Source organism: Necator americanus, chromosome IV (genome assembly GCF_031761385.1).
Source record: "Necator americanus strain Aroian chromosome IV, whole genome shotgun sequence".
Taxonomy (NCBI): Eukaryota; Metazoa; Nematoda; class Chromadorea; order Rhabditida; family Ancylostomatidae; genus Necator; species Necator americanus.
In genome coordinates, this window is record NC_087374.1 from 27,196,944 (window position 1) to 27,257,891 (window position 60,948).

The 60,948-nt window shown below is 39.9% G+C and overlaps 5 protein-coding genes across 8 annotated transcripts in view; all 5 read left to right on the forward strand.

The window, feature by feature from the left end:
- The window catches only part of RB195_002869 (uncharacterized protein), a gene marked incomplete at both ends in the record, with an annotated part of 1,754 nt that extends 1,476 nt beyond the window's left edge, over positions 1–278 (forward strand). For all 3 annotated transcript variants that reach the window (XM_064200316.1, XM_064200318.1, XM_064200317.1), the window contains one exon: positions 66–278. In XM_064200316.1, coding sequence (XP_064056197.1) covers positions 66–278 — 213 coding nt within the window. The remainder of the gene's footprint in view (positions 1–65) is intronic.
- A 1,943-nt stretch (positions 279–2,221) lies between these two features.
- RB195_002870 (uncharacterized protein) lies at positions 2,222–2,746 on the forward strand (the record flags this gene model as incomplete). Its single annotated transcript, XM_064200319.1, has 1 exon — positions 2,222–2,746. The coding sequence occupies one exon, from the start codon at positions 2,222–2,224 to the stop codon at positions 2,744–2,746; it is 525 nt and encodes a 174-aa protein (XP_064056200.1).
- A 12,637-nt stretch (positions 2,747–15,383) lies between these two features.
- Positions 15,384–15,857, forward strand: RB195_002871 (uncharacterized protein; the record flags this gene model as incomplete). The annotated part of the gene is made up of 1 exon (XM_064200320.1): positions 15,384–15,857. One exon carries the CDS (start codon positions 15,384–15,386, stop codon positions 15,855–15,857), a length of 474 nt encoding a protein of 157 aa, XP_064056201.1.
- Positions 15,858–36,725: 20,868 nt separating this feature from the next.
- On the forward strand, positions 36,726–39,264 carry RB195_002872 (uncharacterized protein; the record flags this gene model as incomplete). Its single annotated transcript, XM_013442418.2, has 5 exons — positions 36,726–36,806; positions 37,005–37,171; positions 37,231–37,423; positions 38,536–38,739; positions 39,166–39,264. The coding sequence occupies 5 exons, from the start codon at positions 36,726–36,728 to the stop codon at positions 39,262–39,264; spliced, it is 744 nt and encodes a 247-aa protein (XP_013297872.2).
- A 9,874-nt stretch (positions 39,265–49,138) lies between these two features.
- On the forward strand, positions 49,139–55,929 carry RB195_002873 (uncharacterized protein; the record flags this gene model as incomplete). 2 transcript variants are annotated; one of them, XM_064200322.1, is made up of 11 exons in its annotated part: positions 49,139–49,172; positions 49,232–49,243; positions 51,562–51,656; positions 51,763–51,842; positions 52,081–52,268; positions 52,339–52,435; positions 52,791–53,062; positions 53,208–53,396; positions 54,319–54,490; positions 54,550–54,685; positions 55,729–55,929. In XM_064200322.1, the coding sequence occupies 11 exons, from the start codon at positions 49,139–49,141 to the stop codon at positions 55,927–55,929; spliced, it is 1,476 nt and encodes a 491-aa protein (XP_064056202.1). The 2 variants fall into 2 exon arrangements, with proteins under 2 accessions (XP_064056202.1, XP_064056203.1); XM_064200321.1 differs by lacking the exons at positions 49,139–49,172; positions 49,232–49,243 and having other exon boundaries at positions 51,570–51,656.
- Between the last annotated feature and the right edge of the window lie 5,019 nt (positions 55,930–60,948).

Here is a 60,948-nt window from a genome sequence, read left to right on the forward strand (position 1 = left end):
GATAAAAAACTACCAAATAATACTACTATTAAACATTCTTCATTTTATAACAAATTTAATTTCAGAATGAAAAAGGTTTCGACAGTCCATTCAATATTGTTCAAAGCAAAACAATGCTGATAACATCTATATATTTGATTATCATGATGGTGTCTGCATTGTCAATTATGTTGTACTGCACAAAACGGATTATGATAGCAGCTCGAGCTGGTTCCAATGAAAAGACTCGAAAACTACAAATGCAACTTTACAAAACGCTGATAGCTCAGGTAGAGTAATTACTGCTTGCATCCTTATTCCTAAACACTCTGAACAACTAATAAGTTGTCATCAACAACATATCTCTCTTTTCAGTTCCTCATCCCTTTTATTTTCATACACATACCATTTTATTTTTCTGTACTTGCTCCACTATTCACCCTCAACACTGGATGGTTTTCGAACTATTTGCCGTTTCTTTTCGCTTGGTGTCCGGCTATTAATCCTTTTGTTGTAATATGCTTTATTAGTGACTACAGAAAATATGTTTGGAGAAAATTTCGACGAGTGAAGGAGGAGCATTCGCTGACGATAAGCATGTTCCAGAATACGACTCAGAGGCGGTGAAATTTGTTTTATTCCCCACTACTCTCGAGTTTCATTCTTCACGACATGTATGTATATTTAGAATCATAAAAGTAGGGATTAGTTTGATGTGGAGATGTCACCTCACATTACTGAATTGGATGACTGGTGATTGATGCTATTGATGAATAGATGATTAGCGAAAGGTGCCTTGACTCACTTTGACGTTAATTTCTTCATTCGTTCGCACTCCATATTAGAACCTCAACTATCGTATTTCGTTCTTAACCGTTATTCACATAAATTCTCTTAATTTTCCACTCATTTGCTTTATTAATGAAGAAAAGATTTTTTCCCCTTTTTGCGTTTGAGGCTCATTCAAAACAACCAAGTGAAAAAGTGCTCAAAGTTTTTGGACGAACATAAATCTCATTTTGAATACGTTCCAAAAACAGCTGCAGTCAAATGCACATTCCGTCACTGGTTTCAAACACACTGCATTCTGAACAAAAGCAAACCCTCCGAGAAGTCATTGCACATCAAGGTTCCGACTTCTGCTCAGCTGCTCTATGTCATTCACCGTTGTGGCCACTATTACTGTTTCTCCACTGCAGTTGAATGTGTATGAATCAAGATGGTAGGACAGAATAAAACGATTACTGGCTTCTATTCTTACCAGTCGACCAGTAACGCTACTGGGCCTTTGCATTCCACGGTCTCGTAGCCGCCTACAACATCTTCGATGCTCTAAAACAACACACAACAATTAGAGGGACATGCGAAACCCTGCCGATTCACCACATAGACTCAACGTATAACTTCTATTCTGAGCTGCATGCGAATTATTTACTGCGCAAGCATGACACTGAATCTCGCTACCCTGAGGTAATCGCTACGCGAGACGCTTTCGCAAATGTTTCCGTGTTAAACCTTACGACGTAACCACTCAATGAGGCAACGAAATGATTAAGTTTTCTATGCGCGTTTACACTGGTTGTAGTTGCAGCTTGTAGGAGAATAAAAGTAACTTTAGATGCACTTCTTCAATTCAGCTACAAGCAGCAACTATAACCAAATAACATCTAGAGTGAGGTCACATATATTGATAATATTATATTGCACATCTAGCAAGCTCGAGGTGTATCTCAGTCCTCTATTTGGTATGTAGTACAACGGTTAGCTTTTGTGAAACCTCTCGATTTCCTGAATTTGATTTTGTATTAAATTGGCTAACACCATTTTGCACAGATATGCGGAATATTAGGGTTTTTTGACGGCCAGGCTCGTTATTTTTATGACTGTATCGTCGAGATCTTATCTTGCTAAACGTTGTTGAGTTCGAATCAACAGTTCTCTCGATTAATTATGTTTTAAAACACATTTTTTTGCAAGATATGAAAGGGTTTTGTGACCTGAAACAACATAATGCACGATGCCCGCTATAAGTAGGACAAATTTGTACTCGAAGTTCCCGCTACATTTTTGAATTCAGGAGTAGACGTTAATTGGTGCTAAAGTTAGCTAGATGTATTACTAAGACTTTCACAACCTCAGGATGGCTGAACTCATTAGGCAAAGCGGTATGATAGAATGGCGGCAACCATAGAAAAATGCCGCCAAAATTATTATATTTTCGAGCACTCCAGATCTACTGCATATGATATTCTCCGAAGAAGATTTTCGTTTAGCCGGAGAGATGAAAAAGCCGCGAGGTTCAGAGAACGGAGAACCTAGAACTATCACTAACTGGGATCTTTTCGCCACGCTAGGTGGCTCTTGGGAAGATTCCGCAATGGACAGCATCGACGAAGAATACGATCGGCTCGTCGAAAAACTTCATGTCTGCAAGAGGAAGGCTCAGAGATTTAAAACCATGAGACGCCTGTCTCCGGAAACTCCAGAGCTGATGCGTCAGCGTGAAGCTGCACGAGCAGCAGGCAACCAGGAACTCGCGTCCGAGCTCGCAAGGCTTTGCAGAGAGGCGATAAAAGAATACCTCAAGGAGAGAAGGGCAGAAGTGTTGGTTGAAGCTACAAGGTGGGAAAGAGCATTCGCTACGCCCGTCGAGAATTCGCCAATCGAAGGACGAAGAGAACTGCTCTCCGGGGAACCTGAAGGGAACAACCATTTTGTCGAGAAGGGAAATGAGAAAATCATCCACGACTTCTACTCTCTTCGATAGTCATGTCCACTTGCCTCCTCACCATCTGAGGGACATGGCATTCCAGAGGTTCTCCCCTCCGAAGTACAACATGCTATCATGTCGGTAAGAAACCGTACGGCACCCGTTCCCGACAGAATAAGACCAGAACACCTGAAGAGCCTTCCGCCACTACTCATCAACACCCTGGCGAGCCTCTTTACACGTTATCTGGCGAAATGCAAGGTTCCTAAACAGTGGAAGACCAGCTAGACCGTGTTGTTGTATAAAAAGGGAGATCCACATGAAATCTTCAACTATCGCTCAATCTGCTTACTGTCCGTCATCTACAAGCTCTTTACAAGAGTGATCCTTAATAGGTAAACGGAATTTGTTAGAATAAGCAGGATTTCTCCGGGCTGCCCTCTTCTACACGCTTTGACCAGTACTGATTAAGGCTTTATGTGGCGTCACCTCAAACTTGGGTAACTAAACCGAAAAGAAATACAATCACAATGGCATAATAAAAAAAATACGAACAACAAACTAAAAAACCAACAGAATAAGCGAATTTTGGGGAAACAATGAAGGAATGGGCCTGCCTTTCGAATAATGGGAATCCTACGGAGTGTGGTTCCTGAACAGAAAGAGAATTTAAAGGACGCTGCGTCCTTTGTATCTTTAAAGGGTGTCGTAAGAAGTTCTATCTCGCGGAAGTTCCGCGATAATAGGATTGAAAAAGCTTTGGATAAAAGACAACCATGCGAGCAAGCAGGGTTTCGAAAGGGATTAAGCACGATTGACTACATACACACTGTCTCGAAACTCGTCAGGGTATCGCGCTGTGTCTCACCTCTGTCGACTTAAAGAAGGCCTTTGACTCAGTTGAGACAGAAGCAGTCATGGAGGCCTTGGACAACCAGGGCAACACTACTCAGTTGTATAAAGGAACTTCGAAAGTTGTACAGTAACTATACGAAAAGAAACTGCCATTCTACGAGAATGTCATCATTAGCGTAGACAAAGAGGTCCGACAGTATGATACAATATCACCTGAAATATTCACGGCTACTCTCAAGAACGCAATGGGAAAGCCGGATTGGGACGACATGAGAGTGAATGTGACATGGAACATGCGTTGACGGTTGGCAGTAACACTGTTTACGCTCTGCTAATGAAATGGTAATGATAACATTTGGCATCAGCCAAGCGGAACGAATGCTGATCGAGTACGACGAAACATGCGGATGTGTCGGTCTTCAGCATTAATGAATGAACAAGACCTTATAACTTTAACTCCCTAAGGTTAGTTATTGCTGTCAAAGTTCGCAATTCTTTTATCGCAAGAAAACTTTAAACAAATCCCCAGCAAACTCAGGTGTGGTGAGACATACGCTTATCTTCGCAGATTAATTCCCGATTGGCATTACAAATCTACACAGTTTCAAAAACGCAAGAAAACCGACAACAAGCAAAAAAGTGAAGTAGATGCCAGAAGTTTTTCCCTTGATATCTCACTTTTGTGTGCTTTTGTAGCTCTTAATGTTAATAATCCAATATTTCATAATGGCTTTCCAATCTATTGAAAATTCTATGGACGGGTACTTTTTTCTTCAAGGCCTAATTAGCGTCGACAAGTAGAAGAAAACAACAAGGAGGTGGGTGCTCCACTTAACTTTAAAAACACGTGTCTATATGGCAAAATTAGGGCTGCAAGGTACAAATCCTATGGAAGTATGTCATGAAAAGAGTATACTATGACAACTGTTTTAAAGGCATCTCCCCACGAATCTGAGGTGGTGCCAATCCAATTATAAGTCTCAGTTGTCATGGTATGTCACCTTCGCTCTGAAAAAAGAAACTTCCTTGTATGTTTGCTCGATTGGAGTATGACAGACGCGGTTTTCCGGGTAGAAATACGTGTTTGTGCCAGGATTACAGACAGCGTATCACAATTTTGACGTGTTGCGGAAACCACTCCAAATACCTTTGTTTTTCTTTTTGTTTTTCTTTTTTAAAGTGTTTGCACAGCCGTCCCCTCTGGTTCCTATCATCGGTCATTTTAACGAATATCTTCTGTAATAAATTTTTCGAAAGTTAACTCCTTGCGCACGCACAACCGAGTAGGTCTGAAAAATCGAGTTTATAAATGGAAAGAAGAAGAGCACAATGTTACCAGTTTCAACAATCTATTAGAATGTTCGTAGGTGTGGAAAGGATGAGTTAAGCTGATTATAGTTTCCAATTATAAGGCATAGATCTTTCTGAAATGAATGAATCGTTGATGAAACCAATGAGTTTGCACTCTTGTGGTACATTCTCAAGCAATGAGCAGCTCTTCGGAAAGTTTCAGCAAAAACACTTTAATTAACTGAAACCTTTTTTCCCATATTTGTTCATTCTCTCATTTCCACATCCTCTTCGCACTTTTTCACTTTCTCAGCAAACCGAGTCTTTTCAAATTAATACTCTTGGCAGTGAAAATTCTTTTCTCCATTATTGTTCAGATGATGATTGATTCACCACGTGAATTAATTATACCACATATTTATTAATAGATGAAAAATATTGTAGCGAGTTTGATGAGACGATAACAAGCGTCAGTGACATCTGGTACAATCTCAGAAAATCGATGAAGCATCGATAAGCAGAATAGAAGTTTTTACTTCTTGTTTTTGTAGTTGGTCGCCCTTTTTTCGTATAGTTAACTATGACTAGGATTTCCTCATAACCGTAGTCATCGTAAAACCCTTTGCTGGTAGTATTGGTGTCTATGGATTACTGCTGTGTCGTACGGTAGAGGATGCTCCAATCTCCGCATTCGAAGAATTAGCACATCAGAATGACATAATTAGCACATCAGAATGACTTCGCCGTGACTGTACTTTTGAGAAGCTTTTCAGGAGCAGAAGTAGTCTGGAAAAGAATGTGTGTCACAGTGCTCAAGAGGGATAAATAGCCGCTGACACGTCGTAGTGAGCGAGGCGCATGTTCCGTTGCACACATACTCTCCGTTTTCTCTGTATATATTTTTATTTGTATATTTAAATGTACAGCAGCCTGAAAGTCCGGCTAAAGCCGGACTTCATGCTTTTTTTTGCACTCGTTTCGCTCGCTTTCACCGATCAATAAGAAATAACAGTAGCAACTTTTTTTGTAAAATTAGAATCGCTTTTTTCTACCAACGCTTTCTTCAATTTTTTTACCCGAAAATTTAAGCATAGGTGAAAGATTTTATGGTTTTTCCCTAAACGCTCAGTTCAGTATATTTGAACAACAATCAAGCTTAATTTTACGTCTATGTTCCTCTCAAAACTCCACAATTTGGAAACATCATTCAAACTACTAGTTTCCTCCGTTCTCAACCATTAGCAAATAATGAAATGACGTGAATATCACTGTCGTAGTGATAAAAATAACGTTCTACGTCAGATCGCATAAACTATTGGCTACTATGTATTGTATTTAAGCAGCCGTTCGCACGTGTGTTTCCTCTTTTTGAAAAAAGGATGTTAGCAGCGTTAGGGAGACATGCTGGGAAATAGGTATGTGAAGGAACCATAGAAACCCATTCTACTGCGTATTGCCCATGTACGACTGTCTTTGAATCTCAGCATGCTGAAACAGTTCTTAATTGATTTTCTTGAGCTGTAGCCAAGATTGTTATCGATTGATTTGTTGAATTTTCCAGGCTCTGACGAAGGCGATAACGGCGTAACATTAGTTGTTGTTTAATCAAGGCGACCAATAACAATCTTGGCTACAGCTCAAGAAAATCAATTAAAAACTACCATTCTACTGCATTGGGGCTCCCGCGCACCAGTCCGACGCAGCAAAAACCGTCTCTTCTCTCTCTATAAATTTCTGGCACTGGCGCACCATTCCGACTCCATGGGACCCGTCGCACCCCATTTTACAGGTATCTGGCTATCTGGCTCGGGGCACGAAATCGACGTCGGAAGACCCGTCTCCCTCTCTTTTTGGAATTTCTTGACTGAGACACACACACATACACTGATGCACACACGTGACAGAATACGCCCGTTATTATACAGCATGATAGTTTGCAAATTTGGAATTTGGAATTTGAAATTTGAAAGTATACATTCAGATTCATTAAAAGTTTATTTGCTCTCACAAACACATTAAAGAAACTATCTTTCCTTATGAAGGCCAACATCGATGTCCACATAGACTTGGACAATGGATAAATGGTAGAGTGCTCGCCTATCAGGTGCATGACGATGGTTCGGGGTCTCAACGTTGCAGAATTTTGCATCATTGTGGAGTATCTTCGTGACACACAGACAAGCACACACACATACAAACACGGACTAAGCGCGTTATTTTATAGCGCGATATTCGTATCAATATACAGCTATTCATTATCAATATACAACTATTCATACATAGAGTCATTTCGTTTTCATATATTCGGAACCAGAACCTTCTAAGTTGCCTGTAATTAATTCTTGGTAGTTCTTCTTTCGTTGTTTTGAGACTCTAACGATTTCATTCCTTATTCGTTCAATTCTGTTCATGCGTGCGTAAAGTAATCCTTTTTTTGTATCCACTTTTGGTGGAACAGTTGTTAACTTCTTACATCTTTCAATCACTTATCCGGAATATCGCGGAAGGTGTTATTTTGCAACAAACTTTCAAGAAATTTTCACGTGCCGCTCTAGTTATCATTTTCGTCTCCATAAATGAGTTCCATTCATAAAATTCATAAGTTTTATCCTTATGCAACAAGGAAAGCTCAATTAAAAAGCTTTGTTATGCCTGCATGCTCTATTGTAATGAATTACAGAAACGGTGGAATTCTCTGAAAAGGTGGAAAACATTTCAAAGGTATGATATATTTATTTCTTCTCAGTCTTGATAAACTGAGATGATATTCAAACAACTCCTGAAAATGGGTAAGAGAATAGCAGCGATTACAGTAGATACCAACCGCAGGGCGCAATCAATTATCATGATCATAGATCCGATGGAGATTCAGATCTCTGGCAAAAAAATAAAACGCAGTTGGATGATTTTGCAGAGTGCTTGTTGTGGACCCTTTTTGTTAGGAGCTCGAGATTTGTTTCACTCCTATTCGTTGTTGTTTAAATGATTTAGTTGTCTTAGATGAGCCTCAAACTAAGGAAATCAAATTTATTTCATCCACTGATAAGCATCTAAAGGTATGGTGAAGAGCAATTGTGTCATTAATGGATCAGAACAATCCTACACTGTGATAACATGAGGTCACAATATGAAGTAGAAACAAACCAATATCCAATATTTGTTACATCAGCCGAAGTACTAGTGTCTTTTGCTCTTTGGTAGTGTTCATTCTCCTGTTTAGCAGTGACGTGAGGCGACCTTTTCACTCCAGACTAAATCCTGTTTTATGCTTCTAGACATGTGCGCATTCAAAGCGAATTTGAACGACATTTGAAGAACCGAACAGACCTTTCTGATTGCTATTCTGAGAAACGCCGTTCGTCGACGAGTGCTCTTTTTTCACTTTTCGAAACCTTCTCAGAACAATTCCTCTGTAGTCGCTAATAAAACATATTATAACAAGAGGATTAATAGCCGGACACCAAGCGAAAAGAAATGGTAAGTAGTTTGAAAGCGACCCAGTACCAAAGGAGAATAATGGAGCAATTATAGAAAAATAAAATGGAATGTGTATGAAAATAAATGGGATGAGGAACTGAAAAGGATAAATGTGAGAGAGTTGCTGGTAATGATTTATTTGTTTGTTAAAATGAAAGATTAGGAATAAGATGAAAAAAGGAAGGCTATAAATATTTTACCTGCGCTATTAGTGTTTTGTGCAGTTGCATTTGTAATTTCCGAGTCTTTTCGCTGAAACCCTCTCGGGCTGCCTTCAAAATCCATTTTGTGCAGTAGAGCATAATTGTCAATGCAGAAACCATTACGACAATCAAGTATATCGATGCTACCAACATAATTTTGCTTTGTGCATAATCAAAAGGATCTTCGAAACCCTCGTCATTCTAAAACAACTTTACTTACCTTAAAATGAGAAAGCTTCCTGATTGCGTGTTTACCAGATTCTATGTTGGTTTGAAACTCGAAAAGATTAATTCTAACTGCCTCAAAAGCTCCCTTTGATATGTAACCATGCCTGCGTGTTTGCAACGTTCCTCTTCTGATTAAAACACTCCCTGTCTTTCATTTCCTCTGTTCAGTCGGATGATATGTCAAATATGCCGCTGTTGCAAGCTATGAAAATCTTATAACAACCAGAAATCAACACGACATCCCACTATGACGAACGAGGTTCATTGAAATTTGAACATTTCAACTCCTGTGAAGCACTTGCCTACTTGTCGTGATCTGAGGCTAAAAACAGAATCTGAAACTATTCTGCTGGGACGACTACAACGAGGATGTTGTCAATTTTTTTTCTTCGGAATATCTCGTGGACTTTGCATATCTCTTTTCAAGTTTGACGACGAAAATGAGCTCATGAGAAGAGGATATTACACTGGATTTTTCTATTTTGAACTTATCAGAGAGCGAGGCGAGCACTAAAAGATAGAAGGAACGAATAATCAAGATACCACTCTCCTTTCGCCTTAACGAAGGGTAAAGATTCAAAATTTTCGCCAAAATTATACAATTTTCGCCAATTCACCAAGAAAACTCTTTTTTGTCGGAATTCTGTAATATATTGAATGATAAAAGGGGAGATTTTTGCAACTAACAGAAAATAAGTATATTGTTAAGCAGTGCTAGATGATTCATTTGTAACTGGTTATTTAAGGTCCCTGCATCTTTTCTTCGTTGACTCGTCAAAGCGTTGAAACTTTCTTTTAAGGTTGCAACGAAGAAAGTTGCATTCTGTTGAATATCGAATCTGGTCATAATTTCTCCGAAATATGCAGTTTCAGCTTGTGATGGCCAAGCTGCGAAACATATTAGAATGCAAATAGAAGTTGAAATAAATAGAGGAATAATTAGTAGATAACGCAGGGAGCGGTAGTGTTCTGCGACAAATTTGGTCCTGTAACAAAGTAACCGTTTTCTGTGAGAATCACTAGTTAATACCAAAGAGTTACAACTCACTTGCAAATTTGAAAATATCTAAAAACAAAAAGACACGGGGGAGTCACAATAGACTGACATAGCAAAAATATGAAGAAAATCAACATCAATATTCCCCAAAAGGTAGAGAGAAATACACTACCATCAACGATTAACAGCGAAGACATTTCTTCTACGGCAGCAAACGTCTGCAAACCCGGAAATGGTTACTGAGAACACACCAAACTTTGGAGTTTGGAATGGATGAGGTTGTAACTGCTAGAGATTAATGAATTAATCTGAACATTTCATCATCATAGAAGTGTATGATGTGGGAGGCAGTTCATTGGACAAGTTATCCGGATGTGTTGATGATGATGATCAAAGGGTTCTTATGCTACAGATATTCAAAAATGTAATAACTCACTGGGCTTCCAACAATACACACAACACTAAATAGAAGGTCGAGAACTGTAGAAACAATCATCATGTATTTATACGAACCCATAATTTCCACTGATCGATAACAGACCACCAAAATTAAGAAAGAATTAAGACAAATTGAAATACCCCCGAAAACATAGCTGTTTATTGTAGAAACATCTCCTACGATAACCATCTGCAAATGGGATTACTGTAGACCAGAGTTAGACTGTAGCAGTGTCAACGCAATGCAACATTAGACAAAAGCAATCACAGGTCACAAATTAGCTCAGACTTCACTATTTGTACTTGTTTACTGATTTGATCAGATGAGTAATTTGTTGCCCTCCTTTTGCATTTGGTTCACATTCTTCTTTTTTTTCGAAAAATAGCGAATCTACGATATACTCATCACAACCGTTTTGAATATCAAGCCATTTTCTGGAAAGAGTCCACATGCATTTCTCTTTATAGAAGAGCAATGTAGAAAAGGTATTTCCGATTTCCGAAAGACTGACGGGTCAACTTTGCCGTGTGATTTCAATTCTTTGTGGGTATGAATTATGAATGTGCTGAGTGATTATAGTGATGTGTAACCTACATTGATCTCTTTTGACGAACTCCACAACCCCACAGAGATAAGGATTATAACAAAAAATGGAGTTGGAAAAATACTAACATGCATATATTTTTATACATCCCATAATTCCACACATTTTACGCGCTAATTGTTCTATATAAACTCGTAGCGCAAAAACATGTGTTCGTCACAAACTCCTTCAACGACTTAAATGTTCAACTTCCAACTGTAACAACTATATGAACAGCGCTTTATCTCCTTTTCACTTTGTATATGTTCTTTAAACTCCTTTCTATATTTCACCTTTTCATCGCTTAATTCCATCTGTTCTCAGCATAAGATCAATTCGACAAGTTGGGTGTATTAGGGGCAAACACAGACCGTTGTATTTGCGAGAGATACGCTTTTACGCACTATGAATGTTCGCGAGGCATTAGTCGTAGCCCTCCAGGTATAGGATGCCAGTTTCACCTGACCAGATATGCAAGAAGAAATGCCTAAAAAGCAAAAAAGTAAAAAAAAAACACCGAACAGTCGGGCTTTCCTTTCCAAAGTATCCCTTGCATTTTCGTAGATGAATTGGTGCTTTCCACCTCGTATTTTAGAACAAATATTAACAAATGACAATAAACACTTCAACTCACATTTCTAAACGCTTCACGTATGTGAACTTCTTAAACAACTGTACTTGATATATGGTTTCAAACAACTTTTATCATCAAGGACTTTTCTTTTTTGTTCGTCTCAAGATGCGCGATTGTAAGAGCTGCAGACGCAGCAAAATGGGTGGGGGAAAGTGGTGGGGTGGGGCGTCAGCGAGATGTAGCAGAAGAGAAGCGCTCAGGCTACTGTGCCGATTGTAACGCTGTAAGGAGTCGACGTAAGGTTGTAAGGAGTCTGTAAGGAGCGATTTTTGCCGCTAATTAGCCTCCTGGGTACGTAGCAGCACATCATACCTGGCTACCCCTTGTCTTCGAGTTACTGCAAGTTACTACAGTTACTGCTTCTAGTGGAAACAAATGCATCATCGCAGAAATGAAAGCTTCCATATTCTGCATATGCATTTACTTACTTTAACCAACGGGCTGGTGTTTTCTCCTGACGCTTTTAGCTATGTCCTCGCCATGTCGTTCTTAAATGTAGTTCTGCCAACCCTTTTTGATTTACAGCGCGCACAGAATCCATAAATTCCTCACCTTTCCTTAGCCTGTTTGGTGTCTCGCGTAAACTCTCTAAACGACACCGAGCGACCAAAATAACTTCAGTTCGACAATATCTGAAGGTTGAACGCAACGAAGCGCAAAGTGTTGTTACCAGATTCCACTCCTTCTAGGTCTTTGGCCTATTTTAGTTAGGCTTTGGTAGTGTGCTGGATGACAGCATCTTCTCGGAATATCTGTACAACTTTTGCCGTATAAATGCGCACGTAACAAGGGTCGCATGTGCCCGGAACGTAGTACTCAAGCGTCTGGTTGCATTTGGTAAAGTCAACGGTAGGGAGCAGGCACTAATAAGGCTGGTATATGCTCCCTCGAACATTTACTAATCTGATAACACCAATGATAATGATAATGGCAACACCATTGACTATCTCTAATAAATAAAACTCAAAATACGCAAAGTATTCCTCGGTAAAATAGTTAGAATAGTTAGACTAGCATAGTTGGAAGTTAAGAAGTGGATAGGTCTTTTCTTGAGGGAGTTAGTCTTGATGACATATATATGCAGTCCGAATATCTTTAAGGCATTAACTGCGACTGCCTTCGGTAGCAGTTGAGTAGATTGAAGAGAAGGTGTTCATTAAGCAGAGAAGCGGAAAAGGCATCACTCTGACAAGGTTGAGTACATTCGTGGCGATTGCAAACCCTCTAAAATATTGGAAGTACCACTACCAAATTTTAGCTTCTATACTGCTTTTCCGAGAATATTGGAGAAGTAAGTAGTTACACGTACGTTGTGAACATATTCACTGTCAACTTATATTTTCCAGAACTCCCATTAGTTTCCTTCCAAAAAAGTTAAACTATATACATGTGCATACATAACTCTGGCTGTTCCTGTGTGCGAAAAAAGAGAGAAGAGAAGTCGATTATATGCACCGAATGTTTCTAGAAAACAAAGATTAAAGAATCTTGTGAAAAAAATCTACAAAGCCATTTGTGTAGATGAGAAGAAAGATCTAAATATTGTTTTTCAAATAAAAACGCTCTTGCCTTATTAATTAACTAGTAGTAAACGAGCAAGAAAGCAATCTTATTAAAATATGCGTGGCATGTGATTTCGCTATGCTTGTAGGATGGGAATGTGTTACACTTTTCGAAACCCCTTTGTTGTGACATTGACGAGGTGATTCATGCAATTTTGTTGCATACAATGTTTGGATGACACTTCTTTCAAGCAGTGACTGATTGGGCCTACTTATGCCATGACATTGTCGACAGTAAACACGTGTACAGGTAAACATTTATTACAGTACATAATAGCAAAACGACCTGTTTTTCACTAATTTCAAAATTTCTCCTAGTATTATACAAGATCCTCAACAACGGTTTACCGCCTCCTAATAGTGTGGAGGTGACTCTGGGGGTCGAGCTGCGATGCACAGCGGAGGTACTCCACTGCTCTGGCAAAGCTGAGAACGAGATCGACACCTTCGACATTCCAAATTCTCGGAATCGAAAGCTTAGGGAGGAGTAAAACACTGCAAAGATTTGCCACCATCTCAGCAAAATATTGCAAATTGGCCCCCTGATCCATATGGGTTGAGAACACTATTTCTTTTTTTTTTTAGAAATACGACGCAGCTACAGGATGGAAAAGGACATCTGGGGGTACTATATGACGAGTTCGTACACGAATACTCCCAGTCACAACGCGATTGGCACATAAAAGATCCCAATGGACCCAAACGCAGACAACGACCTGCTCCTCAAAATATTATGACTTCGCTGAACATGCTTCGAAGTCACGTGCGACAAGCTAGGGTCGAATTTTGAATGTTCCCTATGAACTGCGCAAAAAAGGACTTTGGGACTTAATCCGAATATATCACACATTGAGTAGTTAGTGGCAAACACCAGCTGCAAAGAAAGTAGCTGGAATATCTTTGGTAATGCAACCACAAATAAAATTTGGAAGCAGCACGAAGAAGAAGGTTAAGTCTCAAAGATGTAAGGACCTTCGTAAATTATAATATTCTAAAAGCATACATAGCTGAACGAAGACGGAATTTGTACCTATTATGGTCGTGAGATGCAAATGACTACGAAGAAATTCTAATCGAACCTTTTTTGTTCCACAACTTCAGCATCAAACCCAGAATTCCCGCTTGAGAATTATCATTCCTTCCTAAGAAGTCTCTGACATATCAATCCACTTGGAATGTGCAACGAATTTTACTGCAATTCGTGATTGTTGAGGTTTTGAAACGCGTATTGACCTGTACATGACTTTCGGGGCCAGTCCATGTAACAATTCAGTGTTTTTATCAGCCCAGGCAAGTGTCATACAAATTTATCAATCCAGAAGGGATGAAAAGCTTTCTGAGACTTGAGCACGTTGAACACGTTGAACACTTGAACGAGATGATAAACCATTGGCCGTGCGACCACCGCGGCCTTCTTAACGAATGCGCTACACCCATACTACCATTCCTTATTCTTCGTCTTCAGATGAGAATTGCGATCGAACAAGGCACAGCAACTGGATTGATTTCATTTTTTCCCGACTTTCCTTGTGCTTAGTGGATTCCTGATCATACAATTTTAGCGGTTCACATGACTTCCTTTTTCAGGGAGAGAGGATTTTTCAGACCAGTGGAAGATCTCACGAACTGTTCATACTATAAGAAATTATAACGGAGATCCTTCGAATTTACCGTCTGATGTGATTGTTGAGTCTCTTGTACAAAGTATTCACGAAACACTTATATCAAATACGTTGGATGAAGCTCATGCTCAAGGGCAAGCTAAATTTCGCCTGGGTTTCAGGCTTTAGACTACACCAAGATCGTTGAAGATTATAAGGGTTTCTCGGCGATGTCGTCTACTCCTTCTCCTAATTTTCGTAGACTATCAGAAGGCCTTCGAAAGCGCAAATACTAATGTATTACCGCCTGTCTTGGATCGACATTAATCGATACGAAATTCAAGAAATTTTCTTCTTAATCATCTTCCTGAATGTTTTGACTGATTAAGGTAATTTTCGTTATATCTCGACATTTCTTCCATTCTTCACCATTCCTTAACCCTCGGTTCTCAAGACAGATATTGAGCACAAGAGCCAATTCTCCCCACCCTTCGTCAGCTTCTGCCATACTCCGCCCGTGAGAATATTCTACCATAGGTCGCCAGTGGACAGCTTCTCCTCTCCACCGTCTTTACAAGAAACGCCCACCCGCCCTCATAGTCCGTCTACTACAACCCGATCTAACTGACTTGGATTATTGTCAACTCTTTTCGACGTCATCTCAATACACCATGTCTGCCATTATTCGCCAACAAATAGGCTTAGTCAAGCTGCAAATACGCAAGACGCGAAGACTTCAAATCAACGCAGCTCCAGATCATAACCGATAACGAGCTCATCGAAGGTATCATTCCACACACTGACCTTCAAGGAAACCTCATTAAAATGTGGAAATCTACAAACGAGATCGTCACTTCGTTCTGGAAACGATGGAAAGCTGAGAATCTGGTCAGTTTGAGGGAGCAGTACAAACGCAGTCACCACCACGCACGTCTCGAAATCGATGCACAACCAAGCCTTGAAGACTACGTTGATTCTGTGAAACGTGGACAGTGGAAACTTGGACAAATAATTGGCTCCAACGATAAATTTCAACGTGCTGTCAACGTTCGCGTGGCTAACAAAAACATCATTACAAGGTCAATCAATTTAATCAGTCCACTCGAAGTGTTATATTCCAGCAGAAAAGAACAACAACCAAATCGACACTGTAAAACCTCTGTAGCCGCAGAACCACATCATACGATGACCACACGATCAAAAACGAATGCCATCCCCAACGTTATTGTGTCATGTGTGACCCTTCTAGCAACTTTGATAGGATTTGCTTCATCTGAAATGGCCGTCGTCAACAGCTGATGCTCTACCAGCTCATCAGCAGCGAAGAAAATCATTTATGCAGATCAATGTATGGAAAAAGGAATCGCCTTGGTAAGTACCGAAGGAGATAGAGGAGATAGTAAGGAAAAGAAACTGTGTTGGCTTCCAATCCAGTGTCCATTGGGGCACATCAGAGTAACGATTCCTTTACCTCCGAACTCCGGATATTGTGGCAGTAAATGTCCTTGTCCAAAACGGACGACCACTTGCTCCTTCTACGATGTACGATATGAAGAATCTTTACAAGCCCACAGCGTACCTTTATTGATTTATAACTACAAGCCACCCCACGTCTGTTCATTTCAACAATCGTCACCATGTTTCAGCACTATGAAACTTCGAATCTTTCACCAGACTGAGCTTTACGATGGCTCAAGAATTATCGTCCCCGAACTACATCTAACGACAAGAGAGTTCTTCAATAATGAAGACTACTATTGCTTCAAACCTGACGGCCGCTTAACAACACTTCCCATACCTATTGCTACACCCGCCCCCGGATCAAGCGCATTTTGCCGAAATCACCACTGCTCACCACCGACGTTCCAATCAGTCTTCTGCATCTATTAGTCTCCCGTAACAACATTCGACTTTGAGAACTTCTCGATTATCATACGTGCTTGGGGCGAAACTTCAAAAGAATACTACGGCTTCAAAGACCACCTCGAGGATCTACGAGACAGCTCCTCAATACCAAGATGTTTGAAGGGAGGAATAGCTGTTGAAACAACAAAAAGCTTCGATATTCTAGAAGTCTGCAGCTTATCTACATGCATCTAGGTCAACCATTACAAATCGAAAAACAAATCGAAACGACTATCTTTTTCCGAAATCGATCGTATTATTCGAATAAACAGCCTCCGTAATGGGACGGATTGACGGCCAAAGTGTTCTTTCCTCCAACGTCACCTGCCCTGGTCAACCACCACGCGAAACTTTGCAATGCAGACTATGCTGGGAGAAGGTATACGACTATCAATGCTGGACAGTTACAGAAATATCAGTAGCCCTAATTCTTCTTATCACTTCGATACTCCTGATTCACGCCTTCACTCCGATCTTAAGTGGATCAGCAGAAGATTATTGCAACTTCCACAACTCTTCTTCAGAACACTCCTAAGGAGGTGCAGAAAAATCTCTGGAAGCCATAAAACCTACAACGTTGAAACTTCTTCATACAAACCCAAGAAAAGAAGGAGAAAGCTGTACGGCATCGTCGCTATTCCAAATCTCTACTTCCCACTGCTGTTCTGATGTAGTAACAATACAAGGAAGTACGTCAACCTGCACAACAAATAATAACATGAAACGATGAACTTTCAATCAAGTGACGCAGTTAACGCTACAACCTATAGGTCAAGAAGTCTGCCTCCTTTTCAGTGATGGAAAAAATCGTCCGTTGGGAACAGTAGCTATTCAACTAAAAGAAATCTCCCATGTCTGCAACCAAAAAACCGAGTATTTCACACGAGACCACCAGTTCTACACTGAGTCTCACCATCAGTGGTACAATAACGCAAGTTGTAAGAAAAATGTTTGCGCATCTCTCACTTCGGAAAAAAAGATATATGAATTCAGCACAACCTCGAATTCCAATCCAGGATTTACTTTCTGCGTACCGAGCTGTCGCTGCTTTTGGTGCAACTGGTGTTTCTGCTGCACCTCTTCATGTCTCTATTAACGCTACTGCGCTACAACGACGTTATCAACGATCTATCGAATTTTTTCTTGCCACCCGTGGAACGTCCATGCAGAAGGAATCATTTCACTCACACACGAAAGACGGATTTTTATCGAAAACTTCAAACTCCAACATGGAATCCTGTTCACATGGACCAACGTTCAATTAACTCTGTCAAGTACTATCTCACCAAATCTTCCTATTGCATCAAGCTACTTCATCACCGATGAAAAACGAACAACTCGCATCGAAACTTCGCCTCAAGGACAGCTTCTACCAAATTCCCTAGGACAGATTCAGTGTACTACAGTGGACGATGCCAAACACTTCAAAAACTGCTTTTTTGCCAAGTACGCTTGCTCTTGTACACCAAGAACATATACAGTCGCCTGCTCTTGTCCCAAAGGAGACATTTCGTCGTTTCTATACAGCACCCACAAGAGACTTCAGATAACATCGAAACAAGTGGCAATAGTACAAGATGGCACATCAATAGAGGCAAAGACTACAATTGGCTCCGCGCTCACAGTCCAAATCTCGGCACATAGACTCGTCATCGCCGCCCAAAAACTTAACAACTCTTGTGAAGTAAACATGGAAGAACTATGTGGATGCTACTCATGCACTCAAGGATCCACGGCAAATGTATCATGTACGTCATCAGTAAGCGAGGAGACCGCCCAACTCAAATGCCAGGATACGACACAACTAGTGAAGTGCACGCCGGAAGGGACAATTTCAACGCTAAGGTTTCACTTCTCCAACTCCAGTGTCGACATGAACTGCACTGCGCCTTGCCCTGACGTCTTTCCTCACCTTCAAAGGCCAACTCAGTTTTGTAAATGAAGGAATATTTTTTCACATGTCATTTGAATGAATGCCTCTTCATCATCTGATAGCTCCTTTAGCCTTGAGCCAATAGCTTCTTTCTTCTCCAATGTTTATAACTCTTTTCCAAACATATCCAGCTTTCTCTCTCGATTTAAAATGGCACTTATGCTTCTTTTGGGGCTCCTTCTCTTCTGTTGTACTATTACAATATACTTGAGATATAGAAGAGAATCCGTACACCTTTCTAGAGCACGTGCCTTTGAATTGAAAGGACACGTTATCAAGCCCCTTCTAACCTTTTTCGGTGGGAATGTCTTGGATCGACATTAAATTCAATACGAAATTCAAGAAATTTTCTTCTTAATCATTTTCCTGAATGTTTTGACTGCTTAATGTAATTTTCGCTATATCTCGACGTTTCTTCCATTCTTCACCATTCCTTAACCCTAGAAAAGGTGGCAAGATTGTACCATTTTTGCTGGAATAAAAGTCGTCCGTCTTTTGTCTTTCAAGTACTCCAAGATATGCCCGCACTAGGCGATCACGATGCGGACGTATGTTAGGTGAAAACACTACCCAAATGCTGCGACCGATGCACCAATACGAAATAGCTCTTCCACTGTTGCCTTACCATACTCATTGTAAAGAGCATATGACAAGGCGATACCATATTGCTCATGCTGTTTTAGCTCGCATAATGGTAGATTATGAAGTTGCTTGCTTGGAAAGAAAGGGCACACGTGTTGAAGGAAGATCTCTTCTCGAACCTACGTTTTGAGGGCGACATAGTTCTCTTTTCAAAAAATACCGAAGCAGAGACGGTACGCAAGGAATTAAACAAAGCCGAAAAGAAAATACTATTGCGAATAAAAAGAACGTTCATGAAGAACGTCCACTGCGAAGACCGAGGAATACAACTTGCAGTCTCTGAAACTGGTAAAACTTCATTAAACAAGTATCTTCGAAGTGCCATACATATGAAGTACAACTTAAAGAAAGAATAAAATGGAAAGATGAAAGCAGCTTGCGCAGTATTGGAACTCGTCAGAAAAGCTGCGGATAAGCTACCTATACGACTCGACAGTTTTTCCAGCGCTTTATTATGCGAACCCGCCGCAAACCCTTCCATAGGTATCTCGCATCGGCGCACAAATCCGACGCCGGTGGACCCGTCGCAAGCAATTCTATAGCGACTTTTGTATGACACTTGCCTGGGCTGATAAAAACACTGAATTGTTACATGGACTGGCCCCGAAAGTCATGTACAGGTCAATACGCGTTTCAAAACCTCAACAATCACGAATTGCAGTAAAATTCGTTGCACATTCCAAGTGGATTGATATGTCAGAGACTTCTTAGGAAGGAATGATAATTCTCAAGCGGGAATTCTGGGTTTGATGCTGAAGTTGTGGAACAAAAAAGGTTCGATTAGAATTTCTTCGTAGTCATTTGCATCTCACGACCATAATAGGTACAAATTCCGTCTTCGTTCAGCTATGTATGCTTTTAGAATATTATAATTTACGAAGGTCCTTACATCTTTGAGACTTAACCTTCTTCTTCGTGCTGCTTCCAAATTTTATTTGTGGTTGCATTACCAAAGATATTCCAGCTACTTTCTTTGCAGCTGGTGTTTGCCACTAACTACTCAATGTGTGATATATTCGGATTAAGTCCCAAAGTCCTTTTTTGCGCAGTTCATAGGGAACATTCAAAATTCGACCCTAGCTTGTCGCACGTGACTTCGAAGCATGTTCAGCGAAGTCATAATATTTTGAGGAGCAGGTCGTTGTCTGCGTTTGGGTCCATTGGGATCTTTTATGTGCCAATCGCGTTGTGACTGGGAGTATTCGTGTACGAACTCGTCATATAGTACCCCCAGATGTCCTTTTCCATCCTGTAGCTGCGTCGTATTTCTAAAAAAAAAAAGAAATAGTGTTCTCAACCCATATGGATCAGGGGGCCAATTTGCAATATTTTGCTGAGATGGTGGCAAATCTTTGCAGTGTTTTACTCCTCCCTAAGCTTTCGATTCCGAGAATTTGGAATGTCGAAGGTGTCGATCTCGTTCTCAGCTTTGCCAGAGCAGTGGAGTACCTCCGCTGTGCATCGCAGCTCGACCCCCAGAGTCACCTCCACACTATTAGGAGGCGGTAAACCGTTGTTGAGGATCTTGTATAATACTAGGAGAAATTTTGAAATTAGTGAAAAACAGGTCGTTTTGCTATTATGTACTGTAATAAATGTTTACCTGTACACGTGTTTACTGTCGACAATGTCATGGCATAAGTAGGCCCAATCAGTCACTGCTTGAAAGAAGTGTCATCCAAACATTGTATGCAACAAAATTGCATGAATCACCTCGTCAATGTCACAACAAAGGGGTTTCGAAAAGTGTAACACATTCCCATCCTACAAGCATAGCGAAATCACATGCCACGCATATTTTAATAAGATTGCTTTCTTGCTCGTTTACTACTAGTTAATTAATAAGGCAAGAGCGTTTTTATTTGAAAAACAATATTTAGATCTTTCTTCTCATCTACACAAATGGCTTTGTAGATTTTTTTCACAAGATTCTTTAATCTTTGTTTTCTAGAAACATTCGGTGCATATAATCGACTTCTCTTCTCTCTTTTTTCGCACACAGGAACAGCCAGAGTTATGTATGCACATGTATATAGTTTAACTTTTTTGGAAGGAAACTAATGGGAGTTCTGGAAAATATAAGTTGACAGTGAATATGTTCACAACGTACGTGTAACTACTTACTTCTCCAATATTCTCGGAAAAGCAGTATAGAAGCTAAAATTTGGTAGTGGTACTTCCAATATTTTAGAGGGTTTGCAATCGCCACGAATGTACTCAACCTTGTCAGAGTGATGCCTTTTCCGCTTCTCTGCTTAATGAACACCTTCTCTTCAATCTACTCAACTGCTACCGAAGGCAGTCGCAGTTAATGCCTTAAAGATATTCGGACTGCATATATATGTCATCAAGACTAACTCCCTCAAGAAAAGACCTATCCACTTCTTAACTTCCAACTATGCTAGTCTAACTATTCTAACTATTTTACCGAGGAATACTTTGCGTATTTTGAGTTTTATTTATTAGAGATAGTCAATGGTGTTGCCAATTGGGTTCTTATCAGATTAGTAAATGTTCGAGGCAGCATATACCAGCCTTATTAGTGCCTGCTCCCTACCGTTGATTTTACCAAATGCAACCAGACGCTTGAGTATTACGTTCCGGGCACATGCGACCCTTGTTACGTGCGCATTTATACGGCAAAAGTTGTACAGATATTCCGAGAAGATGCTGTCATCCAGCACACTACCAAAGCCTAACTAAAATAGGCCAAAGACCTAGAAGGAGTGGAATCTGGTAACAACACTTTGCGCTTCGTTGCGTTCAACCTTCAGATATTGTCGAACTGAAGTTATTTTGGTCGCTCGGTGTCGTTTAGAGAGTTTACGCGAGACACCAAACAGGCTAAGGAAAGGTGAGGAATTTATGGATTCTGTGCGCGCTGTAAATCAAAAAGGGTTGGCAGAACTACATTTAAGAACGACATGGCGAGGACATAGCTAAAAGCGTCAGGAGAAAACACCAGCTCGTTAGTTAAGGTAAGTAAATGCATATGCAGAATATGGAAGCTTGCTCGCTTTCATTTCTGCGATGATGCATTTGTTCCCACTAGAAGCAGTAACTTTAGTAACTTGCAGTAACTCGAAGACAAGGGGTAGCCAGGTATGATGTGCTGCTACGTACCCAGGAGGCTAATTAGCGGCAAAAATCGCTCCTTACAGACTCCTTACAACCTTACGTCGACTCCTTACAGCGTTACAATCGGCACAGTAGCCTGAGCGCTTCTCTTCTGCTACATCTCGCTGACGCCCCACCCCACCACTTTCCCCCACCCATTTTGCTGCGTCTGCAGCTCTTACAATCGCGCATCTTGAGACGAACAAAAAAGAAAAGTCCTTGATGATAAAAGTTGTTTGAAACCATATATCAAGTACAGTTGTTTAAGAAGTTCACATACGTGAAGCGTTTAGAAATGTGAGTTGAAGTGTTTATTGTCATTTGTTAATATTTGTTCTAAAATACGAGGTGGAAAGCACCAATTCATCTACGAAAATGCAAGGGATACTTTGGAAAGGAAAGCACGACTGTTCGGTGTTTTTTTTTACTTTTTTGCTTTTTAGGCATTTCTTTTTACATATCTGGTTAAGTGAAACTGGCATCCTATACTTGGAGGGCTACGACTAATGCCTCGCGAACATTCATAGTGCGTAAAAGCGTATCTCTCGCAAATACAAAGGTCTGTGTTTGCCCTTAATACACCCAACTTGTCGAATTGATCTTATGCCGAGAACAGATGGAATTAAGCGATGAAAAGGTGAAATATAGAAAGGAGTTTAAAGAACATATACAAAGTGAAAAGGAGATAAAGCGCTGTTCATATAGTTGTTACAGTTGGAAGTTGAACATTTAAGTCGTTGAAGGAGTTTGTGACGAACACATGTTTTTGCGCTACGAGTTTATATAGAACAATTAGCGCGTAAAATGTGTGGAATTATGGGATGTATAAAAATATATGCATGTTAGTATTTTTCCAACTCCATTTTTTGTTATAATCCTTATCTCTGTGGGGTTGTGGAGTTCGTCAAAAGAGATCAATGTAGGTTACACATCACTATAATCACTCAGCACATTCATAATTCATACCCACAAAGAATTGAAATCACACGGCAAAGTTGACCCGTCAGTCTTTCGGAAATCGGAAATACCTTTTCTACATTGCTCTTCTATAAAGAGAAATGCATGTGGACTCTTTCCAGAAAATGGCTTGATATTCAAAACGGTTGTGATGAGTATATCGTAGATTCGCTATTTTTCGAAAAAAAAAGAAGAATGTGAACCAAATGCAAAAGGAGGGCAACAAATTACTCATCTGATCAAATCAGTAAACAAGTACAAATAGTGAAGTCTGAGCTAATTTGTGACCTGTGATTGCTTTTGTCTAATGTTGCATTGCGTTGACACTGCTACAGTCTAACTCTGGTCTACAGTAATCCCATTTGCAGATGGTTATCGTAGGAGATGTTTCTACAATAAACAGCTATGTTTTCGGGGGTATTTCAATTTGTCTTAATTCTTTCTTAATTTTGGTGGTCTGTTATCGATCAGTGGAAATTATGGGTTCGTATAAATACATGATGATTGTTTCTACAGTTCTCGACCTTCTATTTAGTGTTGTGTGTATTGTTGGAAGCCCAGTGAGTTATTACATTTTTGAATATCTGTAGCATAAGAACCCTTTGATCATCATCATCAACACATCCGGATAACTTGTCCAATGAACTGCCTCCCACATCATACACTCTATGATGATGAAATGTTCAGATTAATTCATTAATCTCTAGCAGTTACAACCTCATCCATTCCAAACTCCAAAGTTTGGTGTGTTCTCAGTAACCATTTCCGGGTTTGCAGACGTTTGCTGCCGTAGAAGAAATGTCTTCGCTGTTAATCGTTGATGGTAGTGTATTTCTCTCTACCTTTTGGGGAATATTGATGTTGATTTTCTTCATATTTTTGCTATGTCAGTCTATTGTGACTCCCCCGTGTCTTTTTGTTTTTAGATATTTTCAAATTTGCAAGTGAGTTGTAACTCTTTGGTATTAACTAGTGATTCTCACAGAAAACGGTTACTTTGTTACAGGACCAAATTTGTCGCAGAACACTACCGCTCCCTGCGTTATCTACTAATTATTCCTCTATTTATTTCAACTTCTATTTGCATTCTAATATGTTTCGCAGCTTGGCCATCACAAGCTGAAACTGCATATTTCGGAGAAATTATGACCAGATTCGATATTCAACAGAATGCAACTTTCTTCGTTGCAACCTTAAAAGAAAGTTTCAACGCTTTGACGAGTCAACGAAGAAAAGATGCAGGGACCTTAAATAACCAGTTACAAATGAATCATCTAGCACTGCTTAACAATATACTTATTTTCTGTTAGTTGCAAAAATCTCCCCTTTTATCATTCAATATATTACAGAATTCCGACAAAAAAAGAATTTTCTTGGTGAATTGGCGAAAATTGTATAATTTTGGCAAAAATTTTGGATCTTTACCCTTCGTTAAGGCGAAAGGAGAGTGGTATTTTGATTATTCGTTCCTTCTATCTTTTAGTGCTCGCCTCGCTCTCTGATAAGTTCAAAATAGAAAAATCCAGTGTAATATCCTCTTCTCATGAGCTCATTTTCGTCGTCAAACTTGAAAAGAGATATGCAAAGTCCACGAGATATTCCGAAGAAAAAAAATTGACAACATCCTCGTTGTAGTCGTCCCAGCAGAATAGTTTCAGATTCTGTTTTTAGCCTCAGATCACGACAAGTAGGCAAGTGCTTCACAGGAGTTGAAATGTTCAAATTTCAATGAACCTCGTTCGTCATAGTGGGATGTCGTGTTGATTTCTGGTTGTTATAAGATTTTCATAGCTTGCAACAGCGGCAGTCGAAATATTTCGCCGGTTCCTATGTTTCTGCGTGATGCGCCCATCCGACTGAACAGAGGAAATAAAAGACGGGGAGAGTTTTAATCAGAAGAGGTACCTGCGTTGTTTGAGGAACGTTGCAAACACGCAGGCATGGTTACATATCAAAGGGAGCTTTTGAGGCAGTTAGAATTAATCTTTTCGAGTTTCAAACCAACATAGAATCTGGTAAACACGCAATCAGGAAGCTTTCTCATTTTAAGGTAAGTAAAGTTGTTTTAGAATGACGAGGGTTTCGAAGATCCTTTTGATTATGCACAAAGCAAAATTATGTTGGTAGCATCGATATACTTGATTGTCGTAATGGTTTCTGCATTGACAATTATGCTCTACTGCACAAAACGGATCTTGAAGGCAGCCCGAGAGAGTTTCAGCGAAAAGACCCGAAAATTACAAATGCAACTGCACAAAACACTAATAGCACAGGTAAAATATTTATAACCTTCTTCCTTCCATCTTAATCCTAATCTTTCATCTTAGCAAACAAATAAATCATTACCAGCAACTCTCTCACATTTATCCTTTTCAGTTCCTCATCCCATTTATTTTCATACACATTCCATTTTATTTTTCTATAATTGCTCCACTATTCTCCTTTGGTACTGGGTCGCTTTCAAACTACTTACCATTTCTTTTCGCTTGGTGTCCGGCTATTAATCCTCTTGTTATAATATGTTTTATTAGCGACTACAGAGGAATTGTTCTGAGAAGGTTTCGAAAAGTGAAAAAAGAGCACTCGTCGACGAACGGCGTTTCTCAGAATAGCAATCAGAAAGGTCTGTTCGGTTCTTCAAATGTCGTTCAAATTCGCTTTGAATGCGCACATGTCTAGAAGCATAAAACAGGATTTAGTCTGGAGTGAAAAGGTCGCCTCACGTCACTGCTAAACAGGAGAATGAACACTACCAAAGAGCAAAAGACACTAGTACTTCGGCTGATGTAACAAATATTGGATATTGGTTTGTTTCTACTTCATATTGTGACCTCATGTTATCATAGTGTAGGATTGTTCTGATTCATTAATGACACAATTGCTCTTCACCATACCTTTAGATGCTTATCAGTGAATGAAATAAATTTGATTTCCTTAGTTTGAGGCTCATCTAAGACAACTAAATCATTTAAACAACAACGAATAGGAGTGAAACAAATCTCGAGCTCCTAACAAAAAGGGTCCACAATAAGCACTCTGCAAAATCATCCAACTGCGTTTTTTTTTTTTTGCCAGAGATCTGAATCTCCATCGGATCTATGATCATGATAATTGATTGCGCTCTGCGGTTGGTATCTACTATAATCGCTGCTATTCTCTTACCCATTATCAGGAGTTGTTTGAATATCATCTCAGTTTATCAAGACTGAGAAGAAATAAGTATATCATACCTTTGAAATGTTTTCCACCTTTTCAGAGAATTCTACCGTTTCTGTAGTTCATTACAATAGAGCATACAGGCATAATAAAGCTTTTTAATTGAGCTTTCCTTGTTGCATAAGGATAAAACTAATGAATTTTATGAATGGAACTCATTTATGGAGACGAAAATGATAACTAGAGCGGCACGTGAAAATTTCTTGAAAGTTTGTTGCAAAATAACACCTTCCGCGATATTCCGGATAAGTGATTGAAAGATGTAAGAAGTTAACAACTGTTCCACCAAAAGTGGATACAAAAAAAGGATTACTTTACGCACGCATGAACAGAATTGAACGAATAAGGAATGAAATCGTTAGAGTCTCAAAACAACGAAAGAAGAACTACCAAGAATTAATTACAGGCAACTTAGAAGGTTCTGGTTCCGAATATATGAAAACGAAATGACTCTATGTATGAATAGTTGTATATTGATAATGAATAGCTGTATATTGATACGAATATCGCGCTATAAAATAACGCGCTTAGTCCGTGTTTGTATGTGTGTGTGCTTGTCTGTGTGTCACGAACATACTCCACAATGATGCAAAATTCTGCAACGTTGAGGCCCCAAACCATCGCTATGCACCTGATAGGCGAGCACTCTACCATTTATCCATTCTCCAAGTCTATGTGGTCATCGATGTTGGCCTCCATAAGGCAAGATAGTTTCTTTCATGTGTTTGTGAGAGCAAATAAACTTTTAATGAATCTGAATGTATACTTTCAAATTTCAAATTCCAAATTCCAAATTTGCAAACTATCATGCTGTATAATAACGGGCGTATTCTGTCACGTGTGTGCATCAGTGTATGTGTGTGTGTCTCAGTCAAGAAATTCCAAAAAGAGAGGGAGACGGGTCTTCCGACGTCGATTTCGTGCCCCGAGCCAGATAGCCAGATACCTGTAAAATGGGGTGCGACGGGTCCCATGGAGTCGGAATGGTGCGCCAGTGCCAGAAATTTATAGAGAGAGAAGAGACGGTTTTTGCTGCGTCGGACTGGTGCGCGGGAGCCCCAATGCAGTAGAATGGTAGTTTTTAATTGATTTTCTTGAGCTGTAGCCAAGATTGTTATTGGTCGCCTTGATTAAACAACAACTAATGTTACGCCGTTATCGCCTTCGTCAGAGCCTGGAAAATTCAACAAATCAATCGATAACAATCTTGGCTACAGCTCAAGAAAATCAATTAAGAACTGTTTCAGCATGCTGAGATTCAAAGACAGTCGTACATGGGCAATACGCAGTAGAATGGGTTTCTATGGTTCCTTCACATACCTATTTCCCAGCATGTCTCCCTAACGCTGCTAACATCCTTTTTCAAAAGAGGAAACACACGTCGAACGGCTCTTAAATACAATACATAGTAGCCAATAGTTTATGCGATCTGACGTAGAACGTTATTTTTATCACTACGACAGTGATATTCACGTCATTTCATTATTTGCTAATGGTTGAGAACGGAGGAAACTAGTAGTTTGAATGATGTTTCCAAATTGTGGAGTTTTGAGAGGAACATAGACGTAAAATTAAGCTTGATTGTTGTTCAAATATACTGAACTGAGCGTTTAGGGAAAAACCATAAAATCTTTCACCTATGCTTAAATTTTCGGGTAAAAAAATTGAAGAAAGCGTTGGTAGAAAAAAGCGATTCTAATTTTACAAAAAATGTTGCTACTGTTATTTCTTATTGATCGGTGAAAGCGAGCGAAACGAGTGCCAAAAAAAAGCATGAAGTCCGGCTTTAGCCGGACTTTCAGGCTGCTGTACATTTAAATATACAAATAAAAATATATACAGAGAAAACGGAGAGTATGTGTGCAACGGAACATGCGCCTCGCTCACTACGACGTGTCAGCGGCTATTTATCCCTCTTGAGCACTGTGACACACATTCTTTTCCAGACTACTTCTGCTCCTGAAAAGCTTCTCAAAAGTACAGTCACGGCGAAGTCATTCTGATGTGCTAATTATGTCATTCTGATGTGCTAATTCTTCGAATGCGGAGGGCATTGGAGCATCCTCTACCGTACGACACAGCAGTAATCGATAGACACCAATACTACCGGCAAAGGGTTTTACGATGACTACGGTTATGAGGAAATCCTAGTCATGCTCAACTATGCGAAAAAAGGGCGACCAACCACAAAAACAAGAAGTAAAAACTTCTATTCTGCTTATCGATGCTTCATCGATTTTCTGAGATTGTACCAGATGTCACTGACGCTTGTTATCGTCTCATCGAACTCGCTACAATATTTTTCATCTATTAATAAATATGTGGTATAATTAATTCACGTGGTGAATCAATCATCATCTGAACAATAATGGAGAAAAGAATTTTCACTGCCAAGAGTATTAATTTGAAAAGACTCGGTTTACTGAGAAAGTGAAAAAGTGCGAAGAGGATGTGGAAATGAGAGAATGAACAAATATGGGAAAAAAGGTTTCAGTTAATTAAAGTGTTTTTGCTGAAACTTTCCGAAGAGCTGCTCATTGCTTGAGAATGTACCACAAGAGTGCAAACTCATTGGTTTCATCAACGATTCATTCATTTCAGAAAGATCTATGCCTTATAATTGGAAACTATAATCAGCTTAACTCATCCTTTCCACACCTACGAACATTCTAATAGATTGTTGAAACTGGTAACATTGTGCTCTTCTTCTTTCCATTTATAAACTCGATTTTTCAGACCTACTCGGTTGTGCGTGCGCAAGGAGTTAACTTTCGAAAAATTTATTACAGAAGATATTCGTTAAAATGACCGATGATAGGAACCAGAGGGGACGGCTGTGCAAACACTTTAAAAAAGAAAAACAAAAAGAAAAACAAAGGTATTTGGAGTGGTTTCCGCAACACGTCAAAATTGTGATACGCTGTCTGTAATCCTGGCACAAACACGTATTTCTACCCGGAAAACCGCGTCTGTCATACTCCAATCGACCAAACATACAAAGAAGTTTCTTTTTTCAGAGCGAAGGTGACATACCATGACAACTGAGACTTGTAATTGGATTTATAAAGCTCTCCCTCTCATAGCAAGAATTGAACACATAGCACACATCAAGAAGAACACAGTTTACTAGTAACAAACTTATAAAAATGACATTTACTTGCTTTTTACTTTTCTGAGGGGAATTTCTTCTAGAGCGATACTACTATCCTAAAAAAAACCAAAGCCTTTGAAAACCTTTGGTTGAATTGCGAAAATAGCCGGGCCACGAAGTCAGATAAAAAAAAATCTCGAATAGCTTTGGAAACGATATCATTCAACTCGAAATGCTGTGGCGAACTCAATTTTTTGTAAATCAAGGAGCATAGTATTGAAATAGTTGCATAAAATTTAATAGTAAGCTTCATACTCTTCCTTTCTATGGAATGTTATGAAAAGAAGATGTTATAAGAGAGCGATAAAATCTATTCAGAGGAAAACAAACCTCACATACTAATGTACATTATCTGTTTTAAGCGTTCTGCTTAGGTTCTTTCGATTTGACCTCTGTTCTGATGATTAACGGAGGTGCAAAGTAGAGATGAAATGAAAGGAAAAAGACGAAAAGTGGGATTTTCAAACTGTGCGATACTCTAGTGTACGAGCGGCGTTCGTCTGTCTGAATACAATACAACTCTCGCAAAAATCAGGAACAGTTGTGCTCAACCGCGATTTTATAGGCTGCTTTGACAACATCTCTTCTTGCAACAAACGTTCAAAGTAAGGACAAACCGCTATTTTACACAACAATTAAAATGACTAAAAATGACGCACAAATGACTAAGAAATAACAAATCAACAATTTCAAGTGCTTGCCTACAACAATTTCTTACTGTTCTGACCAAATGTGAAAGTTCGAGTCTCTGAACACTTTTTCAACTATAGCCTTAGGCCATGTTAGGTCCCAATTATTGCTTTTTGGCGCATATTTGGCCTCATTTTGCTCCTTTCTCAACAATATGTCGGTTTTTGTATAGATCTCAAAGAGAGGAATCTAACGATATATAAGCTGTCCTGAAGTTTACATTTTGTGAGCAGTTATGAGCAAGCGACGGTGGCCGACGGTGCCGCACCGTCACTCACCGTCGGTTTTTCAATGTTCATACAGAGTATTGTACCATGACAATTGAGACTTATAATTGGATTTATAAAGCTCTCCCTCTCATAGCAGGAATTGAACACATAGCACACATCAAGAAGAACACAGTTTACTAGTAACAAACTTATACAAATGACATTTACTTGTTTTTTACTTTTCTAAGGGGAATTTCTTCTAGAGCGAGACTACTATCCTAAAAAAAAACCAAAGCCTTTGAAACATCATGAAAAAAACACAGAAAAGTTAATAAAAATTAGTAAAGGAACTGAAGGATTAGAGAAAAAGTGTTCTTTTTATGACAATTGGAGAAGGAAATTCAAAAGTGTACAGAACTTATTCGTCCTTGGAGCAGTTACCATTGTATACTCTTTTGAGAACACTTCCATAGACTTCGTACTTTGCAGCCATGATGTAAGGTTGTTTTTTTACAACAAGTTGAGTTACACAACTCCTGGTGATTACCTTCTATAATAGCTGTTATGCTTCTGCAGTATTTTTGATTAACCCACTCCTTTCCCCCATATCATAATAGATCCAAAAAATAGAATACTATCGCTTTGATATTGATGGAAGGATAAAATGCAAGTTTATTACTTTATTGAAAACAAAACTACAACTACACTTTACTTCAGGAACCGTTACAACAAAACTAGTTGTAACGGTTCTTGAAGTAAAGGAAATTGTAAACGAACTTTGATAGCAACGAAACTAAAATTAACGTTCCAATTAACTCTATCCCTCTTAGCTTGAAATGATCAGAAATTCCTCCATATTGTGAATCCAACAGTTTTTTCAACCCACCTTTTGAATTTCTACCCACAATCGTGGGTAGAAATTCAGAAGAATATACAACTTATTCTCCTTTGAAACAGTTGTCATAGTATACTCTTTTCATGACATACTTCCATAGGATTTGTACCTTGCAGCCCTAATTGTGCCATATAAGCACGTGTTTTTAAAGTTAAGTGGAGCACCCACCTCCTTGTTGTTTTCTTCTACTTGTCGACACTAATTAGGCCTTGAAGAAAAAAGTACCCGTCCATAGAATTTTCAATAGATTGGAAAGCCATTATGAAATATTGGATTATTAACATTAAGAGCTACAAAAGCACACAAAAGTGAGATATCAAGGGAAAAACTTCTGGCATCTACTTCACTTTTTTGCTTGTTGTCGGTTTTCTTGCGTTTTTGAAACTGTGTAGATTTATAATGCCAATCGGGAATTAATCTGCGAAGATAAGAGGTATGTCTCACCACACCTGAGTTTGCTGGGGATTTGTTTAAAGTTTTCTCGCGATAAAGGAGTTGCGAACTTTAACCGTACAGTAGTAACTAACCTTAGGGAGTTAAGGTTATAAGGTCTTGTTCATTCATTAAAAACGGAACGCTGACCCTGGTGACAACTCGAAATGTTATTTTTGCAGAAATTTCTGAAACGATATTGAAAAAACGCTTTAGATTGGATTGATATCTCGTCCTGAAAATCCCCGCGTTTCAAATTTCAAAGGTTGCTGCTTTGTTCATACTTTTCTGCATATTTCTTAGACAATTACATGACCCCTCTGCCCTAAGCGTGCGTGTCAACATTTTTTCTGGTCGTTTGTTTCCTCGCAATCGTTACGTCCGTGAGTTATTTTGATGAAGCCTTTGAGCCGTATTCAGATGAGTTCTAAGTTGGTCAATCTGTGCAGCAAACAAATCAACACGTCCTGTAGCCGGTCTACGTCAAGGACCTTCGGGATCTCTTAGGATCATCTAGAATCTTCCTTTTAACTAAACTTTCGCTGATTCGATATATGTTCTGCTGGTTTGCAAAAACCGAGTTCTCTCTAATCAAAGCTGCAAAGACTGACTAGGTATTGTATGCGACGGATAAGCCTCCGAGGTTATTTCTGAATTGCTCTGTCAGCAGACATTCCAGCGGTGTCTGTCCGCGTAACAAAGCGCTGGAAAAACTACTGAGTCAAATACGTGGACACGGGGCTTTTGGTCCGTGTCCAGGTCCTTAACTTCCCTAACGAGTGCCAATACTGAGCAAGCTGCTCTCGTCTTTCTGTTTTTATTTCGTTCTTCAGGTCGTATTCCATATCTACAGAACGTTGGGGTTCACGTATGGCGAGTTTCACGCAAGTTTGAGAGTCTTCGTATTGTGTTCCTCCGTCCTTGCAGTAAACGTTCTTTTCCTTCGTTCGCACTCTTTGTCCTTGCTGTTCCTAATAATATAATAATATCATAATAATACTAGTAATCCTATTTTCGTTCCTGCTCTCTTTAATTCTTCGAGCATCTCTTCGCTTCACTGGTATTTCTCGTAAAGGGAGCTATGTCGACCTCGAAAAGAGACCTCTTTGGGTCTGAGTGGATCTTCTATCAACACGTATGCCCCTTGCTTCGTAAGTCGTTATTTTGTCATCCACTGTTATGCAAGCGTGAACAGCTTGGGCGCCATGGTATCGTCTTGTCATACCCTCTTTACATTGGGTAGGACGAGGCGGTAATGGAAGAGCTGTATCGCGTCAGCATCTTGATCGGCGTGTACTGACAGTAAACATCCGTTTTTACGCTTTCGAAGGCTTTCTGATAGTTGAGGAAAATTAGTATAAGGAGTAGACGACATCACCGCGAACTCTCTAATCCTCGATACGGTCTGGATTCAAATTCAAAAACATACTGAGCAACCTAAGACTCTGTCGACTCTCACCGGTCCCCACACCATTCGGTGTTCAGGTTGGCAGCACCTACTGTGTAGGAGCATTGAAACAGCGTATGCTAGAGTGGCGAGAAGACTTTTTTCTTCGAACTAGGGAACTTTATCATAGCGAACTTAGCACCACAGCTCGTACTGTGTGGATCAGAGAACCACATTGCGAAATCCTTTCCCCAAACGGCGGGAATCTTCGTTTGCATCACTCTATGCCAACCTTCGTATTTCGGGAAAGTCTGGAAATGCCAAATATGATAAATTCCTCGTCGTGAACATGGAAAATTGTCAGAGCACGTAAAAGCGCTGTAAATCGCAGTTTGAATGCCAGTCACCCTCATGCAACTATGAAGCAGTGAACTGTTGTGGAGGTTTTTGCGGAGGTTTGCTTAATATCGGAAGCCAATTTCGAAGTGAGTGAAAAGAAACGTTTTGTTTTTGTACACTGTATATATGTTTACCTGTACACGTCTTTGCTGTCGACAATGTCGAATACGTCTAATCAGTCGCTGCTTGGAGGAAGTATTATTTAAACGTTGTCTGCATCAAAATTACAGGAATCGCGTCGTCTACCTCACAAAAAAGAGACTTCGAAAGGTTCCACATAACTCCGTCCTCTAGGCGCGAAACCACGTGCCACGCAAGTTGCGATGAAATTTCTTTTTTGTCTTTTCTCACTCTTTAATTGATGAAACGAGAGTTTTTATTTAAAAAAAAACAATAGTTGAATACCTTTCAAGCCTATTTTCATCTACACAGAAGGTCTCCTTGTTTTTTTTTCCAAAAAATAATTCCATTTTCAACTTCTAGAAACATCTGGTGCATATATGTAGTCAACTTTTTTCACACACAGGAACACTCAGATTTGTATATGCACAAGTATATAGTTTTTTTTGGAACTAAAGACACAAGTCAGATTTTTTTGTACAATATGAATTCACAGTGATTACGTTCACAACGTACGCATGGTCATTTCTTTAGTTCCTTGGAAAGGCGGTATAAATGCTGAAATTTAGTGGAGACAATTTCAAAATTTTTGCAGTCGTCGCTAAGTTTGCTCACCTGGTTAGCCTGCGACGCATCTGCCATTTCTCCGGTTAACAACCTCACCCCCTTCCTCTGTTCTGCCGCTGTCAAAGGCGATCCCAGTCAACTCTTGGAAGATGTTCAGACTGCGTAATCACACGTAAGAGTAGCTCTCTCAGAAAAAGACCTTTCCTTTTCTTAATTTTAGACTATGCTAGTTTAACTTTTCTATCGACAAATACTTTTTCGTATTTTGCGTGTTTACTTGAAACAATTTGATGGTGGCGCTAATAAGGTTCCTATCAAATTAGCAAACGCCTGGGGCCCCGTGTACAAGTTTTGACCCTACTTATACCAAATGCCATCATTTGAGGCATTTGTATATACGCTCACCCCACGAGCTATTCAACTTGAACTGTCATATAGCGAAAGTTACCCAGATGTTGTAAAAAGTCCTGTCCTACAACACACAAAGCCCAACACAAATCGGCCAAATGCCTAGAAGGAGCATGGAATCTTTGCTAACAACACTTCGTTTCGTTGTGCTGGAGTGCAGGACATTGTCGACTTGAAGCTAATCAGGCCGCTCGGTGTCGTTAGACAGTTTATGCGAGGCACCACACAGGGTGTGGAACGGTGACGAACTGTTAGGATTCGTGAGAGCGGTGGATTGGGGAGGTTGGACAGAGCTATGTTAAGGGAAGACGCACCTCGGCAAAGATACCGAAAACTACGTTAAGTGGTAATGGCAACCTGATAAGTGAATGTCTAATAAATGGAAGGTTGTTCCGCTTCTTCTACTTTTACAATGCTTTGAATTTTACTAGAATCATCTCTTGTAGATTTTCACCAAGGGAACACATCAGACATCGAACTAAAACAAATTTCTTCATAAGGTTCGTCGCGTTACATACCTACGAACTCTATTAGACTTCTTGACTATTCTATAAGGTTAAAGTGAGCAGTAACTTGAAAAAAAGCACTATTACAATACTTTTTGCTCTAATTCTTCGGTGAATGGGGATTTGGATTGACCTGAGATTGAACTTTTATTACAGCTACAGTTTGAAATAACCTGGACAACCAACACTTAAGAAGAAGGAAGTCTATTAGAAAAACAAATGTGGACAAAGACACAAATCAGTACTGTGTAGAATACAATAGAATGTGTTAGGATGTCCATCAGTATCCACAAACGAACGATGATAGCATGGACACCATCAATTTGCCAATGATCAATGCGCGCATGTTTCCCACTTTACGTGGGAAAAATTTATGCAATGATTCATTGCAGCTACGCTTTCCAACTTACTATCGTCGTGTTCACGGAAGTACCGAATTGAGTTTAGGTGGGGTTTAAGACTATATCACTCCATTGCAGCAGCGCATTTTGCCTTTCTTGTCTTTCTTGTCCATGAAAAGAACGTCAATTCTAAGTGCAGAGTGCCACTTCTGGGGTATATGGCTCAATACCTTACCGTTGTATTCTGAAAGAGTTCTAATTGACCGACTTCCACTGGACAACTCTCACGTCAGCATGTTCCCTCGCAAACTACAAATGAAGAAAGGGTTTTTCTATGGATTTTGAAGACACCTCTACATTTTGTTTTTCCAGAAGGGTCAGCAGCTCTGAGCCTATCTTCCGCAGTATGTGCGCAAGCATCGATTCTATCATAATGAGCAATTTTATTCCTGGTATCCACAGAATTGTGTTTTGTGTTCACTTAATACTGTACTACTGTCATATATTTTATACTATATGTCTTCCTTGACATTCCCGGGCAACTTCGAAATCGGACAAAATTTTTCGATTTACCATTAGTAACCGTTTAATAACAAGGATAAAATCTTTCACTAGTGAAGAACGTTTGGGAGAAATCGACGGCTGCGTTCATCGACGGGTTCATGGAGCTTATGCGAGGCAGATGATGTAGGGCTTTAATGGAGACTGATCACTATTCTCCAAAGCATTGAAATCACACAGTGAAGTTGATCCTGCAGTATTCCTGAAACATCAATTGGTCAACTACAAACAAGTCGGGACCTCGCACCGCCTACTGTCATATATCTCAGGCTTTAACAGTTCATTCGCAAGGAATGGGTTGAAGATTCTAGCTAGTTCAAAAAAACTCAACCTATTTTTCTCTATATAGAAAAATCCAGAGCGCTCTGTCCAAAAATAGCTTGATATTTAAAACAGGTGTAATGAATTCATTATGAGTTAATCATTTTTCGTTAAAATAAAGGGGAATATAGACCGAAGGTCTGAAAGGAGAAAGAAAACTCAGTAAGCAAATATAAACGGTGGAGTATGAACTTGTTTGTAACCTTGTATTTGCTTTTGTGTAATGTAACTAGCCTTACGTTCACACTACACTTCATTTCACATTCCAATTCCTTGATCTACAGTAATCCTATTTCCAGATGGTTATCGTAGGAGATGTTTCTACAATAAACAGCTACGTTTTTGGTGGTATATCAATTTGTCTTAATTCCTTTTTAATTCTGGTCATATGTTATCAATCAGTGGAAGTTATGGGCCCGTACAAATACATGATGATTGTTTCTGCAGTTCTGGACCTTCTATTTAGTGTTGTGTGCATTGTTGCAACCCCAGTGAGTTACTTTTTGAATATCTATTCCATGAGACTGCTTTGATCGGATATGCGGTTAACTTGTCTAAACAGTTGTCTCCCACGTCGTTCTTCTAGGAAAAAATTTTGGATTAATTCATTAATCTCTAGGAGTTACAAAGTAATCCATTCCAGATACCAGAGTTCGGTGTGTTCTCAGTAGTTATTATTGGGTTTACAGACGTTTGCTGCTATGGAAGAAATGTCTTCGCTGTTAATCGTTGAAGGCGGTGTATTTCTTCCTACGTTTTGGGCAATGTTGGCGTTGATTTTCTTTGTCTTCTTGCTGTGTCAAACCATTGCTACTCCACCGTGTCTTTTCGTTTTTCGATATCTTCAAATCTGCAAGTGAGTTGTGATCCTTTTACAAGTTGTGAATTTCACGGAGCACAGTTATTTCGTTACAGGGCAAAATTTATAGCGGAACATTACCGCTCCCTGCGATATCTACTAATTGTTCCCTTATTTATTTCAACTTCTACTTCTGCACTGATATGTCTTGCAGCATGGCCGTCACAGTCTGAAATTGCATACTTCAGAGAGATTGCAATCAACTTTGATATTCAACGGGATGCAACTTTCTTGGCTGCAACGTTAAAGGTAGGTTTCAAACGCTGTTACTAGAGAGTGAAGAGCAGTTGCAAGAGCCATTCGTGACCAGTGACAGATGAATCTGCCAGCTTTGCATAACGGTGTACTTGTACGGTGTATTTTCTGTTAGTTGCAAAAATTTCTTCTTCTTTAAACAATAAATGCTTTAGAGAATATTTACATAGAAGTTTTGGTAGAAATTAACTAGCAAAATTTTGGATTTTTACTGAACTCTTATACGCTGCACTTTAGGCGTGAGAAAAGTGCTTGTTGGGTTCTAAACTTTGGTGCCCGTCTTGTTCTCAGACAGATGCAAAATAATCAGAACAATCAAGTAGGGCCCCTTCTCTTGAGATCATTTTCGTTGTTGGATCTAAACAGAAATACGAAAGGAACATTATAGTGAATCCAAAAAAGCCGGAACGATAGACATGGATTTAAAGGCGGTGTAACACGGTTCTGACGCGGCGCAGAACCGACAGTGAAGTTGTAGAGTTCGGAGAGTAGTTTAAGAGACCCATCGTCGACCGCTCATCCTTGTATGCGGAGGGTACCCAAGGGTGGTGCATTGCAACTGAAATCGTCGCAATCAATTGCACTGCCTCCTTTTATAACGATTAGGAAAAGATGAGCGGAACCACGCTGAGTTACACAAGCTGCTGCCTGACGTCTACATTTTCGCCGTTGCTTCCGCACCACGTCAAAATCGTGATCCGTTTTCATTAAACCAGTCTTAGTGATCTTCCAAGGAAAGAATTGACAGCATCGGTTGTCTTGGCAGAACAGTCGTATTTTTGTTTTAACACTAGCGATCACGGTAAAATAGACAAGGTTTTCATAGTTCGCAACAGCGGAAGTCGAAATATTGTCGCCGGTTCCTATGTTCCTGCGTGATGCGCCCCTCCGACTGAACAAAGGAAATCAAAGACAGAGAGTGTTTTAATCAGAAAAAGGTACCTGCGTTGCTTGAGGAACGTTGCAAACATGCAGGCATGGTTAAATATCAAAGGCAGCTTTTGAGGCAGTTAGAATTAATCTTTTCGAGTTTCAAGCCAACATAGAATCTGGTAAACACATAATCAGGAAGCTTTCTCATTTTAAGGTAAGTTAAGTTGTTTTAGAATGACGAGGGTTTCGAAGATCCTTTTGATTATGCTCAAAGCAAAATTATGTTGGTAGCATCGATATACTTGATTGTCGTAATGGTTTCTGCATTGACGATTATGCTCTACTGCACAAAACGGATCTTGAAGGCAGCCCGAGAGAGTTTCAGCAAAAAGACTCGAAAATTACAAATGCAACTGCACAAAACACTAATAGCACAGGTAAAATAATTATAGCCTTCTTCCTTCCATCTTAATCCTCACCTTTCATTTTAGCAAACAAATAAATCATTGCCAGCCATTGCCTCACATTTATCCTTTTCAGTTCCTCATCCCATTTATATTCATACACATTCCATTCTATTTTTCTATAATTGCTCCACTATTCTCCTTTGGTACTGGGTCGCTTTCAAACTATTTACCATTTCTTTTCGCTTGGTGTCCGGCTATTAATCCTCTCGTTATAATATGTTTTATTAGCGACTACAGAGGAATTGTTCTGAGAAGGTTTCGAAAAGTGAAAAAAGAGCACTCGTCGACGAACGGTATTTCTCAGAATACCAGTCAGAAAGGTCTGTTCGGTTCTTCGAATGTCGTTCAACTTCGCTTTGAATACGCACCTGTCTGGTAGCATAAAATAGGATTTAGTCTGGAGTGAAAAAGTCGCCTCACGTCACTGTTGAACAGGATAATGGACGCTACCAAGGAGCAAAAGATGCCTCTTCACTAGTGCTTCGGCTGATGTAACAAATATTGGTTTGTTTCTACTTCATATTGTGGCTTCCCGTTATCACAGTCTAGGATTGTTCTGATTCGTTAATGCCACAATTGCTCTTCACCATCCCTTTAGATGTTTATCAGTGGACGAAATAAATTTGATTTTCTTAGTTTGAGGCTCATCTAAGACAACTAGAACATTTAAACAACTGCGAATCAGAGCTTTTAACTTCAAACAAATTTAATTTCAAGTATGTCTGAAGGATCACTGCACTCAAATTCAGGTTGGAGAGACAGAAGACATATCGGACTCTATTCAAAAAAGGGTTCATAGTAAACAGTCTGCAAAATTGTTCACCCGATTCCGTTCCTCATATCTGATTTTCATTTGATCTTGATATCTGATGAACTCACTGTACTTTGCGGGTTATATCTACTGTGATCACTGCCACATTTCATTCACTATTACTTAGTTTCGGGACAAAAGATAAAGGATAGTGTGTCTGGCAATAATCATTCCGCTTCGGATGCGCCCCCACGTTCACTTCAATTCAGAATCATTTGAGTTTTACAAACGTGTAACTAGCCTACACAATGACTGGCGGTGGCTAGCCGATGTGCCAAGTCAGCGTTTAATGCTCCCAAACAAGTCTGGTACCAATTTATCGACCGGAGGGATGAAAGGCTTGGTGAGCACTAGGGCGGATTCGATCCTAGTTTCGAGATAGCTACACGAAATACGACAAAGTTGTTTGAATATCACATCTATTCATGAAAGTCCATAATAAGTTATGTTCTGGTGGTTTATCAATTTCTCTAAATTCCTTTCTAACATCTTATTATGGTATTTAGAATTAGTAATTGGAGGTCAAAGAAATTAACAGTGAATTTCTTCAGTTTTTTAATTTTTTTTTAAAAGTGTTTTTTTAGATTTTTTTTTTTTTTTTTTTTTTTTTTTTTTTAAATTTTTTTTATATTTTTTTTTTTTTTTTTTTGGGGGTTTAGGGGGTGTTTTTTTAAAAAATTTTTTTTTTAATTTTTTTTATTTTTATTTAAATTTTTAGGGGGGGGTTGGTTGTTGGTGGGGGGGGAAGAAAAAGAAGGGGGGGAAAAAAGAGGGGGGGGGGGTTTTTTGCGAAAAAATTTTTCCACAAAAAACTTTTTTGGGGGAGGGGGGGGTGGGGGTTTTTTTTTGTTGGGGGGGGATTTTTTTAGGGGGGGTTTATTATTTAATTTTTTCCTTTTATCCTTTCTTTTGCCCAACCCCACCCCCCCCCCCCCCCCCCCCCCCCCCCCCCTTTCTGTTGGAAGGGGGGGTTTTAAAAGGGGGGGGGGGCGCTGGGAACCCCCCCGGGCTTTTTTTTTAATTAGGTTTTTTTTTTGGGGGGGGGGGCCCCCCGTTTTGTTTTTTTTTAAAAAAAAAAATTAACCTCCCCCCTAAAAAAAATCCGAAAAAAGGGGAAGCCCCAAAAAACCTTTTTTTTCCAAAAAAAGGGGGGGGGGGGGGGCGTTGGGAAATTACATTTTTTTTTTTTTTTTATTTTTTTTAAAAATTTTTTTACAAAAAATTTTCCCCCGGCAATTTTGGGGGGGGGGGGGGGGGCCGGGCCTAAAAAAAAGGTTTTTTTTGGGAGGGGTTTTGTGTTTTGGGCCCAACCGGGCCGGGTGGGGGGGTTTAAGGGGGTTTGGGGGAAAACCCCCTCCCTTTTTTTTATACTTTTGGGTTTTTAAAAGGTTTTTGAGAGTGGGAAGGGAGGGAGGAATTTTTGGGGGGGGTGGTTGGTGGATTTGGGGGGGGGGGTGGGGGGGGAGTTTACCAATTTTTTAAATTGTTTTAATAGATAAGGAAAAGTTTTCCCCCCCCCCCCCCCCCCCCCCCCTAGAAAAAGGGGGGGGGGAGGAGAGAATATTTTTATAACGGAGGTTTTTAAAGGTGTTTTGGAAGGGAAAAAAAAATTTTTTTGTGAAAAGGGGGGGGGGGTTTTTTTTGGTGGTTTTTTTTTTTTCTTCTTTTTTTGGGGGGAAAAGTTTTTTTTTTTTTGAAGCAAAAAAAAGAAAAAAAAATTATAACGAATGAAAGGAAGGGGGGAGGAGAAAAGTACTACGAAAAAAAAAAAAGAAGACACAGTTCAGAACCGGGAGGGGGGGGGTTTTGGCCCAAGTGGAAGAGATGCTGGGGCCCGCACGTCCAGTGAAGACGGGCCATCTAAGTATCTAAGTAAGTAAAATAGTCGCTCGTTTCCTGAAACTTTCACCTTTAATACGCATTTTATCACATTTTATCGTTGAATGTGCTTCTACATCAGACAAGCTGATTTCGAACAATTTCCAGTAATTTCTCTCTGGAAATTTTCTGAGTGGTTCTCCAATGTCGTGAGAATGGGTTGAAACTCTGAAGCTAAAATTTACAACCCAAAGTACTTTCGTCTGGGAATTCCTGGTGAGATAATCTCACATTTGTGCATCACACAGCTTACGTAAATGCAGTGTCTTATAACATTGACCAGTCTGAACGTCCAGCTAAAGCCAGAGTTCAGACTTTCTGTGGTGCTCGTTTCGCTCGCCTTCACTGATCAATGAAAATTAATAGTAGTGGCATTTTCGGTGAAATTAGAGTTGTGTTCTTCTAACAACGCTTTCTTTGAACTTCAGCTTCAAACACTCTTCCTATACTTGTACAATATAGACACAATTCGAAAGTATTACTCGAAGTATTGGTTTTTCTCCTGTTTTTCCCAAACAGTTATCGCAGAACGACGTCTTAACATGAAATGACCTCGACGACATCATCGTTCTGATAAAGATAAGTTCCACATCAAATCATGTAAATTGTTGGCTACTATTTAAGCAACCGGTTTCCTTTTTTTCGGTTTTCCGGTTTTTCCACCTTATGAGGAAAAGATGTTACCAACCTGAGGCAAACGTGCAAGCAAGTAGGCCCACGGAGGAGTCCTAGATGTGAAAAGCAACGCGCGCAGTGGCCAGGGCTATAAAACGGTTGCACCATCTCATTCACCTTTTCGGACATGCACACGAGTTAATTGCGCAGCACTACTGCACCATGGCTATGGGTCTCACAGTAAAATTGATAATGTTAATTAACGCGGGTCTTACAACATGGCTAATTCCATGCCGTGGGACCTGCTTCACCCCATTTTGCCCCTTTTCGATGCCAGCGTACAAATTCGACGCTGTGGGACCCGTCTCCCGGGGAACGATAAAGAGGGTCCCGGCGGATTCTCCGCGAATGTCTCCGAGGCATAACGTGCCCAATGGATATGCCGGCGGACAAGCGAACGTACCTCGACGAGGTCACGCTCCAGTCGTTCATGAAGACGCAGACAACCGTATTAGATGCTCTTCTAGCCACAGAGACGCAGAAAACTGCGCAGTTACAAGGAAATATGCAAAGAAGAGTGGTGTGAGCTGTCGAAATTACCGAATAAGTCGAAGAATAATAGTGTTAGATAGAAGTACATGGGATTCGCATGGTGTTCTAATAAAGAAAGGGAATGAGTTTGCCTTTATATCTTTCCTTCAGAAAGTCTAGAAATCTTACCAAATTTGAACTCTTTTTCTTCCTGTAAGTTCCAAGAAGTCAGAGATGCAGAAGTTCAGGAATAAATTAGGCTAAAAAGAACTTGGGAGTTACAGGATAACGATAATTCTCATTACCGCTACTTTTGAGAGCTGGAATATTACGTTTCAAAGGAAATTTTTATGCACGTAATTTGAAGCTATCAGATACATCCTTATCTCATATTTCACGTGAGGATTTCTCCTGCTTCTGGTACGATTACAAAATTGAGATCACCTCACGTCACAGAATTGCAGTGAATGTGTCTGATTCTCAAAGACAATTTAGTATATAGTAAATTATATCCTAGCCGTCGATGCAGCGTATGATTAGCGGTAGATGAGCAGAGTCAGTTATTTAGGTGCCAACGAAAGTGAATCTCTTTAGGACACGCACCATCGCTAATTGCTCTGACGACGCATGATTGGGGCATGCTGGAAATTCCGCCGGGACCCTCTTTACACGCACCCTCCCCCGTCTCCCTTCCTTTCTTGAATACGTGAGCTAAGGACGGATGCGACGATTCTAAAGATACCACCGATGACAAAAACATTAAAACCTAATATGCTGCTACATGCTAGCGACGAGATCCTTAAGGTCGCGAACATCCTGTTCTCATTTTTCTTTCGCTAGGTGAACCACTTCAGCAAATGGATAGAAGTGTTCCCGTTATGCATAGCAGTCAGGCCAAGCTGGAGATACCTAAATATGTAGATTTGAACCTGCTAGTTGAGTTGTAATTGTCTAGTAAAATAAAGAAATTTCGTATCTTTGTTTATGGACCACTCGTAGGCAAGATTATTATTCAAAAAAAAACTAAAAATAAACTTTTATGACCTGGCAACTAATTTTACTACGGAAACATCGAAACACAGTTGTGATATTCGCCTGCAGTTCAAACGTGCTCCTTATGCCTTGGGCTAATTCGGCTGTCCGAACCCTGATATTTCGATAACTGGAATGCGCTCTGTATGGGAGAGTAGATGTCATAAGAGGATCCTTCACCTTCTGGAGTAGGAGAACGACATGTTGGACTTTTTTCCGCCACAAAAAAAGGCAGCGCCAGTTTTCTCTGACAATAAATTGGGTTCCGGTTTTAGTAAAGTTTGTAGTTTTTTTTTGTTCGTAAGATTCTTTAACTCAGACAAAGTGTGTTCCATTTTTTATCCTTTTTTTTTCTGGTGCACTATTGGTATATGTCAATAAATAAATTAATTAATTAATAAGCAAACATTTTCTGTGCCTATTACTCAAACTACAACAGGCGAGAATATTTGACTACTGGACTAAAGAGCAGAAATCTGATGAAAATCCTCAGAATCGAGAATTTAAAGAAAAGAATCAATCAAAACATGAGTGAAGATTATGATGTTTCAAGCGTAGCGAAAGGCAACTGGAATTACTGGATCGCCAGTTAGAAAAAATTCCAAAGGTGCGGATCCCATCACTTAGTCCACAAAATGATTTTTTTACGATGAGTTAATGTTAAAGTTGTGAAGGCGTTTTTCGCGATAACAAAATCACTTATATTTCTGGAATGTACCGGAGTCGCTTTGAATATTTTCTCCTAGTACACTCAGAATATTCTAAGATTTCTTTTCTTTTGTCAGCCATCAGTCTCAAATTGTACACGAAAACTGGATATTCTTGGTTTTGATGCGAAACGAAAAAAGTGGATTTATCGAACATCGTGGAACCATAAGAACCTGTTAATAAAAACATCTACGTTCACTAGTGGCCTATGTAATTTCGTTGAATTGGAGTGTGGATGGAATAGAGATCATTTTTCACTCACTCTTCTTCATTTTCCCAAAATTTCGCATCTCATTTATTGCAGCATGACACATCCGCACTTGATCGGCTCTTCAAACAAGAGTTAAACAACAACGACAACACTTACTAAGATCAACCCTTGGTCAAACCATAGACCTTTTATAGGGGCTTTGAATTTTGAAAAAGAAGTAATTAAATGGAGTGGAAAATTGGAATAGAGAAATAAAAATTCAAACTCCGAAGATTACAGAATTGCTGAAAAGGTTCTATGAGCTAAACGATTTTTGAGCGCTGTCTCTTAAATCATAATAATTTTTTTTCGTTCGTTTTTCGTTAAATTTTCGCAAAGTGCGCATGCTAGCTACTTTAACGTTTAATTCTTCATTTCCACACGATTTTTTTGCAGCAGTCCACAAGACTTCATAATAAAATTCTTCGACAAAATTTGGTTTTTAAAAATTTCATTGAAGGCAGTCTCGCTTCCAGACTAATGCTCCGGAGCTGTACAACAGCTGCCGCATTAAATATGAGTGAATTACGGGACTCCTGCTAGAATTGTCCCAAAAACTATTTCAAGTATTATTATTGTAGTGAATGACACAAGTACCGCTACCGATCTGGGCCAAATGCAACAATACCGTAGTAACCGGTTGTAAACCACGTAAACCGAACCTGGTGACGAACAACATGAAAATGTCAGAAATGATAATGAAGTTATAGCTGGCCACAGCTCTGTCTGCAATCGACCGAAGTGGAAGCATTATCGGCATTTTTTTGCGCTGAATAATTCCGTTACTATCATCCATCATGTGACATCCTAATCCGCCATCCAAATACCATTCCTGGAATGACATGTGCGTGCACAAGTTTCCAAGTAGCATGTACTGTATCTGTGTTTGTTTGTTTGTTTGTTTGTTTGTTTTAAATAGGTTTAGATCATCCTAGAACTATTATACTTAGTGAAAAGGCAAGCAATCACAAAGCAATAATGGAATTCAACCAGCAGTGTAACGAATCTTATGTGATCTTTGATTTCGCTGCCATCTCACGAGTAGACGATATTGAAGTGACAGCATGCGTTTTCCACAGCCTTTTAATGTCTGCCACCGAACTCGCACTGTACACTTCTGGTTTTCTTTATCTTTGATAGAGCAGCTGAAATAAACAGTTCCGGGTTTTTAAAAATGATGATCAACTTTAAGTTATCTTCTCTTTCTGGATTTGTTTTTCACGATTCTTTTTCTTATCAGTTTTTTTGGAGTTTAATTTGTTATTTTGCGTTGGATGACATTTCCTGCGAAGAAACATCCGTGTGGTTGGATATAACAAGAAAGCAAACAGTAGCCTTGTAGCTATGACTACGTAAATTATGGAAAAAAGAAATAAATGAATAAATTCTCGCGAAGAAACCTTTACTGAAAAGTAGTGTCTGTTTCCAAAGAAGCGTATTATAAAAGTTTTCGACCTTTGAATGTCTGCCGCTGGGTCTTTGCTGCTGAGTAGGCCTCCGTTGATTTCCGATCGCTCGCTCATGGAGGCGGTGCGTGAGCAAAGCTGGGGCGTTCTAACGTGAGTCCAAATAATGATGCTTCTTTCTAGGTCCTTTTAAGGATGATTAGGGGGAATTGAACGTGATCAAGTTCATATTCGTAACATCTTCCAAACATAACAAATTTTGCCTTCAGGTTTCGTCTTCTCTTCTGCTTTAAGGAGAATGTAAGCGTGAAATGGCAAAAAAGTGGTGCAGAAGAGCTTAGATTAGTAGTATTTTCCACGGAAGCCAACGAAGAATGATCGCAAGAATGTGTAGGAACGATCTGCCTCAATATTAATGATTTGGTTCCAAACTACGCAAAATTACCTTTTTGAATGTACAACTACAAATTTTTTTAGTCAGTGTTTTATGTTATCAGCCCTAATTTTTTGCAAAATTCTAGTGGAATTCACACTGAGCACTGCTTTATGGTGATCAACTCAGCGACTACATTCTAGAAAATAAAACCAAAATTATTAAATTACTAGCCTCTTAAAACTTTTCTTTCTTTTTTATTGTCCTTTTTTAAATTGAGACTAACAAATCCCCTTCAGATTGAACCTGCGTGAGCAGAGATCACTAGAAATGGGCTCCCAAAGCGATACGTTCAGCTGAAGACAATGGTAATGTGATGATCTTCCATGATTTCCCGGGAATTTTTTTTGGACTTGGAAAATTCATCAAATCTTTTCACGATTAATCCTACCACAATTGACGCAACGCAATTGTAGTTCTTAATTAATTGGGGTGAATGCTGACGTTAAACATCCTTTGCTGCGTTTGCCGCCGGCAATCGCACCTTCTTTCGCAAGGGTACCACTATTGATTTATTCCTCGGTTCTGCATCCGCAAAGAAAACTCGAATTGTCGCATAAAAGCGGAACAGAAGCTAGTTACCACGGAGATTTCGAGGATTTGTCTGTTAGAGCACTCGGTAGAGCTTGGCATCTTCAGTGACAATATTAACTGTCCTTTCCTTTCCGTTTTTCTTATTCATTTTGTTCCTTCTCCATTATTTAGTTTTATTTCTTCATCTTTTCATTTTTTGATTCTTTGTTTTTCGATCTTGGTATACACAAATTGAAAATCGGTAAATCATTTTTCTCTGTTATTTTTAAACTCGACACTTAAGTTATTTAGTTGTTTTCTACTTGTTGTAAGTGGTAAAAGCTGCCACAAATAATCGAAAAAGAAAATATTTTCAAAAAATATGGGATACCTATACTAGGAAAAGATAGCCGTTGATAAATCTCGGTGGAATTAAGAATTATAAACGAATTCTCATGTCCGTTTCCAAACTTTATAGCACTTATGATTATCTACTTTTATTTATTTCTTAGAAATTAAACTGATCTGGTTAATTTAATTTGTTCGCACTTAGTTTTCATACGATCAATTTAATCGAGTAAACGATTTCCAATTCTAAATATTTGGTTTCGTGACGTTTTTTCTTTTGCTCAACGATATTCCTTTTTTTGAATATAGAGAAGAACTGTAAGAAATGGAATGCTAAGGTAAATTCACTCCTTTTTTAATTTCCTGCACCAGTAGCCATTCGTTTGCTGTACGTTGACATTGCATCTTTAATTTCTCTGCTTTTATTATATTCTTCTAAGTTTCTGTTGACAATAATAGAATTATTTGATTTTAACTTCTATGAAAAAGAATTCACTACTTATATCTTTAAATTTTTGGAGGAAATTGCAACTTTCTCTTTATTTTGATCCTTTTCGTCTCTTCTCTTGACTGTGATTCTAGCTTCACGTCTATTTTCGCGTATTTCCTCGTGTTTGTTTGTTTTTTGGTCCTTCATTTTGCAGCTTCCACTAACCATTTTGTTTCATCTCTGTGTTTTTGCTTCCATCTTTATGGTTGCCTTTTTGTTCATTTTGTGTTGCTCTTTTCATCACATAATCGCTAACATGAACTTATGAACCCCTTTCTCCTGGTTTGTTCTCTCCGAGTTGCACCGAATCTTCCAATGCTTTTATGGACTACTATTTATTACTACTATCTATGGCTATTTTCCTGCTTTTAAAAGCGTTTTAGAGGGGGGAGGAACTCTGAGATTCGGAAAAAAAAACTATGGCATTTGCGAAAATCCAAAGCAAATCTTTCACTCTGTTTAATTTACACACCAATCATATTATATATGCCATAGAAAGCGGGGGGGGAGTGTGGTGTAGCGGTTAGAGGTTCCGATTCCTGCACGATCGATCGGAGGTTCGAATACGCCCTAGTGCTCCCCAAGCCTTTCATTCCTCCTGTGTCGACAAATTAAAACCAGACTTTCCTGGGAGGATAAAAGCACTGACTTGACACATCGGCTATCCACCGCAAGTCATTGTATAGGCCAGATACACGTTCGTAAACCTCAAACGATTCTGAATTGAAGTGAACGTGGGGGCGCATCCCAAGTGGATTGATTAACGCCAGAAACTTTAACTTTATCCTTTAGGAAGCGGTAAAAAAGGGGAACGGTAACGCAAAACAACTTTGACGCACCAGTCGTTCATAAAGACGCAAACAACCGTCTTAGGTGCTCTAGAGACGCCATAGAGACGCAAAGAATTACACAGTTATAGGTAAATATGTGAAGAAGAATCGTGGAAGTTGTCGAAATTACTGAATAGATTAAAAACGATCTGATTAATAATACACGATATTTCCTATGGTGGTCTACTAAGAAAGAAATAGCGAATTTTACACAGTTTTACCCTCAGAAAGTGTAAAAATTTTATCAAATGAACACTTTTTTAAGCACCTCAGAAATACAGAAGGTCCCTCTGTCTGGTAATAAATTAGGGTACAGAAAGGTTGAAACTTATAGGATAATGATAATTCTCGTTTTCGTTACTTCTGAAAGCTGGAATGTTTCCGGATTTTAACGAAAATTTTTGTGTAGGTAATTTGAAACTACTAGGTGCATCTTTCTCTCACACTTCCTGTGAAGTTTTCTTTTGTTTCTGACAGGGTTACAGATTTGAGATCAACTCACATCACAAAATGTTTTCCAGTGAATGTGTTTGATTCTCCAAAACAATTTAGTAGCTGGTGAGTTACATCCTATGCAGCGTATGATTAGCAGTAGGTGAAGAGAGCCAGCTATTTAGGTAGCAAGAAAGGTGAATTTCTTCGGGTCATGCACCATCGCTAATTGCTCTGCCGAGGCATGTTCGGGTCATGCTCGAAAGTCCGTCGGGACCCTTTTCACATGAATCCACTAAAAACAACATTTTTTTAGGTACATGAAGTGTGGGTTTGGTTCGCTTTTGTCATTGTTTGATCGGCGAACTATTTGCTTTCGAACATACTGTCTCGAATTTGAAATTCAATTATATCGAGCGTGTCCAAATAAAGTGGTGCGAGTAGAGTGCAATCCTCGCGTGTCGGTTCATCATTCCACCGTTTTTTAATACTCGTGACTAACTAAACTAACGTAACTGTTGCTGTTATCAAATTTTCTAATAATCGTTAAGAGGCTGCGTGACTTACAAGTAGCATTGCTCTTTTCAGTTCTACGTAAAATGTGTACAATATACATATAAATTGACATATTGATCTGCATGTTCGCAAAAACACGTTTTTGCATTCCTACAACTTTTTGCTCTCTCCGAACCTTTATTTCCAGAGGAATGATCACTTTTTCGATACTTACACTCATATAACTTCGATTCAGTAGTCTATTCAATGAGATACAAACGCCAAAGAAAGAAAAACTTCGGTACTTCGGAAAATAATACCTATACTTTCTGAAGAGTGCAATATCTTTTGTAATGTTTGAATGTAATAATGTATATGATATAATATTTGTAAAGAATGCATAAGACGTCCAACATTACAGAAGATTGCGTAATTTTTGATAGGTTTCGGGTGGAGAGGATCTGAAGTTGGATTAGCTCCAACTTCTTTCGTTCTTCGCCTATCCGGGCGTATAAGATGGACGAAAATATTTCAATGAAATGGAAAAGTGCATCTCTTCAGAAGATTAAGGCAGCTAAGGTATTGGGCCTAAAAACTCTCCAAACATGGAAATACTAACGGTTACACAACTCTGAAAACTAAAAAAAAGGATCTGGACTCTTAGAGATGGTCTGTCTGTACTAATTCAATACAAAAAATCAATCTATGGGTTAGTATTAACAGAACCCCTTTAAGAATCCGGTAAATGCAGACTTTTCATTCTTTCACTAGCATGAATCCACCAGTTGTTTAGTAACCATCAGTAATACCGTCGTGTCGGGAGAGTTCCCATGCCCACTGCTCTACAGAGCAAATACACTGGTGTGCAAAACTTACGGATAAAAATAACCTTCGCATGATGTGTCACCGCCAAGTGACATAGCAAAATGAAACTTGGACCATACATCGAAAGAAGTGCTACAGTATAGCACAGAAGGTAACTTAAAGAAACACGCAATGAGACGAACAGAAATGTCACTTTTATTTAAAGACAACAACTACACTAAGGTCACTGCGATTTAAGATGGTCTCCTGGACATTAAGGAAAGAGCTACATGGTTCTCAGTAGAGTGTTTGATCACCGCGTTCGGTAAAGCAGCGTGCTCCCATACTGGCCACAAGGTTGGTTAGAACTCCTTGTGGTAGATCTCGTGTTGCGGAGCGAGCCAGATTTGGCGCAGTGGTCACGCTGACCTCACGCCATGTAACGTCCAGTTTCTGTGCACGGCCGAGAGTCAACGGACAACGTACTCTCACACCTTCATTTTCATTTTCACAGAATTGTTAATATTTTATATTGCTTAATCTATTAAGTCTTAAGTTTTAAGTTTTCCAGAGCAGTGCTCATTTATGGCGCAGTGAATCAGTTTACATCCTACACCGAAGTTCAAATTTATGTTCAAATCAACAAAGTAGCCGCCGCGTGGAACAGTTGTCCGCCCATCAACTGCTGCGGGCAACTGATCCTCTTTTTCAATTGATCACCGTCAAATTTTGTGATGTATTCTTGTTTGTCAAAGGATTCAGAGATTATTCTACATAGCTGCACAAAATCCACCTTTCTAAATTTCCTCTTCATGCTATTTCTTCGTACTTTGTATTATGCAGTTATTAAAGGAATCACCTCACGAATCTGAGGTGGTACGGATTTCAGGTGGAGTATTCGTATACGGGATCGTAGATTGAGGAGAGGGGGTGATTCCGTCCATTTCTTCCTAATTGCCGTAAAAATCGTCCATCGTCCCGGAAGATACGGCTTCGAGCGTTCCGGGGCGCTACTTTCTACAACGGGTTCGATTGGGGCGCGCCAGCCTTGTGCACGCGCCACATCTTCCGGGCCGTTTTTTACGGCAGTTAGGAAGAACTGGACGGAATCACTCACCTCTCCATAATCTACGATCCAGTATACGAATACTCCACCTGAAATCGACCACCTCAGATTCGTAGGGTAATGCCTTCAAGCATCAAAATTTCTATTCAGCTCTCTCGATGACGTCATCGTCGAAGTTTGAACTGATCTGTATAGTCCTGCTTGGACTAGGCCATATGTTTGTGTTCATAGGAAATGACGCACAGGTGGGTCGCCGACGGGCAGCAGACTCCCAGACACTTCCCTGCGTCTTTACTCTACAGCAAAAAATAACCGCAGTTCTATGGAGGGCAGTGTTTCATCGTTTTGCAGACATTTCTCGTCGAATCTGTGACACATTCTGTAAATGCTCGTCAGCCTGATCGAATAGGCGCACATGCAGGATATTATGGGTGAGTTCTTATAAAAATCGAGAAATATTAAAATTCCAGTAGGTGGCAAAAAAAAGCAATAAGGACCAAGCGACTCGGATCTTCAACAACTGTGCTGCAGCAGAGTGGGCGTGGCAATATCTAGTCTGCGGCACACTTTTCGTGCTTTGGTGATCCAGTAATGCAACATAGTTTTGGAGAATAAACAATCAGTCTCAAGAAAATATTGGGATCAGCAAAACATAATGCATTTTTTTAGGCAAGCAGTATGTTTTGTTGCTTTCATGTTTGGCTGTCTGTTCACGCCATCCATACTGCCCGTGCTCTCTGCGAAATGGACTTTATTTTTTGGTTCACTATGTTTCACTATTTATCATACTAGTTTCTTTTATTTGAACAGCTACTTGTACTATTTCTGCTGCACATTAGTGGGAACAGGATTTGCGCGTACGTTCCCCTTGTTCACGGACACATATTTTTGGGATGCGATCGATATATTGATTATTCTCATCTTCAGTCTTCTATACTGGTTATGGTTCATATATGACTGCACATTCGACGAGAAGAACTATCGAACAGAACTCAGCTATAATGTGGTCTATCGGGAACTTTTGGTAATTATTACAGTAGCTGAGCTTTTTTAAAGATATCACCCCATGAATCTGACGTGATATGAATTTCCGACGGTCAAAGACTACATGGGATCGTAGATTGCAGAAACGGATGGGAACCCGCTCACTTCTTCCTCATCGCCGTAAAAAACGGTCCGAAAGATGAGTTCTACTGGAGCGCCAGCCTTGTGCACACACTGCATCTTCCGGACCGTTAGCAAGAAATGAACGGAATCACCCACCTCTCCATAATCTACGATTCCGTATAGGCATACGGCCCACCTGAAACCCGTACCACCCCAGATTCGTGGGGCGATCCCTTTAAGTTATCAGTCTTTTTCAACTGTGCTCATTTTAGTCTGTTTTTCTCGGCAGCACTTCTAGTGATCATTCTGCACTTCAACGATTCAGCAAATTCTTCCGCTGACATCTCGAACTCCACGATGCACAGCGTACAGCCTGCAAGTTCGCGTGAATTCACTGACAGTGATATTGCATTAATGTATGGAGCATTTGCTGCGGTTACTGTATGTTCAAATATTATCTTCGCCCTAATCCCTGCCCGAGATATCGATGACTGTATTGAAGGAGGGAAACCGAAGCGATTGCTATCATTCACTGAGGAAATGAGTGAGTAACTCCTCAATTGTAGGAAGATTTTTTTTTCGAGATTCTATCGTGAGACTTATGTTCGAAAATAAAAAATAGTATAAGATTGCTTTGTTTTCGAACAGTAGTGTAAGAGATTTTATCGACAGGAAGATTTTTTCTCCAGAAGTGATGCTATCCTCTTTCGTCAATCCAAACATCCTACTCCTCACTCCTCTATTCTTTCACATCGGTGTCGTAACCGCATTCTGGTTGGCGGTCTATCCGACTACATTCCTATTCACGCAGTCGTTTACCGTTTATACTTATTTGCCGGCGTATTACAGCGCCTTCGCTGGCTTAGGAGAAATTGCAAGTACGTTTTTTTTTCTATTTTCGAATCTGATATCTATTTTATCTCATAATTTTTAACTCGAAAATATCTACTAATTTTTTGTGACCCACACTGCCTCGTTTTCAAGACAGTTACTAATTTTGAATGGGTCAACAAAAATGAAAGGAGCGCGTTTTTCTCTGTGAAGTGAAGAAAGTCTAAACTCTAAGAAAGTGTGACTAACGTACCGCTGTCAATTTTTTCAATAACCCAAATGTTATTCTCATTTGTCAACAATATTATTTCTTAATTGTCTTTCGTGCTCCTAGTGAGCGAAGTTTTTCGAACTCTGCATTTTTACGTGATGTGTGTTAGAGATGTCGTCAAAATAAATCGAACTAGTAAGGAGTACACATAGGAGAGTCAAAACGACATGCACCACTGTGTAGTTGCGTAAGCAGTTGCGCTCAAAGCGCTTAGGATCGAGTGAGGACCCCTGCAACCGCAGTTCACTGCTGCTGTTCGCAACGGTCCCACCTTGATTCCATGGGATTCCATCGCAAGCTGCAGCAATGAACTGTGCGCTCTAACGCACCGCTTCGAGCGCGACCACTTACGCAACTGCACCGTGCTTCATATCGCTCTTACCCAACTAAATAACGACAACTAGATCCAAACTTAGGACAAGAATCAGTGGGAGGCGTCAATTATTGTCAATGATGGGCTTACTCTCCTTACTTTGGTGCAATAAGGTGTCCACCTACCATGAGTCGCTTCACTGTCAATCAGTGCCTATTATGTGCACAGCAAAGGCTTATACTATGATCTTCTCTGATCTGATCCAGTTTTCTCTTTTTCTCCTCGAACCAGTCAGATGTACATGAAATTTCCTAATGATATGTGCTCCTGACTAATTCGGTTTATTTGACGATGCCTCTAACATTTCGATTTATGGATGCTTCAGTGGGTGTCATCATCACGTATGGTTCCCGTCTAGTCAAGGATTTCGGTTTGTCACCGACTATGTCCCTCTCCTCAGCAACCACAATTGTGGCTCTAGGCACTATAGCCGCATCTGTCCCTCAATGGGCGACGATCACACCGACAAATGAACCAGCATGGTTAATACAACCAAGGTAAATAATCCTTTGTAATTTTAAGAAAAAAAAAACCTAGCGTCCTAAGAATTTTGCAGTATCTGGCTGACACTTCTGGTTGGATTCACCTTCGGAATGATTGATTCAGCGACGAATACTGTGCGAAACGTAGCATGCGCTTTAGCGATGCCTGAGGCTCGAGCGCAAGCGTTCGCCATCTCGAAATTCTATCAGGTAGGAACAACAGGGCAACTCTTTCACCACTACTCCGTTGTCAGTTTTCTACCACAAGAATATTCGTTCAATCTAATTCTGAATTATAGCTAAGAAATGCGCAATTTTGCTGATCACTTCTTCGCTTCCAACGCTTGTTTGCCCAAGCGGCCACGACGCGGCCGCAACGCACCCGCGGCCCATCCGCGACGGGTGATGCAACTCCTGTCTTTAACACGCTCTTAATCCGTCCTCCGCACTGATTCCACTCCAATAAAACCCTGTCGCTGTTACTCAAGCGAAAATGAGTAGAACCTTGTATGTGGACGAATTCTCAAAAATACCCTAAATATTGAAAGAACTTTTTATGTTTTGTCCTGCTTGTCGCTGAATTTCCGCATACGATGCTCCAAAGGCACAAAATTATATTTTAAAGCTGCTATCGTGGCGCAACTTCCTTTCCGCTTCACAGCCACTTTTTCCTCTAGGGAGTATGTAACGCAGTCGGGTAAGAGGTCCGAGTGTGAGTGCACGATCGATCGATTGTTCTAAACTGTTCTGGTACCGACCAACCCTTGCATCCTTCCGAAGTCAATAAATTAGTACCAGGCTGGTCTGGGAGGATAAAAACACTAACTTGATACATCGGCTTGCTCTAACAAGCTAGTGAATAGGCTAGACACGCCTCCGTAAATCTCAAACGATTCCGAATTGAAGTGGATGCGTTGGTGCATCACAAGCGGATTGATCAACGGCAGGCACTTTACATATAGTAGGGTCAAAACGACGACGAAGCACGGAGCAGTTGCGTAAGCGGTTGCGCTCGAAGCGGTGCGGTGAGGCGTAGCGGTTAGAATCGACCAAGGACCCCTGCTACCACCGTTCATTGCTGCAATTCGAGATGGTCCCAACTCGATTCCAACCGCTATCTCCGCTACGCCGCTTCGAGTGCAAACGCTTACGTAACTGCACCTTGCTTTTTGTCGGTTTGACCCTACTATGCATTACATCCTTCTCTCCATTCAAATTATTTTCACTCATTTTCTCAATACATCTCGTTTCAGGCGTTCGCCAGTGCGCTTTCAATGGTGCTCAGCTCTCGGATGTCCATCTATCATCACGTGGAACTCCTTATTCTCACCACTATAATCTCAACTTTAGCTCTTGTTTGGGTCCAGAGACGAATTAACAGCAAAACAAGCAGCACGCTTGCATCGCCATCTTCAATAAAACTGCGAAATACAAATATAAGTGAAGCTAATTAGTCCTTGTTCGATTCAAAATACAAATTTTTTCTCCGCTTGTAAGACGCCACTCAAACGGTTGATTCCGAACATCTCGATCAAAAATTAAAAACGAACGAAATTCTTCAAAAAAAGCCGTGATCTTGCGATATGCGAACGGACCTGAGAGCTCATTGATCTAATGAGATGGATGTGGGTATGAAACGATGCGTGGTATTTATTTATTAATTTATGGAATAAATGTTGTTTGAATTACGAGTAAGTAGGCCAAAAATTATACGGTAGACATAATTTTGAAAATAATTCTTAAGAACTAAACGAGAAAAATTCGAAAGCAGACTGCGGATAGAAGTTTAACCTCTACTTTATGTACTGCATTTTCTGACACATTGTTGTTTTCTTTAACTTTACAACTGAACGCCTCAGGTTTCCAATGGTTCGGGTACTGAAAAGCAATTTTCTCGAGGATATCTCCACTTTTTTCTTTGTTGTGGGGAATGAAAAAAGACTCTTGCTGTCCAGGATCCATTGCGGTTCTGCCAAGAGCCAACGACATAGAGAAGTAGTAAATAGTTACATCCACGCGGAATCCGCAACATCGGCAACGCCAAGGCACAACGATGCTTGTTTTTTCGGAAACCAGGATGCGTTCGTGAGGCATTGAAAGGATATATCAAATTTCTTCCAGGACGAGCGACAACGCCGAAACGTTAGCCGTAATAAATTTTGTTAACAATCTTGGCTGTCGCTTAAATTCGACTATCAACAAGTTGACATAGAGAGCTTTTCTCAGAAAATGACCACACTATGCCTGAGAACCCTTTGTAAGCTGCATGCTCAGATCCTGCGACCTCGTTCGAGCATTTGTGGGAGCCCTTTTGTTGACTAAAACAAAAACCTGTAAATAGGATAAAATAAAAGTTGCCAAGGATTATGAAGATAGGTTTTCTTGCTTTTTTTTAAAAGGCGAATTCGCTTTATGTGTAATTTTCCCACAACTGTAGGATTTTGTTTCAGTGCATTGTTCTCCAAATGATGAGCGACTCCTGTTTTTGACGTTAACTATTCTGAATAAATACGTCAGTAAAGTCGGGTCATTTGTGATATATCCTCTCAAATGCTTCATCCAGAGCTTGGACTATCGACAAGTTGCAGTCTCTACGCCAAGATTCAAGGGAAGTCGAACTTTCCCACTTCCGGGAAATACGCCATTGTTTTGGTTTTGGGAATTTATCATCGTCATCATTTGTAACAAGCCTAAATCAGTTTATTATTGTATTCCTATGCCATTGTATGCCACACGGTACACAACTGTGTACGAAGAGCATAGATAAAGTTGGATATAGACCGTTACTTACGTTACTTACTCATTAACCAAGAACTGTGCCTGTTCCCTTGCGCAACCCTAGCATTACTGTCTTAAGCTCTCAAGCCCAGAGAGTCCAAATTAGCACTCTTGCGACCGAATTCTCCTTAGAAGTCGTTTTTTTATTGAGTCAGTATTTCCGCGGTTACTTAAAACGTCTCGGCTACGTGTCTCCTCTATGATCACAGCACGACAATAATGGTTTTGAGAGAGAAAAGCACAGTTTCCACACTCACAAGCAGATGCGCAGCAAAAAGTGGCGTAGCTTCATCGAGTGGAAGACCTGAGGACATTGATAAAGGATAAAATGTCTGGCGTTTGTTCAATCCGCTTGCGATGCGCCCCCACGTTCACTTCAAGCCAGAATCGTTTGAGCTTCACGAACGTGTAACTGTAACGAACCGCCAATACGATGACTTTCTTGGCCAGCCGATGTGTCAGATCAGTGTTTTTATCCTCTCAGACAAGTCTGGTACCAATTTATCCACCCGGCGGGATGAAAGGCTTGATGAGCGCTAGGGCGGATTCGAACCCCCGATCGATCGTACAATCACACTCGGACCTCTTGCCGACTGCGGTGCACCCACCTCGACTTTGACAGAAAGTATGAACGAGACGTCAATTCTCGTAGGATATCGAACACCGAGGAATGGATGGATTCTGGATGCAAGAACTTGCTGTAGGTTGAGAAGGGTACAAGAAGGGGAAGGAGATCTACATGCAGCTTCACATAAGTCATCATCAAAAAAATTCCAAATTTTATAAAGAAGGTTCAGAGGCTTAGTGCGGATGGAGGAAAGAAGTTACTTAAAGGCAGCATACCACGAATCTGGGGTGGTGTGGATTTCAGGTGGAGTATCCGTATACGGGGTCGTAGATTATGGAGACGGGGTGGTTCCGCTCATCTCTCCCTGCATCACTGCAAGCAGCCGCCTCCAGGATGCTGTTTTGTACGACGCCATCTATTGCAACGCTCCACCCCTTGCGCCGCCTCCGCCCTGCAATTCGTCGAAAATCAATTCGGACTGCCCCGATAGGCACTAAGAGACGCTACGCGTGCAAAAGTGGCGCGCTGCAATGGAAGGCATCGTACGAGACAGCATACAGGGGCCGGCTGCTTGCAGTGAGAGATGAGCGGAACCACCCCGGCCTCCATAATCTACGACCCCGTATACGGATACTTCACCTCAAATCCGTACCACCCCAGATTCGTGGTATGCTGCCTTTAAGTTTTGGAGAGGACAAAAAGGTTGTAGAAATGCAAATATTTTGTAAAAATGTAGATGAATATGTCAATTTGTGTATTGATAGCAATAGGATAGAGTTAACAAACCCGTCTATTGTACCCCAACTACCAGTTCTCGCGAATGAATAAGAACCATTGCCGATTCTTTGCAAACCTGTCCAGAAAATTCCGTTTCGAATGTTGACACTTCCTCGTGATTAAAAAAAGTATGATCTACTGGTGGGTCACACGGTCATACGTTGGAGATTAGTGCATCGCTTCCTATTCATGCCTTCATACCTCACATTTATTCATATATTCATTATACCTCGCCATTTTTCTCATAAATGTTCTAGTTTCTTCGTTCATCCAGAACATACTATTTTTATTCGTTTTTTGTCTGCACACCTCGGAGGCTATAAATAGATCCGCCTGTTACTAAGTGACTGTTGTTTTCTCCAGAAAAAAGAATGAAATCATAATTTAAAAAAACAGACAACGCGTGATAAACTGAAGAATTTTCAACCACACAAGTATCGTTTACGTACTGCTTCTGTAGAAAAAGGTGAAGGTGCCACAAATGCGTGAATTTGCAGGAATGTCGTTAAACGATGAAAAAGTGATGATTATGAGACGTTACGATGCAATGCCATTAGCGAGAATTTGCACCCTGCGCTGAATGTCTTTTCTTATTTTCATGCGAACTTGATTTATGATGTTATACAGCGACAGATTAGTGCGAGCGCTGCGCCGTTTTTCGTGGAGCGCAGTTTTTTGTTTATTTTCGTCATTTCTCACAACACGCGTATATGAATATTGTAAAGAGATTCGAAGCACTTTGTCTGTTCTACAGGCATAGCTTACACAGCCTTCGACTTTGAAGCTTTTTCCAGTTTCCGGGATTCTCAAAAGTGGCGTCAAAATTCAGAAACTCTCAGTTCGTAGAGACAAGTGAATTCTAAAAAATTGTGGATACCACAGATTAAAGTGTGCCTTATGTGACCCAATTTATAGCAATAAACTATAGTCGTGCCGAAAATTTATGACATTTGGTGCATTTGCACAATCGAGCGGGGGTGTACGTCCATGCTGAGTGTTTGGGTGCTGATCGGAAATGTGATCGTGTCTCGTGACTCCGTCAACAGTCCATTCACTACATATAAGTTCATCACTCACTTCTTAGATGCTCAGATTTCTAGACCTCAGATTAGATCAAAAAAACCGATAATTCTAGGAGAACTTCTCAATCTGAGTACCTTCTTGGATCCAATCCGGACTACTTTAAGTTGGTTCTGAAGCGGAAAATGATAACCCAGAGGTGGTTATCTACAAGAACTCCGTCATTGATTTCTTTCTCGTCACTCAAGGTTTTGAGATACGGATTCCTATTTTAAAGAAATTACACAAATGAAGATTGTGGGAATATTTCCAGAATTGCAGCGAAAAATACCCTATACCCTGGTCGGTAGAGATCACCATCGTTTTGCTAGCTGTGTCGAAATTTGTTGGTTAAAAAAGGAACTTTAAGAAAAGGTCAGAAACTTTGCATGACACATGAATGATCCGGTGAAATTTTATTCTGAGTAAATCTAGCAAAATTTTTTCAGATCCTCCACGTACGGTTTATCAAGGATGAACTAGAAGTCATTCAAGAGGATAATGGAATAATAATAATAAATTAGTATTATATACTAATAAAACGAGCACAACCTTAATTTAAAAAAAAAAACAGAAAACAGATATTTAATAGCATGTTTTGTCTCTTTGGTTTTTTAAAATGTTGACAATTTGAGTTGATCTAAGTGTTATGTACTTGTTTATTTACTTAAAACGATACCAAAGCTTGTCAAGGAAAAAGAAGTTTGATGCCACCAAAGGCCTCGAACCATTTCCAGGCCTTTGATAAAGACGAGGTTTTCAAAAATTCAGGCCACTAAAAAAAGCTTCACCTCAAAACCTCATTGGCACAACAAGAATCCAGTTCACAATGTGAGGTTTCAAGAGGAAAGCACTCGGAGATAGTTCGACTTGATCTTTCCTTATGGTTTTCTCGGTATCTGTACTTTCGAGAACGTACGATAGTAATATTTGTTATTTTCCAACTCCAACTACTTATGTAGCGGTGTTATGCGAAAATTCTCGTTGATCTTTTCGTTGCGTTCACTTCTCCGTTCTGCGGTCTCAATCAACACTCATCAATCAAGTGTACTTGCAATGAAACTCTGAAAAACTGACTTGAAACTTGACACTTACAGGGTAACGATAATCCTCATTCCCGTCATTTTTGGGAACAGTAGTGTTCGGAGCGTTAGGTAAGCAGAGTAAGCGTAAGGTAAGCTTTTCAAGTAGCAACAAAGGTGAATCTCTCTAGGATACATGCCACCGCTAATTGCTCTGCCGAGGCTTATTCGGGACATGCTCGAAATTCCGCCGGGACCCTCTTTACACG